We start from the raw sequence: 70611 nt of genomic DNA on the forward strand, positions 1-70611 counted from the left end.
ATTATATTTTCAGCCAAACTTTATTTTAGTCTTTGTAAATTTAAATTGATTAATTTGATTTCTATACTTAAAAAAAAAACAGATAGATTTAATCATTCCCCTCTTGATTATCAAATAGGTAGAAACTAAATACACCTATTTTTAAAGTATAGATGCTCAAATTGATCAATTTAAAACTACATAAACTAAAATTAAGTTTGACGAAAAACACAAGGATCAAAAACATATTTTACCCATTGGAAAAACTATTATTCCGTATTATCCATTAAGGAAACTATAAGTCATTATATTTTCGATCAAACTAAATTGATCATTTTGGTATCCATACTTTAAAAAATAGGTAGATTTAGTCCCTCATTTGTTGGTCGTCAATATGCAAAAACTAAATACATCCATTTTTTAAAGTATAGATATCAAAATTGACCAATTGAAAACTACAAAGACTAAAATCAAGTTTGACTAAAAATATATGGTGTTCCAACCATGTCAAAGAACTCCATTGTATATTGAAGGGGATTCGTCAAGTACATTCTATTGCATCCAATTTTTATATAGATTGGTGGAAAAAAATGGAACCTAAAAATTACTATTTTACACATGTCTTGAAAGATTATACTTTCCTTTATTGTTTCTTTATTCTTGTCGGACCACCATCCTTGGTGATTTATTCTTTGTTATTTTTTAATTGTTGTGATGCGATCACCACCACTCTTAACAAATAGACTCCTTAAGAAAAAATGGATTTGGGCTTGATGAAAGAAGAAGAAAAAAAAGCAAGGATGGTAATAACAATCCCATTAAAGGCTATACTGTAGGTTTCATGATAAAAAATAGTCATAAAACAAAATTAATAGGTACTTCACACCTATAACATGTTAATCCTTCCTAGTTAAGGAAGACCACTAAGGATAATAAAATTGTTTCTCTTTATTTAACTTAGTTGTATATCCAAACTTCAAACTTAACCCTCTAATTAAGATAAAATAATCTTTGCTAATTAATTGATGTGTTGAATGATCTTATGTGTTTTTTCCTAACACATTATGAGGGTTATTGGATAATTGGTAAAAGTAAAACAATTTAATTTGATATATTGTTAGTGTAAAAATCTTAAACCATCAACCAAATAGAAATTACTTTAGACATATAACTTTTAAAATAGAGACTACTTTTCATGCACGGTAAAAATTCGTATATTGTCAATCTCAACCAAATAATTTTGTAAGTATAAATTTTTAAGTAATTATTATAAAAATTAATAACTTCATCATTGAATAATAATAAACTTTTCACTACATTATTTGTTCATTTAAATTAAGTAAATCTTTTAATTGAATTTATTGTTATAAAATTTTAGAAATCTTAACAGACATTTTTTGATGCCAACTACATGTATTTCACAAGACAATAATAGTATTAGAATTGAGTAGGACTTCAATGACTAACAAAATTATTCTTTAAATATTTAAAATATGATAAATTATAATTAGATAAAAATATATAAAAACTTTTATACCATAGTGTATTTTATTTCTAAATAAGTTTAAAAAGATTTAGAAATGATTTTAGTCTGTTAAATTTAGGTCACTTTTATTTTTAATTTTAAAAATTTAACTTTTATTTTTTTAATCCTTCAATTTCAAAAAATATTATTTTTAGTCTTTCTGTATAAAAAAATCTCAAATTGATTTTGGGTAGTGATATATTTTATTTTTTTAAAATACTATAAAAATTAATTTATAAAATTTAAGGAATAAAAAAATCAAATTTAAATTTGAAAAAAAAAACAAAAGTGGAGGGACGAAAATATATATTTAAAGTTTAACCCCCCAAAAAGCCATCAGTTCACTAAAAAAAACTCACGGGAGACGCACGTGTCGTCAAAGTGCATTGCTGAACGGGGTGTTGCCCTGCTGGCTGCTGGTGTGCCAAATACGCTGACTCCGTCACGCTCCAACATTTTCTTATTTTCTTGCGCTTCTTCTTCTCTTCACCGTCGGCGACGTTTGTTTGCTCGGTCCTCCTCCTCCTCCCAGCCACTGATCTGCGGCGGAGCCTCCGTATCTGGTTGTCCTTCTTCTTCTGGAAGCCTCTTCGTCGGAGAATTTGGAAGTCGATACACTGGATCGGAGATGCCGGTGGCTGCTTCAGCTATATACTTCTTGAACCTCCGCGGAGACGTTCTCATCAATCGCCTCTACCGGGACGATGTCGGGTAACATCTTTTCCTTTTCACTCTCTTTCTCCTACTAATCTCTACGTTGCCACTTATTGAAGACCTTCAGCGACGAAAATGAAATGAAAACGAACCGTTTCTGTTGTTTGCACTTTGCACTCTCAAAACGTTCTATGACCTACTTTTTCATCATTTTTATTTTTGTGTTTAGCGAACTCGTACCTGGAAAGTAAGCTCTGTACTTGTTCGTGTTTTACGTGCTAGGCTCGTCCTGATTGCTTGTAGGGAAACAATAGCATGTTTGAATCGAAGCCTATGTGTAGTAAGATAGCTTTCAATTTCATACATTTTTTTTCGCTATGCGCCGAACATTTCCTTGTAACGCAGCTAGGACTAGTGAATAGTGATAAGGATCAAGGAGCCTTTGCTTTTGGAATGCCCTTCTTGAGGCCCTGGAAGTTGTTGATTGAGCTTGTATGAAGTTTATTTATGATATCATGGGGAGCAATATTGTAGTATCTTAATTCGTAGCTTTACAGGGGAAATATGGTCGATGCTTTTCGGACACATATAATGCAAACAAAAGAACTTGGTACTTGTCCTGTGAGGCAGATTGGTGGCTGCTCTTTCTTTTACATGAGGATCAGCAATGTTTATATTGTGATTGTTGTCAGTAGCAATGCTAATGTTGCTTGTGCTTTCAAGTTTGTTGTTGAGGTATTCAACCTCTTGCTGTCACTGCCACTTATCTGATGATGTCTAGCTTGGTCGGTTAAATTATGTTTCATCATGCAGGCTTTAGTTTTAGTTTTATTTTATTCTATTCCATCCTTGCTCAACTCTGACATGAAGGCTTTTTCGTCTTTGTTGCTTGTGCACTGCTTTCTGGCTTCCAATTCTTGATACTTGATTATAGTTAACATTTAAATTTGGTTATATAAATGACCATGATTGATAACATGTCCTCTTTTTCAGGCTGTTGCTCTATTCAAATCATATTTTGGTGGTGCCTTTGACGAGGATGCAATTCGCAATAATTTTGTACTCATTTATGAACTCCTAGATGGTATGTAATTGTGTCTGTCTGTGATGCATGCTAATGCTGAAAGTCAGTGCAAGGGTTTTGGTTTCCTATAATTTTAAAAACTTTCATTAGTTAGAAGAACATTTTCTGGATAAGTTCATGCTTCTGTCCAAAGTTTAAGTGAGGAGTTACCTGTGAAAGTGGGTACGTAAACTGAAGAGGAAGATGCAAGAGCATTACTATGTAATATATTTTTATGGTGAAAAAACCTTCACGCTAGCCAGGGGAAGGATACGGTTTCTTTGTTGCAATTTTTGTCCGTTGCAAACTCTATATTATATGGGTAAAAGTAGCTCGCCAAATAGTTAATTCCATTTGCCCTTCAGAATTTAAGGAACTACCGTAGTTATAATAGGAAGTAAACTAGGGGTTTGCTAGTCAAATGTAACAGAAGTGGCTGGTTTTTTATGCATTCACATGTGAAACTGCAATAGTGCATTTGCTTCATAACTGTTGTGCATCTATCTATTTTGCCAACAGGCTGAAACAAATATGTTTTGCCTATTCAAACTTTGCATAATAATAAAAGACCCAATAGTGTTCTCATGATAGAAAAATATTTATCATTTGAATTTGAATGTGTTTATGATAAATATATTTACAGAAATCATGGACTTTGGTTATCCTCAAAATCTTTCACCGGAAATCTTAAAGCTTTATATCACTCAGGAAGGAGTGCGTTCCCCATTTTCATCCAAGGTTAGTTTGCCTATGCTATTGTAAATACATTGAAGTACATGGGTGCGGACTTGATAGAACTCAAACATGGATCACATTCACAAGAAAAAAATTAGAAAAATGAATCTTGGAGAATATAATATATAATTCCATATATGAAAATATCAAATAACATTTTTTGGGTGGGAGTAGAGGGTAAACAGCTCATCACAGATTGAGCTGTTCAAAATGTGACTTCACAAGTTTGTGGCTGTGTGTGCATGTGTTATCTGTCTGTCCATTTGTTTCTTGTTTTAAGTTTACATTTTTTAATATGTTGTGTGTGTTTTTTTTTTAAATATTTCACCAATCCTTCTTTATTCATCTTGTTTTGTGTGCAATGCTTGGGGGGAACAGCCCTCAGATAGACCTGTTCCAAATGCGACTTTACAAGTTACCGGTGCTGTTGGTTGGCGGAGAGAAGGCCTTGTATACAAAAAGAATGAAGTGAGTTGTGTACTATCTTGCTTCCATTATTTATCATTATTTCCTTACTATTGAGGGTTTACAACATTGATCCATTGCAGGTCTTCTTGGATATTGTGGAGAGTGTGAATCTTCTTATGTCTTCAAAAGGTAGGTCATGATTTTTCATTGTCTCCACATTGATGTTTGCTTGATTGCCTGCTAATTGTTATGATTTTAGGTGTTGTTCTACGCAGTGATGTTACGGGGAAGATTCTTATGAAGTGCTTTCTTTCTGGAATGCCGGATTTGAAGTTGGGTTTGAATGACAAGATTGGCCTTGAGAAAGAGTCACAACTTAAATCACGTCCTACAAAAAGGTAGTTTTCATTTGGACATGCCTCCTCACATTTTCCTTCAAATGCCTTTGATATTATTCATTGTCATTTGAAACTTGTGTTTGTCCTGTTACATTATCATAGAGAATTATGTGTTTACTTTATTTTTCTTCTACAATTTACTCTGTTTGCTTTGTTGTACGAGGATAGTTCATCCTTATGTTTTATTTGCTCTGCTATAATAGTAACATTGTTTTCTATTGTCTACAAAATCTATTTTGCAGTGGTAAAACTATTGAGCTTGATGATGTCACTTTCCATCAATGTGTAAATTTGACAAGGTTTAACTCAGAGAAAACAGTTAGTTTTGTGCCACCTGATGGAGAATTTGAACTGATGAAGTAAGCTCTTGCCTTGTCATTGTATCTCTTGCTATAAAAGTTTGTGAACCTACAATCAACGTATTACATTCATGCTTTGGTGGGAAAAAGGGGCAGATGGGTAGATGGGTTTGCAATTCCTTCCCTGTGCCCTTATTGTTCATGATTAACTATTTCAAAACCACTCTTTGTTGGTTTTTCTACCAGGCGTTTGATAATCTATTTCTTGGTATATCTTCATCATCAATCTTTGATTGGTACAATGGATTATTGGCATCTCTATGTTATGATTTAAGTTTTATTTCTTCTTTGACACCCCATATAGGCCACCAAAATCTTAGGTTCATATTGCTTACAACTTCCCAATTTTCATAAATCCAGTTCTGTTTATTATCATTTTGCATCACTTGGTATTATAAAATGACTAGTGATATAGGATCAGGTGAATTCTTGATGGTGCAAGAAAGGCCATTGGTGTTGTCTAATATCTGCTAACATTATTTTATATTGGTAGATATCGTATCACTGAGGGTGTTAATCTTCCCTTCAAAGTATTGCCAACCATCAAGGAACTTGGTCGAACACGGATGGAAGTAAATGTTAAGGTTTGAACACTTTCATGTTAAAGGTTAAATCTATTGAAGGTTATCCCCCATTCATTTTGTTTATTTATTTATTAACATGTTTTTCAGGTAAAGAGTGTCTTTGGTGCAAAGATGTTTGCACTAGGGGTTGTTGTTAAAATTCCTGTGCCAAAACACACTGCAAAAACGAGTTTCACAGTTACATCTGGCCGAGCAAAATATAATGCATCTATTGATTGTTTGGTTTGGAAGTAAGAGTCTCACTTGATCATAATGACTATGTGAAATAAAGCTTATTGAAAGTGGTTTTTTCAGACCGTAAGTCAGCATCTTGAGTTACATATAAAGTGTCCCAAGTGAAAACATAAATCTGCATGTTCTGTTTACTTTGTACTTTTATATTTTAATAAGGCTTAAATATCTTTTTAGTTCTCAAAATTTAGTGTATTTTTGTTTTTAGTTCTTGTAAAATTATTTTTTGGTTTTTAGTTCTTACAAATTATGTTTGTTTTGTTTTTCATCTTTTTGACGCTTTAGATAACACTTTTTTCACTGTTCAAAGCATTATCTAAAGTACTTTAAGGACTAAAAACAAAACAAACATAATTTGCAAGGACTAAAAGCAAAAACATGCTAAATTGTAAGGACCAAAAATGTATTAAACCTTTTAATAATCATGTGTGAAATATGTTGTTTTATGTTGTTATTGCACGATGATACTCATGAAAGGATTCCCAGTTGTTTTTTTTAATTAAATTTAGGGTACCATTTAATGTGGTTTTCAGTACTAACATGCAACTCTGGTCTTAATTTGCAGAATAAGAAAATTTCCTGGGCAAACTGAGCCAACCTTGAGTGCAGAAGTTGAACTTATTTCCACGATGACAGAAAAGAAATCTTGGACTAGACCACCAATTCAGATGGAGTTTCAGGTTTGTTATCAGTTGCTTTATAACAAATTCCATGAAAATGGCTGGAACATTCTGATTGCCTTAAAAGTATAAGTGAAAGCTTATTCATGGGCATATAATTATGAGTAAATTACATTGATATTCTTGAAGTTATGTAAGATTGCACAAAATCCGCACAGAACCCTCCTATTATTTCTACTCCTATACTAACTCTCTTAATTGCTTAAAAAATATTACTTTGACATCCCCTTATACTTTACACTAACCTCTCCTCTGATGATGTGAATCAAGGAAATTAGGATTTAGGACCTGTATTTTCATTATTATATTAAATATATTAATATGTAATTCAGTTCAGTTGTGGGTCTAGGGCAATGACATGGCCTTTTCTTTTTTGTCTCTCTTTATAAAATGTTTTTTTTTTTTAACTTCCCTTTTTTCTTTTTGGGTAAGTTTTGTGGATATTGGCCCTCTGCTGCGAGCAAAACTTCTAATGTAATCACATTCTCCTGTCGAGATTCTCTCTCCAAACTGTGGCTTCCTATGTAGTATGTAGTAGCTTGATGTACTAGGTATGGTTTGGTTGAGTGGAGTGAAATGAAATGGAATGGAATAGAGAATTTTTTTCTTTTTAATTAAAGTAGTGAAAAAGGTGTTGGACCCAGACCCACACTAAGTAGTGGATTTTTCTCTTCAATTTCTCTCCCCTTCTTAGCAACCAAACTCACCCCCAGTCTTATATTTCTTAACGCAGGTTCCCATGTTTACGGCATCTGGTTTACGTGTCCGTTTTCTAAAGGTATCCATCCTGACTTACTGGGCTTTTGTTTTGTTTGTTTTAAACATTGATACGTGGATACCTTAACGTTGCTTAGAACTCAGTAAATTTATCTAATTTACTCTCTGAAGGTGTGGGAAAAGAGTGGATACAACACTGTTGAGTGGGTTCGTTATATTACAAAAGCGGGATCATGCGAGATAAGGTGCTAGGCAACACATGTGGAAACGTCAGGATTAACTGGTGGAGATTGAAACAGTCCCAAATAATTAAAGGCGCTGTTCCATGTAGTTGTCCAGTTATAGCTGAGTTTCTTGCCAAGGTTGAGGCGTCCATCTTCATATAGTGTGCTGTCAAAATGATTGTGGACGTGAAAAATCAGATGAGTATTTCTTTTTTATTTTCTTTCAAGGCCAGCTTGTTAATGGAAACTTTTAATTGATTTCTATCTCCCTTGTACACATTGTATTTTACTTTAATGATATTTTTTTTTTATTGAGTAGTGCATTCTGTAATTTTTTTTTTCATTTCATGTTGGCGTTGATCTATACTGAAGCTCCTCCCTGAAAAGATAAATATGGGAGACTACTGTTTATATAATTATATATGGTTACTCATTAAACCCTAGTCTTCGCTGATGGATTCGTTGCATAAGAAGTCCTCTTTATTTAAGATTAAAACAAAGCCATGATATATATAGATTTTTTCTTACGGAATATTGGTCCTGAATTCTGATAGTTAGGCTAGAGCTTTTTTGCTCCTTAAAATAACCTTGCGTAACATATTAACAATATTAAAAATCTTTCGCCTTCAATATTAATGTAACAAGACGTATGGAAGTTTGAAATATTGTCGTCACACATTTTCCTATGATACTAATGCAACTATACAAGGACGTGAATTGTCACACTAATATTTTCATTTATATCAGGATTAGATTTTTAAAATATTCCCACGTTATCAACCATATTTCTTTGAAATGTTTTCTCCTAAATCCGAAAGTTCCATTCCATTAATCAATAAAAAATCCCCCGTTATATTATTATTATTAGATTTAAGGAATAAGATCATATATTTACTCAAATAATATTCCAATATAATAAATAGTCAAATAATATTATTACAAATAAAATTAAATATTATATTATTTATATTAATATAAGAATAAAAATAAAAACAAACTATAAAACATCAGTGTAAGAATAACATAATATTTTTTTGTTATAACAACAACATAATGTTTAAACACTAAAATTCTTTTAAGAGGCAGAAATTACCGAAGTAAGTTTATAATAATAATAATTATAATTATAAATAAGTCTTATAAATAGAGAATAAAACTAAAAGGGGAGTATTAGAAACACGTTATTTTGAATGTAACTTTTTTATTGAATAGACTTTATTAAAAATTATAAAACTAAAAACGTTAAATAAGCGAGACTTACAAAATTTAACAGAAAATATATACTAGTACTACACTATAAAAGACTGTTAGAAAAAGTGTTATTCTAATAAAAATAAAAATAGAAAATGGAGGGATGCAGCGGAAGTGGAACGTGGAATGGAGTATGATGTATGAGAGTGGATTAGTTGATTATAGTGTTATATATAGCGTCCCTCCTTTGCTTTCCGAGTTTCCGTGCAGAGGGATCCTTCTCAGTGCTGCGACGAACACGACGTCGTGATGGGATTTTTCAAAAGGATAGCCGGATATCTAGGGTTTGGAAACCACGAACACGATTCCAAGGATGAGGCCCGCGATGGTCAACCTCGTACCACACAACCTCGTAAAGGCTTCAGTGTCCCTGCCCAGGTCGTCGTCGATCGCCCCCACCTCGCTCCCGTTCTCACTCCTTCTACTTCCGGCGACGGTGGAATTCAGGTCCTTCCTTTCTCGTTATTTGCAATTCCCCACATTCACTTTCTAAACTTTTTAATCTAATTTTGGAAACCTAACTATTCACTACCCTAATTGCTTTGATGTTTTCTGGTCCAATCCTTCGAAATATTCTCTTTCCTTTGCCATATGACATTGACACTCTTTTTTTAATATATCCGTAGTTTAACTTTACAGAAAATGGACTGAATCTAGCATGAATGCACGGATATGATAAAAGAAGGAAAAGGAAAACATATGTCCTTACTTTTGGGACATCAAGGCCCTTTCTAGTTTCTAATTCTATTATTAGGATTGTAATCGTATATAACATGACTCTATAGTTCCTGTCTTAAGATATTTTCTATGCTCGTACACTACACAGTTGTAAACATCTTGGAACTCCAAACATCCTTACAAAAAAGTACTACATCTTATAATGTTAGTGTTTGTGAATATCATGCAGCTCTTCCATTGTTTTCTCTTGCAGTTCCTACCTCTAGAGCTGAAAACATGCTCTTGAATTCTATGCGTTTATCATATATTTTTCAGTTATCTTTCATCAGAAAAATAGTAGATAGGTATGACATCTAATGTTGCAATGCCATTGTTTATAACATTTAGTCTTTATTTTCCTCATTTTACACAAGTAATTGAACTGGTAAGTCTTTTGTTTCTAGCTTTCTGGGGGTGCTTTGGTGAAATTTTTTGTAAGCACATGAATGAAATATGAAACATTTGGCTTTATTTGTACTGACTTTAACATTGCAAAATCAGGTTGGAGGTCTCATAGCATTGGGGAGGAGGGTGTTCATGCATGTTTATCGTATTCTATTGGAATTAGTTCATCTAGTATAGTGTTAAAATTTAATCTGCTGTCTATTTCCCTCCCTTAGAGTACATGAATGGGTGAACAGAACATTCCTCAACCCAAAATGCAATGAGGAGTATGTTAAGTGGATTATGTAAAACTTGAATTGGCAATGGCAAACTTTTAGATGGCTTGCTCTAAATCTCTAAATCATTTATTGTTTCAAAAATAGTTTTCAAGTCTGCTCTGCTCTTAATCAGTGTCCTTGTTTCATGATCAAGAATTCTCCTTATAGCTTTTTTGGTGCCTAACTCTTTGGTGGATAGCTTTTGTTTGTACATTCTTGACCTTTGGTATTATGTATGTATTGAGTTAGGAAAATTAAACATTTTCAAGTTAAGGCAACAAGGCTCCATGGCTTTTACATTAATCAATGATAGATGAAAGAGGAGAGGGTAGACATTGTTGCTAACTAGGGTATGGGGCATTCATGACCTTACAGTTATGCCTTTTACATTTTTTTTGTCTCAATGGCTAACTTTTTTGTATTGCAGCGGATGACAATAACCCTTTCTTGTTCATACAATTTGCAATAATATTTTTGCACACTGTTACCTCTGAATCTGATGTATACTGTATACATTTATTTAGTTATATTAAGTTTGGGAGTTGCATGGTCAGATAAATTTTCCTTTTTTAAAGTTATTTACTGCCAGCAGGGGTTTCATATTTCTGGGTTTTTATGTTTCTCTTCATCAGGGTCTGGATTGGTATGTAAAGCGTCTTAAGATGGATGAAGATGGTGATTTAGCAGATGAATTCCTTGATGAGGTTTCATCAGAGAAGCCAGAAGGACATGCAGTAGATCATCATAAAACACAGGCAAGGTTTAAACCAAACAATGCGACCAAGTCAGTCAGAGTGAAGAAACAGATCCTATTAGATGGGAAAATTATTCCACAGATTGTGGAATCCCACCAGGGCAGATTGTAGAAAAATTTGATTTGGCTATTGATTCGTTGGGCTTTATCTGTTTAGTTGTGCATACAGTGGAACCTGCAGTTATATTTTAACTGAGCTTTACTTGACGGTTCCTTTTTGCTCTTTGGCTTTGTCTTTCCTTGGCTATGAATATGTTTGGGAATTGCTACATTTGATGAAAGTGTGTGGGAGTTAAACTACCCAACAAGTTAAGCTATATTAGAGGCTGTCAGGTTTTTAGGTCTAGCTGTTGAAGTTTTTTGCTACAGGCGTTGAATAATGTAGATGGGTATCTGGGTAAGAGGCCTACATGTGAGATCTACAAAGAAGCTCTGAACTTTAACAAGTAGACGCATTTGAAGTGTATCCTTGTGAATTATGGTAGTCTCCTATAAGTATTGAAATGTTGGGCGTATGATTCTGCTAATTAATTGTGACTGTTTGTACTTGCTTCTCCTTTCTTGATAGCTAATGCTTAAACTGTTTGCTATGCTTATTAAATTAATAAAGTAAATTTTGGATTTTAAAAAAATGGGTAATCAATAATGATGGCGCGTTGTAGCATCTGAACCATTCGAGATTACTGAATTATCAGTTCCTCAGCTTAAGGCGAGAATCTTATTAAAAGGCAAGGTTCTCGAAGCAGCTTCAATGGGAAGCTAGCTAGATAAATTTCAACATGTACTAACCTTCTAGATTTGTGTATATGCTACGGTGGCTGGCCTAGTTAGAACTTAGAACGATTGACTTGGTTAGTTGAACTTGAACTTGAACATCCTAGATGCGCCAAAAAAAGTATAGGAAATGTTGATTTTTTTGTGTGTGTGGATTTTTTTTTTGGATTGTTGAATACTAGAATATATCAATTATTGGCCAAAAAGAACGATAAATTTTATTTTTGTTTATCATAAGGGAGATATCTGAAAACATAGTAAAGGAATGGGAAATGATATGAATGATGTGAACTTAGCCTAATGGGGAAGAAGGAGATATCAATGTTACTTATACGCTACACGAATATAATCTACTTGGTGGAGAATAAGAAAAGGCCGTTTAAGGAGTTATTTCATATGGAGTTGAATTGCAATAAATAGTATAAAATAGGAGATTATACAGAAATTACGTGAAAATGAATTGTGCTTGCTACCAAGAACCAAGGTGAAGTTTTGAATAATAACCTTCAATTCTTGGGAGGTCATACTCTTTAATAGCCATCTCTCAGTTCTCTATTGACATGAAGGCTGAAGCCGGTGAGATAATTAGCATATCCATATTGTAGTGGTATTAACACGGGCTGGACCGATTAGTCTAATATTAATTTTTGGTAAAACCGATGATGAGTCTAATATAAAATATGGGTTTCAGAATTATTCAAAAAACCACGGGCTTATCAATTTCATGTACCCTTTAATCTAGACATTGCTGCCATTTTATTTTAATAATTTTTGGACAAAAAAGACCCTTCATGAAAATTAGTTTATGTAACATAAAACATTAAAACTATACAAACATTAGTATTTTGGCAAACATTAGTTTTTTTTTTATTTATATATATAACTTGGACGAAGATTGAAGTATATATGAAAACTAATTTTTGTAATATAATTGTGACGAAATACGTTACAGAAACAACATAAATTTATTTATTATGTGTTTAACTCTTATCCTAATATTTCATTTCTTAGTGCGACTAAAGGATACCTTTTAATAGATGGTAAAAAGATTAATTTCTTCTGAGATATAAATTTAGGTGAATTTTGTCCTCTCCAAGTGTTTGGGTGAAGCAATGATATGTAGGAGCTGATATTAAACAGATTAATGGAGTGGAATTTTTACCGCTGAGTTTGAAAAAAGCTGAGCAAACTCTGAAATGAAATCTTATCTAATTCAGAAGATACTGGTTTGCAGCCACTTGTTATATGGCTTGCTTTTCCCTGCAATATTAGTTTGTACTTTGTATGTAGCAAGACACGAATGGGGAATAGTCAAGAGAAAACGACTGCCAAGTATCTTAAGTCTTAACCTAAAATGATGCACGCCTTATACTAACGAAAGAGTGATTTTCAATAGAACGTGACATTTTAAAATGAGTGGAACACAAATGTTCGGCGGAGTGCTCATAACCATATGTGAGCTGTTGGAGAACACGGGGCAATATCAAAGAAACGATTAACGTAAGAAGAGATGTCCAGATCAGTATTCACATTGATGGGTTTTTGCTACCTCATCATGCTTATGTTGTGCTTACGTTGAGCACCCAAAAGGACGTTTGTTACCAAAAGGGTGCTTATGTTGTGATTCAGAGAAGAAAAAAAAATATATATATTGGCCCAACAAACCTGTCTGCAACATGTTACATGTTGATGTTGCTGGCAGATTTAAGTCCACAGCACATACCAAAATTTTACCATTCTTTTCTTTTCTTTTAAACATTCTCTTTATGTAGAAATTTATAGACATCTTGCTATTCTTTCAACCCAATCTTTTTTTTTTTTGCCATGCTGATAAAGGATAATTTTCATCAGAGAAAAAAAAGTTACATAAAAATGTTAATAATTTATTTTTTTTATATTGGCTAAAATTTGTTAGAAATAAAAAATTGTACAAGTCCTACTTCTCAAATGTGTTGAAAGAAGTGTGATAAAAATTAGAAAATGTGTTACTAACACTCCTCAAAGCTATAACACATTTGTTTTAAGGTTTGCGCCAAGGTAGTGTGAAGTCAGATTTTTGTAATAGCCACAATTTCTAATTGTTGATTAACAACGGGCAAGTTATGTCTACCCCAGGGGAGCTAGTCTTGCAAGTCAGAATCAGGAATTAGTTACCACAGAATAATGGACAACCTCTTCAGAACCATCCTATCTTGCATCAATTTCATTTCTAAAATATCTATCGGGACTTCATATTCGGATGTTATCTTGTTGAATTTATCAACCCATTTAATGTTCAATTTGAAATCCTAGACTCGGTAGCCGTACTTGGACCTTTGGTTGATTGAACAGGCAGAAACTTATCTGAAAGAAATGAATGTTGTGTTTGGTTCTGATTCAAGCTTCACAAACAAAATTATCTAAAGATGCCAATTTTCAAAAGCACTCAGAATCAATAATCTTATCATATATAGTTATTCCAAATAGCTTTTTGGCACACTGCAATTGAAATTGGAGAACTATAAACTCCACTACTCATTCCTTTAGAGGCTTACACTGCTTACAAATAAAGCATTACATGGTACACCAATAATACAAAATTTATTTAATTATTTCACTCAAGGGAAAAATAGCTCTATACATGTTAAGAAAATTTCCTCAGCTATCTCATATGCACTCGTTATTCCTCAAGGGCGATATTTGATTAAAACCAAGGTCGTGGTGTCTGTCACCAATTTTACAGTAAGATTTAGGTGCTGAATTTCTGCTCAGTGGTGCTTGTCGAGGCCTGCATCATTCAGTTGCACCAGTGTAAATAATGTGCATCTAAGAATACAGTTCAAAACTTCAAATTATTCTAACCCCCATGTAAGGACCTTTTCCCATTCAGGTATGAGATTTATTTAGTACAAGAAAACTTCGTCCTAAGTTAGTTAAGAAAAGGAAGAATGTATAACAATACATAGTTGCTCCAATAAAAATTACTTTTGAAAGTATCACACAACTACTCAATCAATCATACTAGTTTGCACAACTTAAGAATAATGTTTATATTCTTCTACTCTTACTAATCCTCCCAATACTTTATAAAATATTAACTAAAAAATATTTTAATAATATAAAAACATTTAGTACTTTTTCATACTCTCGTTTCATTCCTTCTATTTAGTATCACTAGAAAATATCATATTTGCCAAGGATTAAAAGTTAATTTCTCTTTCACCAAATATATCCTTATCCTTCCAAACGTACGGAAAGAGGAAAAATTATGTGTTCCTTCTGAAATAAACATTTATAAGGATTCTTTCACTATCAAGTTGGGACTCATGTTAACAGAAATCTTCATAGTACGTGAACAAGAGATTGTACTGACCCCAACTGACGTTACAAAACTGCAAACGGCACATTTCACGGATCTTGCTCCATATTGGTACCTGAGTAGCATCTTACAGTTCCCACAGTTGACATGCGCCACCAGATTTGCTGTTACAATGTTCATACATACAAAGTAGTGACTCAAATAATAACGATTTAGCTAACTAAAGAAACTCTGTCCTTATCTCCACGAATATGTATACACAACACACACAACTTCCATAGTGGTTCGATACCTTCCAAAGCTAGATTGACCGTGTGACAGCAAGAGCATTGCACACTTGTGGCTCCACGGATGTACATGAGGAAAGTGTGACAGCCTCCACAAACTAACTGGGCCATTTCTGTGCCTATGCACACAAAATTTTACGATTTCATTTTCCTTATATTTGGTTGATTGAAAAACAATGGGAAAGGTAACAAGTTGAACTTCCTAAATAACAAGAATTAGAGACAGAAATTGCACCGTACCAGGAGGTGGCACTGTTGTGACTGCATTGCAAACAGCACAGCACACAGAGGTGGCTCCAACTGGATAGAGCAGAAGGTTTCTACACCCAGAACAGACTAGTTGACTCTGTGCACCTGGTTACCAAGGAAGGTTTTGACATAAGTTATTTGCAAGTATTAAAAAAATGACCATTTTTGTGTCCCTTTTCTCTTTGATAATATAGCAATTAAGGTTCTAGCATTCATCCTATCATCAATACAGGTCCAATTTTCAAATGGCAAGCCTGGCCAGAAGAGAAATTGGACTAGAATAGAAAACTGTACTAGAAAAAGATATCTAAATTCTAATCTCCAAATCCGCACATTCTAAACAAATCAAGAGTCTTTCAGAAGAATTTTCCTGAACACATCTTCACATTCAATCCACCATTTGGGAAACGAAAATTTTCCATTCTCCACCCCTTTAAATGAATTGGACATTTCCATTTTATATCCGTGATTCATTCTAAGGACTTGGTCTTCAAAACAATAAACTTGTTTCCTCCATTAACTATCAGAAGTGAAAATTGGACATTAAAATTTCCAATCTATGGAATAGAAATAACAATTCAAGTGTGCTATCATTCCATGACCAACATGAATGAGTAAAGAATGAAAGAGTAAGATACCATTTGGTGGAGGCGTATATGGAGCTGGTGGAGGGGGTGGAGGGTACGGGGCAAGTGGAACTAGCATTATCTCAAAATATTATCTTTGTCTACCAAACTCTACGTAGAGAATAAAACTCTTTCTCCCATTTGAACAACTCCTGGAAAAAATTGAAAAGGAAAAAGTGCTGCCCATGAGACATCACGATGGCATAAAAAAGCATGGAAATTGAACTAAAATTTGGCATTAATACCAGCAGAAACAGAGAGAGAAACCTGTGAAGCAGATTGTAGAGCAAATAAATTTGCAAACAGGATAACGTAATAAGAGTCAAATGACAAGCTTTCTTCCCTTAGGGAGCCATGCATGAAGCAACAGGAAATTGGAGCACAGAAGTAGAGAAGAGTTGAGGCCCTCTCACCAGAAGTGAAATTAAATTAAATAGAATAGTGTCCCAACTCCCAAGTGGGGCAAAAACACACGCCCTTGACAACTTGTTACAGATGAAAGTGGGGAGAGAGAGAGAGAAAAGAAGAGAGAGAGACTAAATAGCATAATATGTACGAATACATTTGAAGAAAAATAATGGACTAAGAAAAGATGTTATGAACGAACTTATGGTAAGAAAAACAAAATAAATAAAAAACTGTTGTTTTCACCTTCATCTGGCTTATCTTTTTCACATGCTAGATAAACTTTCGTGGTTTCATTTTCTACTTTCCCTATATACGTGGGTGATTCTGTTGGCCGCTTATATAAAAGAAAACGAGTAAGATTTGGACAGAAAATTTATTTCAAGAGTATTAAGTAGTTCTTGCTCTTGGTCCTATTGTCAGTTCCACCTAGCTTAACCCTGACAAAGGAACCTAGCTAAGGTTCTACCCCTCTCTAGATTCTTCTTTGAACCTTTCACCATTGTTGGAAACGGCAATTATGGTTTTTTCATTCTTTTATTCTTTATATGTAAGAGACAAATTTTCAACATTGTTCAAAAAAGCATTTTTCATTTTGCTATACCGGATATGATTTTTTTTAAGTGAAGGGGGCTAGAAATCAGAAAAGCTGGTGATTCCAACTAGGTTGCTACTTCCAGCAAAACTGATGAACGAAGCCTATCAGAAAGATTTTTTATTCTGATATGCCCGATTTGATTACAGACACTGTATACAACAAATCGTCAATTATCGATACTGTTGATTGGTGGTGCAGGGTGATTAATCTATATTTTGTAGTACTACCCATATATCAAATTTTAATTGATTAGTAAGTTAGGATTTTATAATTTATGTAAAATTTTAAAAAGTCTACATTATGTCCGAGGACTATCAATACTCAGCCAGCATTGGACCACCTTAAACATTTCCTTTGTGTAAATTAAGTACAGTGCAAACACAAGAGGGATGCAAATGCGTGAAACCCATCATCCACTCTCCTTCAGAGTTACTAATTTCATGGTACCATATGAGAAATAAAGACCATGATGGGTTAATCTAAAATTGTTGTCCTGTACGTCAGTCATTTGCGTTAGAGTAAATATCAATCTCTTTCTTTTTTTCCAAAAATATTTAAATCACATTGTCTTTATTTAAAATAAATAAAAAATCATTTTTCTTCGATATTCAAAATAAAAAAAATAATGTTTTAATTTATTTTGATGTAAATGATTTTATGAGGATAAATTTCTTTTATGTGTAAGTCTTAACATTATTAGTTATCACTACTACAAAAAGAAACGTCAGCAATGTTTGTTCAACAATGGTTCTACTAAAACTATTGTCATAAAAAATATGATGGCTATATTGTAAATATTTGTAATCTTTTAAAGACGACTTTCTCCAAATTGTCTTTGAAATTATATTAGGACGTCAGTTCTTGAAGAAACCAATGTTGAAAGAAGGAGTTCAACATCGGTTTTCAGAAACTGACTTTGAAAGCAACAAGTTTTCCTTTTCATTCTCTTTCGATGGTACCCTATCTCTAAATCTCCCTCCCAACAGCTTCTCCTTCAAATCTTTGTTCTTCTCTCGCCTCCCAACATCACGAATCTCACTTCCATTCTCGCCTACCAACTTCCGTCAAAGCTCTCTGTCAAGGTAAGAACCCCTCTCTCGCGCCCATTTCTCTTTCTTCTGCTTTTGTGCGATATGGGGTTTTCTAGGGTTCTCTCGTGCCCTTTCTCATTCTTTTTCTTCTGATGGGCTAATGTTTTTTGTTTTATTTGTACATTGAAGGTGTGAAATAGGCATTTGAAGCAAGTCAGGAACATTAAAGGTGCGAAACAACCAATTGAAGTTGGTGTTCGTGACATTGGTCAGATGTGCATGTTTCTCATAACATCAACGTGCTTTTGGACCGAGATTTAGGCAATGAGTTGGACATGATGGATTCAATTGTTGGAGTGTAGTATCAGGAACCTCGACTTCACTCTTGGCGGCATTAACACCATTTTCCTAGTCCTGCCAAATGGGAGCTTTGCCTTGCCACTAAACAAGCTCTGCAATTGCTTTAGGACAACTAACTCAAGTTTCTTGCCAAACATGTTTCTTTCTTTTTTTTTTTGTTATCTCTTCACTTGTTAAAGGGGAATAGGAAATTAATTAATGTGATTGAATCCTTATCCTGTAGGTTTTTATCAATGTCCCGTGGTGTTGAATTTGAAGAATGAAGAATTTGATGCTAAAAAGAAAACACTCAAAACAAAATAATGATTGTGGGCAGGAATAGAATCCCTCAAAGGATCATATTTATGCCTTTTTTTAACAATGTAGACTATCTTGGTCACTTTATTTTTTCAAAGGTTAAGTATAAAGTTGATGCATGTGTGTGTGTGTGTGGCAGATAATGACATATAGTAAGAAGGATAATTTTATGGAAGTTAAGAAATTCAACCTGATATATTTATATCACAAGATAATTCTATTTCAATACTTCTCCTATCGAATGGTTAAAAGATTTGTTGGTTCATGCAATTTTGGTTTCCACGGGATCTAATGTAGAATTGTGCATTAACTCTTTTTTGTTTGTTTCTTTGTTTCTCGCTTGCTTTTGCAGCCTCTCAAAGTCGAAATCAAGGTACTCTTCTTTTGGTATTTGATTTGAGGTTTAGTTTGGTTTGGTTGCTGAGAATTGTTTGATTAGCTTGTCAACAAGATTTTTATGTGATTTAGATTTCTTTGCCACCAAGCATGGCAGAGTTTTATAACTTTCTGGCTTCTCAAACTGATTTGTTTTTGTAATATTTGAATGGTGAAAGCTTGCGCAAAGATTAGAAAGAGTAAAGTCTATGGATCTACATCCAAAAAAACCATGGTAATGCCTTATCCTTGGTTGTGTTTTGTGATTTTATCACTAGAATTATTTTAAGATATAAAGCTAAATTTATAACCAGCTTTATAATTTATTGCTCATTATAATTTGGTATCTCTTAGTATGGCATCTATAAGGATAGTTTGTGAACATTTGTCACAAATGGTAGTCTATTACATGAGAATACTTCTTACATTATTCTTTTACTGTGGAGTTTAGAAAGATAATTAAATAATAGATACTTGAACTTTTCGCTAAATTGTGTGATGTTACCATCGTTAATGTAAGATTCTAGCAAGTTTGTTCTCTGAAACTGTCTGTATCTGCAACTACCAATCTCAGGTATGTTGATTTTTATGAGTTGTATATTTTAATAAATATATGCCACCAGATTGAGAAATGTAATGTTGAATTCATACATGTGTTGGCACTTGAGTCAGACACAGGTGTTTGTTGAAAAATATGTCTCTATATTACTTGAAAGCAATGTTAAAAAATATTGGTGTTCTACTAAAATATTAGGACTATATATCTTAAGCTACTATAGATATATTAAACTTTAGTAGTTTAGCATTAAAATTTCAACCAGGTTTATTTGCTTCCTCTCCAGCCTATCATTTTTCTCTCTGCACTAGGTCATAAACTATTTTAGATTAAATTCCACCCTTTATGAATATCCTTGATGTCCTTATAGTTTTGTTACTTGTTAGTTGAGATGTCTCTTATCAAGTGAGTGCTTTTGTAGATTTATTATTAGCCTTGCCCTTCTTGTGTACCAAAAAAAAATGATAATCAAATAACTTTGTAGAATTATTTTTTCTTTTGGTGAAATAAAGGGGAAAACCCATAGAAGAAGAATTATACTCTTGTACTTGGTTTTGTACATTTTGTATGTCATATTTTGTTAGTTTTGATAATATTAATTAGTAACTTCCTCCTAGGGGTGGGAATAGGCCAGACCAGCCTACAGGGGCCTACGACCTGACCTGAACTGATCTATTTAATTAAAAGGTTAGGCTCAGACTTTTTTAAAAGCCTATTAAATTAAATAGACCAGACTTAGGCTTATTAAAAAGCCTTTATAAGTCTGATAGACCGACATATATATATATATATATATTATTTTGTGGGTACCAATATATACTTATATTATTTTTTGGGTACAATTAATTTTATTTTTGAAACTAGCAAACTTTGATTACACATTACTGCTCCATAACTTTTATTCTTATAATCAAGTAATAATTTGATTACAATTTAGGTGTGAGTCATGTGTCCCTTTATATTTCTCATTATTTTTATTGGTTTTCCTATTCTTGTTAATGTTTCCTTTTACTTTTCTTTAACATTCATATTATGTTCCTCCTACTCCAGAATATTAAAGATTTAATGCAAAGAAGACTTTTAAAAAGACTATCAGGCTTTTAAAAAGGCTATCAGGCCAGACTAAGCTTTTAAAAAGGTCAGGCCGAGCCAAAATAAAAGCCTTTGATAGACTATAGGTCAGGCTTAGGCCTCAAAAATTCATCGTAGGCTAGACTCAGACCTTTCAAAGCCTGACCTGACCTGACCTATTCTCACCCCTACTCCTCCCCAATCTTTTTATTTACCTTAATACTAATGTCTCCAAATACATGTTTGCAGTTCCTATATTGTCAATCAAGTTTGTTTGATGTGTTTATTGATGCCAAACATTATAGTGCTAGTGTTTTGATTGCCTTTACATTTAGAGTCTTCATTATTGAAATGTTTGTATTTTTTATTCATATTCTTCTTGCAAAATCTTGTCTTAATTATAGACTCATAACTGGGAACGTGAGATCCAACAACAAAGAAAGCAAATGGCACTTTCTAAGACAGTTTTTTTCAAAAAACCGACTTAGAAACGACAATTTTTTTAACATTTTCAAAAGAAAAAAAACACATTCTAAAATAGTTTTGAAAAAAATAGATGTAGAAATCGAGATTCTAAAATGGTTTAAAAATCATCGCGAAAATTGTTGACTTTCCACGACAACAAATTTCAAGACGATTGAAAAACGTCATGAAAAACCACAAACAACCATCTTTGAAAGCCATTTTTGTAGTAGTATATTGTTAACTTATTGGCAAGTGTATCAATTTGTTTAAGTAGTAAAAGACTCGAAAGTTTGAGTGTCGAATTCACAAGGACTTTTGTTGTACTTAAAGTGATGCAAACCCAATTATTAAGAAATTAGAAGAAGTAGAAGAAATATGGTATTGTAAGTGTGAAAATTGGAGTAAGAGGGAAAAAAAGAAATAAGAAGAAAAATAAACAATAATTTGAATGTAGAAAGATAAATTCAGAATGTGATAATGTTGGAGCCTAGCATACCAAAACTACTTGTAATGCAATATTAATAATTTTTCTCTATCTAATGAAATTCTTGTTTCCACTCACATCTACTAAGGCACTCTATCTTTGTTTTTCTGCCTGAAGAGCCTAATTTATTTATTTTTTTCTCCTAAATTTCTTTACAAAGATAAAAATAATAAATCGCATTAAGATTAGAGATGTATGAATGGGGCAAAACAAATATCAATATATTTTTAGCAATGATTTTATTTAGATATTTTCCCCCAGTTCTTTAGAAAATAATCATTTTTCAATGCATTATCCCCTAAAACACTATATGGATAATCAACCCATAATAATCAGAGAAGCACAGAGGAGAGTAATAAAAACAAAATTGCATTAAATAGATAATAGACAAAGTTACATTACAAGAGTTGGTCTACTAGGCGCCCAACAATGGAGGTTTAGCCTCTTAATGACATGAGAAACTTTACACTTTAGGGGCTGATGTGGATAGAAGAAGAGAATGGTTGGATAAGGGATGGACAAAGGAAGAGAATGAGATAATAGACATAGAAAGAGGGTGTTCCCTATCTGAGATACGATGTATTTGTATTCATTAGAGAGCTCTAAGTTTGGGTGTCTCGGTGTGTCTTTCTTCTTTGTTTCCCACTCCTTTTATAGGTAACTTAATTTTCACGCGACCTCACCTTTAGCGTCGACTTTCGCACTAAGCGTGAGCTGACTGCTAAGCGAGGAGACGCGATGTGCCTGTGTTGTACACTAAGTGAGGTGTCCTAATTTTCAACTTTTCTTCAAGATTTTTTCTTTCAGTTTATATATTAATTTTCCTTTAAAACACTTAAAATCTTCTTCATTAAAAACAACAATAAAGTGAATAAATTATAATCATTCTTAGTCAAAATTGAATATCACATTAACTCAAATTTCACAGTTATCATATATTATCCTAAAAAAAACATTATTAGTAATTAATTTTGAACGTACACTATCGACTTTGGAGTTACATAAAATAAGATAAAAAAATCCAAATAAGGTTTTGAACTCGATAATACAAGAATTCATAGCATTCTTCTATCTTTTAAAAAATAATGATCTTAAAATTAGAAACTAAAAATATTTTTAATAAGGTTGTTTATAATTATTAACCATGACTAAGAGAAGGAAATAAAAAAAAAGTACAGTATAATTTAAGTATTTCTTAAAAGAGAAGAATATAATTTACTTTTTTTAACAAGGATTTTTTTTGGCGCAATTTTTTTACATGGATTGCCAGGTTCAAGAGTCATTTTTCCCTTTCAAAATATTTTATTAAAAAATTTACTTAAACTAAAACACTATTAATGTCTATAATGTAAACAAATATAAATTTATTTAATTTTATTATGTTTATTTTACTAATGCTCTCTCATTTTATTTAATAAATTTTAAATTTACCAAAAATAAATTTTAAAAACAGTGACGCATTCTTAAATTTTTAAGAAATAAACTATTATTAACCCATGTTTAGTAATTTATGTTGTAAAAAAATATTTTTATTGACTGAAATATTAAAAAAATGATCAGTGGGAAATAATGAAATATTAAGTTTTAAGTCTTATGATTAAAAAATATAAATAATATTTAAAGGGTCTACTCAAGCTAATCCAAATCAATCAGACTCAAAATAATTTTTTAAATATTAAGTGACTGAGATGAAACGAATCATTAATATATACTCCTCTAATTAATATTTTTTGTTTCCTAAATATTGTTGTTGGGCTAAATTTGATGAGAGATATGGTGGGTAGGTCAAATCCATTTTATCAGAATGGGCATATTTGATTCTGCGTAGTGCTTATCCTATCTTTCTACCCATCATCAGGGTATTTCTATGGACACCCGAATAGCATCCAAGGCTTTTTTACTATGCACACAAATTAAATGGGTGTATAGGATAGCATTAGCAAACTTAAAATAGTTAGGAGCAGTGCTTGATTACTTTGATTCATTTGTCATAATACGGTTCAATCTTTCAAATTAAACGAATTGCACTGGCATTGCGAAGAAATGAAACTCAATAAAGAGAGTCCTATAACTCCTAAGAGCAATGTTGTTCGTGTGTGTTCTTGTTAATCGTTATTCAAAAAAGTATTTGTGGGTTAAAGTGTGAAGAACCTATGTTACTAGATGAAAGATATCCAAGAATATATAATTGATAGAAAGAAAAGGAAATTTATGAGGTTGAGAAAATCGAAGAATAAAATAAAGTATAAATGCATATATACCGAAGGCGGGGAAAAGTATACTATTGGCCTTAAATTGACAAGAAAGTGGAGAAAGCGAGAGAACGAAAAGCTGAGAAGCATCGATAAGGGCTTACCACTGCGTGTTCATGTCTGGTCTGGCTCCAAAGGCCAGCATGCAAGACAGGACCACAAACTATACTTCTTGGTTTTTGCTGAGTTTTCTCTCAAAAATATGTTCAGAATGAATTTTATGGGATACTTTTCCAAAAAAAAAAGTTATCCATTAACAATATAAAAAATTTTATACAATCATCTTATCATAACTCATAATATATAATAAATTTGGTAACTTTTAAAATAAAAATTTAATAATCATTTGATGATATAAATCACTTCTATATTATCATTCAATCATAATTCATCATTAGTATAATTTTTAAAATAATTATCATAAAAATTAATAAATTTATTATATATGATAAGTTGTAATTAAATGACAACATAAAATTTTTTATAATGTCACTGTATAATTTTTTTCTTCTTACGGTAATTTTTAATTGGATGATATTATTGGTGTATAGATATTAAACTTTAACTTTTATGATTTCCTTTTATTTATTTATTTCACTCTACAATATCTTTCTTTTTTTGGGATTTTTTTAGAAAAATATATTTTTCAAACTAAGAGGAGATATATTATGTATGGAGGGGCTTATAAAGTTTACAAGACCGGTCGATTTTTTAAAAACTAAAAATGGAATTCATAAAAAGTTCCAAATATATATTTAATTTTCTTAAATTTCATTTTTTACAGCCAAATGATTAAATATAAATAATTAATATACTAAAGTTAAAATTAAAGAATAATACCCAAATGGGAGGATTAAGACCATAAATTTCATTTTTGGCAAAAAGACATGCTACTAAATTAATGAATGAAATCATGAAAGACATAGACAGTGTACGTATGCTCTTTATCTTTCTTTTTTTTTTTCAAAAAAAAGAAGAAGAAGAAAACAGTGTAATATATGCAGCAGGATCATTGGACAGACTTATTAAGTATAACTTGACATCCCAGCTTCCAATTATTTGGCGAACTTCATGAAGACAAGCTCTTTGAGATGATTTTTTTTTATTGGCTAATTAATGTTAATGTGTTAATGGGGGATTTGAATCACGACCTTTCCCTCCTCATTTCTCCCTTTACTCTCTCCCTTCACCACCAACCTAATAAGTCCGAGATGTTTTTTTTTTACTCTCTCCCTTGCTAAGCTTCTGCTAGAGTTAGATAATGTGAAGGATTTTTCTGGAAAAGAAGTCAACGGTGATAGAGAATGCATTATATGTGGAAAGGATGAAGTTTCAGTCATGTTCTTGCCATGCGCACACCAAGTTATGTGTGCTGGTTGCGGTAACGAGTATGGGAAAAAAGGTAAAGCTGTTTCTCCATGCTGCCGGTTTCCAATTGAAGAGAGAAATCCTATATTTGGGGCAAGTTCGTAGTCTTGCATCGGTAAGCTATGAATATTTTGCAAAATAACAATGCTCTGCCGTAGATTTTCTTTTTTATTACCTTGAAAATAAGATAGGTAAATTCTAACATGTGCTTTGAAGGCACTAGTCAAAGAATTAAAAAATATAAATAATTGAAGGATGAGTAAACTGTAAAGACTTTTGAGTTGTTAATGCAACAAAAAACTTAGAGTGTATTTGGTTTACATTTTCATTCTTTGTTTTTATTTTTTGAAAACTTTTTTCATTTTTAAAATATTAAAATTCTAAAAGATTTTTTGTTTTTGCTTTCAAGAAATAAAAATACTGAAAATACGTTTTCAAAAGGAAATGTATTTTTAGATTTACTTAAAATTACATTTTTTGTCACCACGTTTTCATTTTACCTAAAATGAGATTTCTAGTTTCAATTGAAAACGAGATTTTATTATTTTCAATTTTTGGTTCGTTTGAGAAAATATTTTCACTGAAAATGTTTTTAAAAATCCAATTAAATGTATTTTTATTATCATTTTTTATTTCCAGTAAAAATGAAAACAGACCAAACGTCCTCTTATATTTTCATTCTTGTATAGTGGTTTCTGGGCACGAGTCTAAAGCAGCTGCATTATTTGCTTTGGTAGCTTACGATTCATTTGGGACCAAATGGGCCGATCTGTTTATAGGTTGATTTATTAGTTGAATTTCTACTCTTGAAGGAAAAATTCTATTTATACCCTCTTTATGTTTTTCTTCATGTCTTTATTTCGAAAATTAATTTATGGAATGAAAAGATACACTAGGAAATTAAATTTTGGAATATTAAAAAATGAGGGGGAAGAAAGAGGGTTGTGGAGTTAAAAGAGGAGTTGAAATAGAATTCCCCTCTTGACACAGCGAGTGAAGGACATATTTTTGTGTGTCTAAGTCTCTAAGATGAGAGAACCCATTGAAGCTGGGAAATGGTTTGAGCATTGGACTTAATTATAGTTTGTGTTTCGACTAGGGGTTTTAGCGATCATGAGTAGTTATTGAAGATACAGCCTCTTCTAACGCCATACCAAGAAGGAGTGAATAAAAAAAAGATTTTATTCTTACGTGATGGAAATAATAAACCGTTTTTTACTTTTGATCTCTTTATTATTAATTATGTAAACTTTGGTTCTTTATTTTTTTAGTAAATGAAATTTCTTATTTTTTGAAAATTATGCAAATTCGATGACTTTTGACGTGAATGTCACTTTAGGTCTGACAATATATATTAGGTTGGGTTAAATTAGGCTTAAAGCATTAATGCGCAAGGCTGATCTCATGTTGATAATTTTTTCCATACGGAAGTCAGAATCCGATCATAACCCTTTCGACCGATTCCATCGTTGAGTTTGATGCATGACCTGTTTGTAGGGGCACAAATTATCTCAGTTTAATTGAAAATTTGTTTCTAACACGATACAGATGGCAATTGGTTTATGGAGCCACATGTTGAAATCTCAGCTTCAGAGATCGAGTCATGGAGAAGTTGGAAATGCACGAGAGAACCGCTTAGTATTATAACAAAACAAAAAGAAAAAGAAAGAAATCAACCCCAGCTAGCTGTTTAAGGACAACAGCGTACACATTTAGATTCAAAAAAGCTACGTTAATATCAAATAGAACAGTTCACACGGTTCTTCCCCTTTTTTTGATACCATATTATATATGGCCATTATTGGTGGTATTGCCGTTTTCCCGTGAAGCACAATAGGAGTCAACACCACCTTTGGACTATGCTATACAATTATAGTATCATTAGCACATTGCCATATTGCAGCTGGCAGCAGCACTCTTTAATGCCAATGAAACTCTTAACCAAGGCCAATGAGTTTTTTTTTTTTTAACAGGCAGCTGTTAGTATGCTAAAATATTAATTTTGGTAGCAGATGAAATTAAATTTATAATTATTTTTTTCTTTTTTTCTTAATTATCTAATTCACCTTATATCTCTGACAATAATGTGTCATAAAGTGATTTGGTGGTTGGGAGAGAAGCAAAAGGAATGGAGTGATAAGGAGATGATAGATTCAAATTTCTCAAGTGACATAAGAGACCAATTGTTAACATTTGACTACAATAATAAAAAAAGTCCAATGAAAAATTACTTGCTAGAGTTAAACAGTTGCAAACTGGAATTTGCAAACAAATATTATTTTGATGTACAATAAAGACAATAAGATTTGAACCTACAATAGTTTTCTATATACTATCAGCAATTAAATAATTTTCTATGTACTATCCAAAACCTTCGTTACCAGACTGATCCTAGTTGATTTGGAAACAAATATTGTACCAACGCTTAAGCAGTAATTGAGCATTTAGGCTAATAGATTAATAGGTATTCAATGAATGCGCTTCGCCTTTGTTGAACCTATATATGTTCTGCATTGTACTTTTATGTACGTAAATTGGTCGGTGCAACTAGTGATCACCTACTCAGCTTCACGATATTCAACAAATAAATTAAGTTAGATATAATTTTAACTGTTGTGGTGAGGAAAAATCGAAGCATTCTTTACTGATTTTTACATGTTTCCTTATAATATTGACCCCGATAATAAAAACAGTATAATCACCAAGGTGACATGGAAGCAATCACCACAAAAAATAGTACTAGTATAATTTTCTTTGTTCAACGTTTTAGGACTTGAGAGAGATACTCAGTTTAAAAGCATTGTCACTTTAATGGAATGCACGTGAACGTAGAAATTAATGACCTCGATCGCCAGCTTCTACCTTTCACCCGCGTTATAAAGTTCACACTTTGCTTCATGGACAAAATTGGGGTTCTCTTTTCATGCATCTAGACTCCCCATTAACCCACAAAATGACAAAAATATCCGTTTTAAAACTATCTCTTGTACTAAAATATGAAACACCACCTGAGAAATAAAGCCTAACATTAACTTGTTTCATTGGTCTTTACTTCCTGCTCCACTATACTCACGTCTAAGTTAGCTGCTATAACTTGCAGCTTGATTAACTAAGAAATATGGTTCCCAAAGTTTATGCTGGTCAAGAAATGGCAATGGTTGAGAATGAGAATTGCATAATGAATGGGAAGTGGAAGAAACGTGTGCATGTTTTTGGTGAGAGGGTGATGAGATTTCCTAACAAGGCTTGGCAGACAACGTGGAAGGTGGGACGTGAAGACCCAAGAAGGTTGATCCATGCATTTAAAGTGGGTTTGTCTCTAACTCTTGCTTCTTTGTTGTATTTGTTGGAGCCACTTTTCAAGGGGATTGGACAGAGTGCTATTTGGGCTGTCATGACCGTGGTTGTTGTGTTGGAATTCACTGCAGGCAAGTTATTGTTATCCTCTTAAATACCAAATACTATAATCAAACTCAATTACTCTTCCACCTGATATTTCTATATTCCTATGTTAAATAATGTGTTTCTGCTGCATGTTATTTGTGCATGATCTTAATATTTTTTAATTTCTTTTTGTTCCAGGGGCAACTTTATGCAAAGGGCTCAACAGAGGATTGGGGACACTGTTAGCAGGATTATTGGCATTTCTTGTTGGGTATATTGCAAATGCATCTGACCGAGTCTCTCAAGCTATTATCATCGGAGCTGCAGTTTTTTTTATAGGTGTATAGATTTGCTTTACTAGTTTATAAGATATCAGACAATAATAATAAAAGAAATATGACTTGAAATTGAGGTTTCCTGATAAAAGGACTGTCTTTTAATGATTCTACCAATGCTAACTCTGATTAATTCACTTCTTTTTTAGTTTTGAAATTTACATGACAAAAATTAATCCATTCAATAAAGAGAACAAATTAAATGATTATTAGCATAGAGGGATGTATTGACAAATGACAAGCTTTGTGATTGTGATGACGACTAAATATAACTCATGAACTAAATTTGCTATTGCAGGAGCTCTAGCTACTTATATGAGGTTTATTCCCTATATAAAGAAGAATTATGACTATGGTCTAGTTATATTTCTCTTGACTTTCAACCTGATTACTGTGTCGAGCTACCGGCTTGAAAATGTCTTAAAAATTGCACATGATCGCGTATACACCATTGCCATAGGCTGTGCTGTTTGCCTTCTGATGAGTCTACTGGTATTTCCAAACTGGTCAGGAGAAGATCTGCATAATTCCACGGTTTACAAGCTCGAAGGCCTTGCCAAATCTATAGAAGGTATATATACAAACTCATAATATTAATCAAGGAAGCACAAACTTTATAAAATAGTCGCATACCATGTTATATCTGTTGGACACATGTCCATACTTGCGTTTGATGATTTTTACAGTTATATATACATACGTGTGTGTTAGTGTGCATGCAACGAAAATTATTATATCATTTGGGATCGTGTGGTTCTAGCTAAACTCCACGTCACATAGTCACTTTTCGTTTACTAAAATGAGTTAAGAATTAATAGCGTGTCATGTGGAGATTGGTGAAAATCACACAATCCAAAATCCTGTCGTGCGTGGATATATATATATATATATATATATATGCATGCATATGTGCTTTTTTGCCATAAATATTAATTGCATTTGCCTTCATCACAAAAGTCTCAATAGTTCATAATACTTATTTTCCTTATCATTTCTAGTGAAATTTACTGTATAAGTTTAAGTTAATACAGTGAAGGTAATTAAAATGTTGCAGCTTGTGTGAATGAGTACTTTTACGGAGAAATTGAAGGCTCTGGATATATGAAATTATCAGAGGATCCAATATACAAAGGTTATAAGGCTGTTTTGGATTCAAAATCCATTGATGAAACACTGGTAAGGCAGTGAGTGAATCATATATTATTTAGTTCATTTTAATAAATTCATTCTCTTGGAATTGAATGAAACAATCGGTGGGATCTTCTATTTTAAATTGGGCAGGCATTGCATGCAAGTTGGGAGCCAAGGCATTCGAGGTACTGTCATAGGTTTCCATGGCAGCAGTATGTAAAAGTCGGAGCTGTTCTTCGTCAATTTGGTTATACTGTGGTAGCTTTACATGGCTGTTTGAGAACAGAAATTCAGGTAATGCTTAATAAAATTTATCATTATTTGAACATTCAGTAATTCTTCAAGGTTGCAACAGTTAATAAAATATAATAAAAAATTAAAATTAATTAAAATATTTTATCAATAATAAAAATATAGACAAGTTGCTAGTCATTTAAACTCGTTTATTTATTTCTTTTTGCTAAAAAGGAGGGCCAAGCCAAAACTACACTCGTTTAATTTTTTATTATTGATTTATGACTTGTTATTTTATTATAAAACTAATAACTCACTTCACAAAAAAAAATATAAATAGAATAATGAAAAATATATTTAGACACTTTAAATGTTATTCAACACGTTGTTAGAGAGAAATAAAAAAAAACTAAATATGATAAAAAAAGAAAAATAAAGAAAAAAATAAAAAGTGTTGATGAGGTATTTAAAATAATGAAGTGTCTAAATATTAATATTGTTCTATTTTAATATATATACAATGATATTATCCGTTAGAGAATATAAATATGTTCATAAACCATGCATCAGTTACCTTTATACTAAATTACTAACGGATGCTTATAGGTTATACAAGGAATTTGGAAATCTTTTTATTATGAAAGATGTTTATGTGTGTGCAAACTGCATACTAAATGTTGTGGATCATCTATCATGTTAAGTAGTTAGTGCAATTGGATAGTTTTTTAATCCCACTATTATGATTTGTATACACTTTCATTTGAAAATCTTTTAGACACCTAGATCAGTTAGAGCCATGTTCAAGGACCCCTGCATTCGGCTGGCAGCAGAGGTATCCAAAGTACTGATAGAACTTTCGAACAGCATAAGGAATCGCCGTCATTGCTCTCCAGAAATACTCTCTGATCATCTGCACGAAGCCTTACAGGACCTCAACACTGCCATAAAATCTCAACCTCGCCTCTTCTTAGGCCCCAAGCACAGGCACAACCAAGCCACCAACATGCTCAAAATAGCTGCTGCACAAGTTGGACAAGAAAGACATGGAAAGACCTCCCTATCAAGTGTTAAAACTGATTCTTCAGCATTGCTGGAATGGAAGACCAAAAGGGTTTCTGCCGAACAGACAAAGGAATCAGAACGCAAGTCTTTAAGGCCACAACTGAGTAAAATTGCAATCACTAGCCTTGAGTTCTCTGAAGCTCTTCCTTTCGCCGCCTTTGCGTCTTTGCTCGTGGAAACAGTGGCTAAACTGGACCTTGTCATAGAGGAAGTTGAGGAACTGGGGAGACTAGCATGCTTTAAAGAGTTCATACCCGGGGATGAGTTTGTTGTCACTTGTCAGGAGCCTCGAGTCGACGTGTCACAGAACCATTTACCTTCTCATGGAGTGGACTAATTAAGAGAAAGAAGCCTTAGCCATTAGATGGTGCATTATTTTCATGGATATGGATAATCTGTTATTTGATGAATGGTGCTGATGGATATTATATATAATTACTATATTTGAGTATGTTTAATTTAGACTTTTGATATGCTATTAGTAGGAATATTTCTCAGGATGACAATCTTTCAGGTTATAAGATGGATGGATGCATTCAGTGTTAAGACTGTTGATGGTATGACTCTCAATTGTGGGAACAAATATATAGATCGAAAACCTTTCTCTTTGAGGATTGTTCTCTAATATATGATGCTAGGGGCTCACAATATTCTTCTACTGTTAACATTCTGATTAATTCACTTCAAATTTAGTTTTTAAATTTATATCACAATAGTTAATCATTCAATAAAGAGAACAAATGATTAGCATTCAAGGACCTAGTGACAGCTGAAACTTGTTACTGCAGGAGCTCTAGCTTCTTATATGAGGTTTATTCCTTATATAAAGAAGAATTGTGACTATGGTGTTGATAGGCCCCTAGCGCAAGATGCGGCCCAAGTAAATAATCTCAAAGTGTGGAGAGTGTATGTGAGGAAGAATAGGAGAATAGAGGGACAATGATGATGTGGCAGTGAGAGAAAGAGAGTGAGGATGGATGGTGAGGTATTCTGTTATAGAGGGACGTGGGGGTGAGTGAGGGGGGATTATGATTGTGCGTATCATTCTGTTAGGCAGAGAATACCATCATTCTCTGAGAGGAGCTAGGCTCTGTGGGTAGTAGGTTTTCCCCTACTGCTATTTCTCTTATTTCTCTATTTATTCCTATTTTTGTTCATCTATAAATCTGGTCTGCATCAGGTGTAGTTATATTTCTCAACTTTTAACCCGACTACTATGTCGAACTACTGGGTCGTCGATAATGTCTTGAGATTGTACATGACTGCTTATACACGTACCATTGTCATAGGATGTGCTACGTTGTTTGCCTTCAGACGAGTCTAATGGTAATTTTTAAATTAGTCAGTAGAAGACCTCTATAATTCCATGGTTTACAAGCTATTTAATGTAAAAAAAAAAAAAAAAAAACATTCTAATTAGTGTGATTCTTTGATTTAAGAACTCATCAATAAAAAATAGTAAGGAGCTTGACATAAGCTTTGTTGGGTGATTCTCAAAGCTGCATGTTGGAATGTCTTATCAACTCTAAAATGTAATTCACCCTTGGCTTTATCTTAAAGAAGAAAAACACTAATGATAAAGGTAAATGGCGGCTCTTGTAACTAAAAGTATAAACAAGACTTTGTTGACATACATAATTTATTTCTTGTTAGTTTTATCTTTAACCTGCAGCTTTTGAAAAATAACCATATTCTTTTCTTTTCTTTTTTCTTGGGGGGCGAGAATAAACTAGCTTACTGACACTGCAATGAGAAATTGGCATAAAGCAACATGACCAATAGATAGGCGTGGTTTGTTGTGCTCATATATATGATATGCAAGGTAATATGCCAAAGGAAAGTACTTGTGAAAATAACTTCAAAAGCATTGGAAAGGAAACATGGATATGGAGTGTGAGATGGTACAACATACATAACAAGTCCTCCATTATGTAAAGCCAAACATGCAATGACTGAATCTGAATGTAAACCAACTTGGGGTGACATTGATAAAAGTGATGTCACCGGGGCATCCAGCATTAACCAGCATAAATGATAAAAATACTGAATGAAGCACTTCAAGTAGAGAAAAATTTCTGCTTAGTGTTCAAGAAGTGGATTGTACTCATTATTTATCACAACAAGGACGTACATTAAAAGGCCTTGTCTTGCAGCAGCAGCAGCCAGCAGGCATATACTCTTCTAATCTGCCATCGCCATTTCTTTGCTGGCAAATTGAATTAATTTGGTGACAACATTCGTAAGAAACATGCTCATTCCCATAAAAGTCCAGTAAGTTTCCTTGTCTTACGTCGGCTCCTTCTCCTCTGCACTTTCCCCAACGGCGACCTCTTCTGGTCCATCAACGGAATCGCCGCTCCCGATTTGACCCTCGTCTATATCCCCGAGGGCTGCCACGTCGACATCCCCATCCACTTGGACTACATGCACCCTCCCAACACCACCACCGACGCCATGCAACTCTCCAATCCTAGGTTTCTCGTCGTCGTCGAGAAAGGCGCACAGGCGAATATCATCGAGGAGTTTTCCGCTCTCAAGATAATGAAAATGACTCTTATTGGAGTAATGCCCGCATTTGAGGCAGTCATCGGAGAAGGTGCAAAGCTTACGCATTCTTATATTCAAACTCAGTCTTTCCGTTCCGCTCACATCAAATGGACCTCCTTTCTCCAGTTTCAACCTTCTTCTATTCATTAAATTCCCTTTGTATCTATCAAGTTCAGCTTGTGAGATTCTGTGTTAATTGTTTGCATGCAGGAAGATTCTATCACATATGAGCTTACAGAGGTAAGCACTGGAGGAAAACTGGGGAGGTGCAATCTTCATATTCAGCAATTGGGCCCAGACACTGTCACAGAGTTATCAACCTTGCACTTGTCTGTTGGTGATCAAACGCAGGATCTCCACAGTACTCTTGTTTTGGACCATCCACGCGGCTATTCACGACAACTCCACAAATGCATTGTCACACATTCACAGGGACAAGCAGTTTTTGATGGAAACATTAAGGTTAACAGGTAGGTAATTCTGTTTTTCAGCTTTATGTGAATGACCTATTATGTTTCATATGTACATTGTGGACTGAAATGGCCACAATGTAGTGAGCTAAAACAGGTGCATTTGTTTTCAAATATCTTTATCTTTGTTTTTTTGTTAGATACAAGTCACTCTATATCAGTAATGTACTATTCTTGTGTAGGTATGCTCAGCAGACAGATGCAGGACAGTTAACAAGAAGCCTTCTGCTTGAACCTTGTGCGACTGTAAATGTTAAACTGAATCTTCAAATCGTGGCTGATGATGTTTAGTGCTCCCATGGAGCTTCTATAAGTGACCTAGAAGAAATTTAACTCCTGTATTTCCAAGCACGTGGCATTGACAGAGACTGCTAGAAGAGTTCTGGTTTTTGCTTTTGGCAGGGAGGTGATAGATAAGTTTCCATATTCTTCCATTAGAGACAGAGTTGGAAGTCAGATTAAGAATTTGTTGGATCCATCTTCGAATTGATCATCATTATAGGTGTGTGCTGAATGTAACCATTTTAAGTTGCCTGATACAATGATGAATTGAAAATCACACGATGAAAATCATTTCACCAAAAATCATTGCCTTCTGCTTGGTGTATTTCTTTCAATGTGGAAAATGCATTTGTTAATATGGGAGAGACATACATGCAGGAATAAGAATCCTTATATGTTATTTACTAGAAGGAGTACTAGTAATACAATTTTTATAATCAGCTGAAGTTTATTGAGAATCATGAAAATTATTAGTGAGAATTCTTAAATAAGAAATAAGACTTGTATAATTTCAACCTATGTTAGGGAGTATGATACGGATGACACAAGGGGTACGAATGACACAGGGGGTCTATAGGAAGTAAGCACCACAAGGTCCAAGAGGAAGGATGCACCTCTAGCTTGCTTAAGGAAGTACGTACAACATGGTTGTCTTGGAATTCCAGGACCAAGGCAAGCCTCCTAAGAGAGAAGAAGACAGAGAACTTTTCTGTATTTTTCTTCTATCCCCGAAGAGAAGCACCTTATACATATATATAGCTAGCTGCTAGGGAACAAACTCCTGATAGCAATAACAGAAAGATAAGCACAATCAGGGAATATCCTAACAGAATGATATCCATAATATTCTACACTATCTAAATGGCGCGATTTGGTGGTTTCCTGCATGATGCCTACTTTGTACCCATGCATGATGCATGATGCCAACCATGATGTACGTACTTCCTTAAGCAAGCTGGAGGTGCATCCTTCCTCTTGGACCTTGTGGTGCTTACTTCCTGGAGACCCCTGTGTCATTCGTACCCCTGTGTCATCCTTATCAGAGTATGTTATTAATATTAGAATCCTTATATATTATTGTTTTCCCAAAGTTGAGGAAGCCTCAGCCTGTCAGTGGTTATCAGATTCTAATCAACCAGCATGCTCAGAATTTGGATGTTGAATCTGATTCATCCAATGCTGTTAGTTCTTTCAACAGCAAAGATGGTGTTGCTGCCTGCTACCACGTTAACATGAAGAGAGAAATATTTAATGATGGAATGTTAGTAATAGACTCTCTTGACACTTTTTTTTCCCCACACATTATCCTCTATTGGTTAAAATTCATGCGAATCTCATTAACTTGAAAGTGAGACCAAATGCATGGAACTCAAATATTTAATAGGATTTCACATCAATTTCACTCAGTAGGAGTGTCAAAAGAAGAGTGCTAAGAGTATCTTGTTAACATTTCTCCTTACCTCACATCCTTAGGTGCAAATAGACTCACATCCATTGCTAAGTCTTGTTTTGATGGCCTCTGGTTTGGCAAGCCACCATCATTGGCAATGCCAATTTGGTTTTAACAAAAAAAAATCAGATTGGCAATGCCAATTTGGTTTCAACAATTCGTATCCAAACAACATTACATGGAGTTCAAAGAATTAACGAAATCTAATAGTTTATTAGCACATCCATGAGGAAATGAGGATATAATTGGCTTAGAATTTTTCTGTTCAAAATTAACAGTTGCAAATATATATGCGATGCCCATAAATGAAGCCATATTCATTGTCGCAGCATAGGAATTACATCAGTCCTCACTTTGGAACTGTGCATTTTGTAGAGTTTATTTGTTGAAAGCTCGCAGTATCCTCAATGTAAGTTGTCCTCCCTCTCATTGTTACTCTGGTATTGGTGCAAGAGTTTGCTGGAGACTAATTTTGTGGCAGATTACCCGCTAAACATGGCTTGGATTTAAAGGGTCCTAGAATCTTGTTTCCAAGAGGCTTGGTGTCTTGGGTGTACCAAAAGTATTTTTAAATGGTTAACTAAGCATGCCCTTAGCCACCTGTATGCGGTGGATTATTTCTGCTAATTTGGTCAATTGATATTATTATAAAAACTTTATTATATACCTTCATACGTTTTCTTTTTACTGAGGGCATCCTCTCCATACCTTCATACGTTTGTAGAAAATTCAAATTCTTCAACCAAAGCAGAATGTTAAGACTTAAGATTTGAACAGAACTGCCGTGTAACTAATTGGAAGACAATTACTAAATCACACAGGAAAATGAGTAGTAATCATATCTTTCGTTCTATCTATTGTGCTTATTTTTTAGCTTTCGCTCAGGAATATTTCATTCTATAACACTTTTAAATGCAATGATCACATTGAGATCTCTAATTCAGAATCATGTTCATCCGCAATGGTAGAAATCCACCTTCAATTACATATTTTTATCTGACTAGTGACTGCTCTAAGTTCAGTCAGTACATTTGTATCCCCACCAATATACACCCAAATTCTCTTGGCCTTAGCAAGAGAAAGAAAAAGAGCAAAAAGAAAAAGAAAAGAAAAGAGCCTCAGCTACTCAAAATTTCTCATTTTTCATCTCTATAAACCTGGACAATAGTTGGGGAAAGAGATAGACTACGACTGGAACAAAAAAAGAACAGTTTAAAAAGGCTTTACATTGTTCTTTCTCCTAAAGAGACTTCCCAAGACCTGTCCGCAACGCCCATTCCCAAGCTCGTTTAAATTCTGGATAGAGCTCTGCCGGTGGCCTCTTGCCATTTAATATTGAGATTCTTCTATTCACAACTTATTTTGTTAGACAAGAATGAACATCTAAAAAGACCCATGAAAAATGGGTCAAGTTGGAAAGTTTGGCACTGGCTTCAAGGCACCTCAAATATGTATACAGACAACAGGGAGTTGAATAAGATCTCACGGATACTTCCCTGATGATTTCCAGATTCTTCCTTCGAGTGATACCACCATAACGGTAACATCATCATGGTACTTCCTCCGATCTCCTTGAGGGATATCCAGCAACTCATGGAAATCCATTCCTGCAACAATTAAATCTGGTCATACACTAATTATTGCAATGATTTGAGCGCAACAAGTTAATTCAAATATTGCATTGATTATTTTCTTGAGTTACTTTAACACCCATCCCAGGCTGGGGTTGCAAAGTGCAAACAGCCCACCAACATCAAACTGTCATTTCAAAAACAAGTTTTCGTTATGAGAACCAACCAATCCTATCCAAATTGACATGACAACCCTCCAGGATAGTCCATAAGAGGGATAATATAGGTATCAAAAAAATGTGAATATGTAAAGTCAGTTAATTTCTAAAGAATAGAAAATTATAAAGTAGCTGCTCACAAACTATCAAAGCAGTGGCCCAGAAAGTCAAGAAGATGAAAGCATAGAATTATACCATCACCCAATAAAGAAAGAATGACACAATACTTCCGGGGCATCACATTATTGAAACAATTTTATTTTTATTAAAAAAAATAGGACAAGATGTGGAACAGTTGAAGACGGAAAAAAAATCATACATTTTAAACTATTCTTTCAACTTTCCAAAATTCCTCTGCAAGTTTGTTTAACAACTTATAATACCCATCACTTGGTTCTTCAAGCAAAATCCCATTAAAATATATCCTCAAAGTCAACAGGAAGAGGCACAAATGTAACGACTGAGTTTGGCCATAAAATATAGTTTTATGTCACCAAATCAACCAATCAAAAAAGTTTGAATGTTATACAAATATTGACTTTGTATAAACAAACATTCAGAGAAGACAGATGGTTTTAGTAACACAAATAAAGTATCAAATCCAAAATAAATAAATTTCCATTGTGGAGTTAAGGTCATAAAACAAACAGAAGATGTTCAACATGACTGTATGCAAAGCTATAAGAAAGATTCATGTGATAAAACTTGTTTACCAGCTTTTTTAGCTGCACGAAGGAGCAGCTCCTCTATTAAATGCTGGGCAGGATCTCCATCCGGAAACTTTTCCACGAAACTCTCAACTTCAGAAACCACTTCCTGATTGCTAAGATATTGATACAACCCATCAGATGAGAGGATCAAGAACTGATCTCTTGGGCATAATCTATGGTGACGTAATGAAGGGCAGCAGGATATATATGGAGCAGTGCCAATATATTCATTTCGAAACATTTCTAGTACCACATCATTCCACTTCGGCTGCAGAAAGATGCAAATCATACCATCAAGTCAACATACATTTGCATACAATATTTAAGAAGTCTATGCATTGCGGCCTTGAACAAGAGGCATGATAAACAAGCAGGATTCCATTTTCTGAGTGGATGATAATGGAAATGTGCAGCAGTGCCATAGACACTAAAAAAAGTGAGGTTGCATGAAACATCTCTTCCATAGCCAGAGTAGGAAGTTTGGTATACTTTAAAACCAAGGACAACAATAGACATAACAGCTATGCACTAATTCTCAAAATCCAAATATAAAATTAAAAAAAAAATTGCAGCAGGTTATCAAAATAATTTAAACCTGAAGTAAGCTTTTCTGGTTTACTTCAAGTCCTAACCTGTTCTCTGCAAAGTAACTTTTTATAGAAAACCAATATTTCATAAATAGATTGTGCTATTCCTAAAAAATGACAACCAGTGCTTCTAACAATAATAGTGGATATCTCACTCATCTTCACATGTACAACAAAGAGAAGTGAACAGTAATAGTGAAGTATTATTAAGATAGATTATTTTAAAAGGCACCTGTTTCAAAAATCCAGCTCCAAAAGCTCTAGTGACCTTAAGACGGCCTTTTACTCTATCATTTACAATACATCGGTTATCATCAGGATGTTCATTCTTAATCCTAACAACTTCCTGCAAAACAATAAACTTCAATTTCAGACAGGTGATATGAATTGATCTGTACATGAATTAGTAGCAGCAGAACTTATAAAATTAATAATTAAAAAGGAAACAATAAATAAGCATGAAGCCAAAGATATAATTCTTGAATATAACACTCACATGACTCATCAATGCAAGTTCCGAAGTCAAAAACTACACATCTCTGATATAAAAGCAGAATGCTGAATTTAGTGAAAGTCTAAAAGAGACAGTGCTAGTTTGGACACACACCCAACACTTATAATGCAAAAAATCACATCACTTCAGATTAAATATATTAGCAGAATATAGAAAAAAAATTGATACCTAACACGCTGATAATCTCATTCCTGAATTGAGGATACACAAAGACAAGCAAACACAAATGTGTACACATCACACATGAGGAGAGGAGTAGTAAAACTTAATGGGAAAATGCAGTATCACTAACAGTAGATGAATGCCAGTATGAAATTCCAGAAAGCTACCAAAGGAATTACAGAACAATTGAAGGGCACTGAAGCCTTACACTTAATCATGAAATCTAGCACCCATGTGTAAGAATGTAGAAAATATATTAGCAGAAGAAGGATGAATAAACAAAGACAATAACAAGACAAGTAATGCAATGCGTGAATAAACATAGAAGCCTTACAATTAATCACAAAATTTCGCACCCATGTGTAAGAATGTAAAAAATATATTAGCAGAAGAAGGATGAACATAGACAAAAACAAGGCAAGCAATGCAATGTGTCTGTATGATAAGTATCTGAAAGGCCAAATTATAAACTTGCCTCTTCAATGCTGGTGCTGTGGTCAGTGGAGAGCTGCAATGCAACCAACCTCCTTTCTTGAGCAGGACCCTCATTCCCCAACACAACAGCACCTTCATCCGGAGCTAAGTTCTCCTCCACTATGCACTCCCCACTTGACTCAACGTCTGCACCGCCTCCAGATTCCTTACTAGCATGAACCTCTTCACACTCATAATGTGCCACAATGGCCCGGCTATCCCCGACATTCATCACATAAACATCCTCATCCCTCATCAACACAACCAACAGACACGAACCCATCAAAGCAAGCTCCGGATTGGTATCAATAAGCTTATCCGTCATATCCAAATATGCAAGCTCGGTCATCTCAAGCGCCCGAGACAACGCCCTCAAAACCAACTCATGATCCACAGGCCCCACCTTCCTCTTCCTCCCACCACGACCCTTTTTCTCCTCCTCCTTCCCCGCCACCGGATTTTCCTCCTCAACCTTCTTCTCCTCCGCCCCCACGCCCAAGCTCCACGGGAACAACCTCCTCCCATGACCCTCCCTGTGCCTCGACAACCCATGCTTCAACTTAGACAAAATCAACCACCGCCTACTACCCCCCGAACCCTCCTTGCTAACACTGAGAGCATCATCCACCGTAAACCCAAACCTATCAGACCCTGAAAGATCAAGCCCGTCCTCAGCATCATCATCATCCTCAGCCAAAAACTCCCACAACCTCCTCCTCCTACTCTCAGTTCCCTCCGCTTGAAACGTCACTCTCTTAACCGATCCTTGGAGAGAATTAGAATTAGACTCTTTTTCAACCTCCCCGTCATTGTGGGATTCAGCCTCATTATCCTCAACCGCAGGTGCAGGATTAGTTCCCTGCACCTGCGGCTCTGACTCCTCAAGCTCCCAAAACAAACCCTGGAGCTCTTTGTGAAGTGCACGGTAGAGATTACCCATGAGAAACTCGGGCGCGTCAGGACCATTGAAACCGTCGTAAATCCCCACGAACAACCAACCCTGTTCTTCCGATACAACCACATGCACACGATCCTCCCCTGCTTTTCCCAGCGCCCACTGCACATTGCTCTCGGTTTCGCTCTCGTCTTTTGCCTCCGTCTTCCCCTTCCTTTCCATCGGAACCACCCAGGGGCGCTTCTTCTCAGAGAGACTCCTCTGGAAGGCTTTTCTCAACCCCGCAATGCTCTTCTTCCGCTTCTTCTTCACATAGACTGAACCACCTAGCGGAGCAGAGAAAGGCACTCCCTCGGAGCTCGAAACGGCGTCGTCGAGGGGTCCGGAGAGCGCGCCGCTCTCAATTGGCCCCGAGAGGAAGAACGCCCGCCTCTCTCTATCTTCAGCTCCTCCACCTCTTGGAACAGGCTGGAGCGGGAGGGCGCTAAACGAAGACGTTCCTTTGAAGCCATTGACGGCGGTGTCATCGCCATCGTCATCGTCGGTCTGGAGGACGGTTTTGGGGACGGAGCTGTTGGCGCTGACGGAGGCGCCGGAAATGGCCTTGAATGCGGTTTCGGGTAAATCGGGGGGGTGAGAAGGGGAGAAGCGGAGGGAGTTGGAGGGAGAGAGGATGCGATCGGAATGGGAGGGAGAGAGAAAGCGAGCGGAAGATCTAACGTAGCAGAAAGAGTGGCCTAGGGTTTCGTCCAATGGCTCCGTCTCCGCAAACACCAGCTGGTTTTGGTTATGGTTGTGGTTAGGAGTGTGGTTGGAGGAGGCTTTGAAGCAAGAAAAAAGGTTGCAGAATCCATTGCTTCCCATCACATTTGAGTTGCGCCGAACGACTCAACCCAACCCAACTCAGAAACTCACCCCCTCTCTCTCTCTCTCTCTCGAAATTGAAAAGGAAGAAAGAAAGAACGAGAGAGAGAGACAAGGTAAGAAAGGTCAGAAGGGTGAGCGAAGCAAAAATAAAACAAAACAAAACAAAGAGAAAAGAAAAAGAAACGACTGAGAGAAACTGAATAGTGAGTAAGTGAAGAGAGAGAGAGAGAGTGAGTAGTGAGTAAGTGAAGAGAGAGAAAATAATGTACCCGACAATTATTATATATTTTTGCCGGGTTTTTTTTTTTTTTCAAATCAAAATATTTGTTGTGTTGTGTGCACTTTGTTGGCACTGTCCGAGTTTGACGGTTACGTGAGCTGGCGTCTCCGCAATTACCCTGTCTCCATTTTTTCTTATTTTTCAAACACTTCTCTTCTCACTTATCATTAATCACTTTTAATCAACTCTTTTCTTAGGTATTTATTGTCATTTCTAATATTTTAATATAAAAATAAAGTCATTTAAGAAACGTATTGTATTTTTAAGTTAAAGTAATCCTCCCCTAAAAAAATGTTAAAGTCATCCAATACTTTATACTTATATAAAATCCTATAATAACTTCCTATTTATACCGTCAAACTAAAAACCAATATAATTCAAGAAGAAAACATGGTGGAAAGAAAAGCCTCCACATAAATCAAATTTTCAAATATTAATAATCAGTAAAACCACTAAATATTTCGTTTCAATATCATATTAACAAAAAAAATAGAATTTAATTCTTGATAAAAATAATTCTTAATCAAATTTTATTTATTATTCAATTGAATTTTAAATTAATCAGATTCTTTTTTCTTGATTAATCAAATCGTTGAGATAAAAAAAATCGAGAAGAAAAAATAAAAGACACAATAAGGCAATATTTTTTAAATTACTTGATTTGTGTTTGTGAAAATACTTTTTACCTTGTATATTTTCTTTTTTCTTTTACTTTTAATTATAAAATCATTAATTGTTGTTTTTAAATATAAAAATAATGAACCTTACTATTTTCATTATTTAATAATAAAAAATAAATAAATTCATCAAATACTTACTTAATTATAAATAATTTAATTTTCTAAAATAAAAAATTTACTATACACAATAAGATAAGGATTTATAAATATCAATTGAATAGTTATTGATGGGAAATATAATTAAATATGTGAATTTTACCTACATATATAAATTAATGGGTGTAATTCTTCAATTTACATATTTTGTAGGAAAAACGTATATTTACTTTGAAAATAATACAATTTAAATCCTGAATTATTATTTCAAAGAATATTTAATATTCAATATCTAAAAAATAATGATCTCAGTACTCTTGGCTGCTTAATAGACGATAACCTTGGGTAATTAGAATGTCAGGTACTAAAAAGACAAACTTGAAATTATGATCTTTGAATACAACAGAGACCTGAAATGGTTTTTTAATCCAAAAAGTTTCTTAAGGAAATACTCTATGTAGCATACTCTCTTACCAGTATAACCATGGCAGAGGTGATAGATATTATCCTATTACAATTACAATTACAAGATGAGTTTAGATACAAAATTTTAATTGAGAAAAGTAATTTATAAGAGAATTTAATTTTTTTTTAAATTAAATTTTATTATTTGGATGTTTTTTAATGAATAATTTAAATTTTTGAAATTTTAAAATATAAATTTAAATAACTAAAAATGTGGAATTTTAATTTCCTTCCAAAAAGTAAGAAATTGAAATTTTTTTATTGATAGAAAAAATTTTCAAAATGTTTACATATTTCCTTTATAACCTTAATCATCTCTTCCACTTGAAAGTTTTCGAAATCATGTTCTTGAACTTGCAACACTTCCGTCGATGATCCTCTTCTTAAAAAAAAAAAAAACACCGTATGAACTTGCGAGTGTCGATCGGGTGTGGACGTAGGGGGACATGTAGAATTACACCCACTAGTCAGGAGAACAGTCGTCGCTACCCACCATGTGGCAGAGGTGCTTGCTAGCGCAAAGGGTCTCAGTCATGCCTTGCATCGTTGACTAAATGATCTGGTCAGGTGCGGTGGTGTGTATGACGTCGTGTCCCGGTTCCCTTACAACTCTCCATGTCGCATGAGTATTCTTCTTTTTGAAAGGACACCAACCATATCTTTTATTTTCTTTGCATTCATTTTCTTTTACTCTAATAATTTTAATTCTTTTATCTAAACACAAAATTTTAAAAATAAAATAATTTCAATTAAAATATTTAAAATTCTTAAAATTTTAAATTTTCTCATCTAAACACAGTCTAAAGGAATTTTTGTAAATTCATAGAGGACCATTGTCCTTGTTAGGTCATATATGACCTAGTTCCATCCTTAAACATGACGTAATAAAATTATTTTATATTATTAATATATAACTTTTTTTAAAATAAGATCGTGGACTTTTTTCTATACCAATTCATATCTCTATCACGTTTTATCAATAAAAAAATTTTATTGATTTTTTAATCAGCATTCTAAAGCAAAAACTCGTATAAGGTATCATTATGGCTCCTTTTGGTTGTGAGGAAAAAATAAAGTAAACAGAAATAAAAGAAAAATATTTTTTTTAAAAAAAAGGATTAAAGTAAAACATTGTGTAGTTTGGTTAAAGATAAATAGGTGAAAAATATAATGAAAATAAGATATTAAATTTGTTTGATTTGAATAAAATGGAAAGAAATTTTTCTTAAAAACTTATAAAAGTACAATTGTACCCTTATTATACCTGTGTCATCAACCAATAACCTTGATGAATGAATAAAGATAGGGTTAAAGGGGACTTTTAACACTTGATACATCGCCCCTATTTACTCCCGTCAATTCATTGAAAAGAGAGAGAATTTGGATGAACTTGACTGAACTTAAACTTAACTGTCATACTGAACAACTAGACATTTCTATAACTCTTAAAAAATATATTTTATTTCATACGAATCATAAACAAATATTAGATATTTATAATAATTTAATACCATGCTGAACTAAACGAATTAAACTCTCTTGATAAATGACTTTGTCTTTAAAACCAACCACTCAACGAGGGAGTCTAGAAATTATAAAATATCAAGGTAATTGATAACCAATTTGAAAATGTGTTATGGAACTCGAAACATTATTTCAGAAGTTTAACGTCTTGTTTGAGATAGTTTTGAGGTTTTGAAAATTAACAACCAGGTATTAGTTTTAGTTTTAAAAAAAAATTGAAACCAGTTTTTAAAATATGAATGGTTTTAAAATAAATTAATTTGAAAGTTTCATATCATATTAAAATTAATTTAAGAATGTTATCATATAATGGTGACAACAATAGTTATGGTAATAATGTTAACCGTAACAATGATAATAAACATACAGATATTATGATAATGACGTAAAAGTGATAATTAGTGATAATAACAATAATATTATTAATAATAATGATAATGACATAAAAATAGTGACAATGTTAATAATAATGGTGGTGATAATGATAATAATGAGGATGATCATAATAATGTTAGTGATAACAATAATGCAGATGATGGTAATGAAGACAATGATGATAGTAATAGTCGTGCTAATAATAAAATATGAAATGGTGAAATATATTTTTTTTTAATCAAAAATTAAATTCATAAAATCTTTTTTATTGATTTTGAGAATAAATATAAAAATGTTTCAAGAATAATTTAAAAATCATTTCAACTTCATTTTTTTTCTCAAAAACATCTTATTTTAAAATTTAAATTTGAAAAAAAAAACAAAAAAAAAAAACTCATAATCATCCCCGAACGGGCCCTAAATTAAATAAGGGTTTAAAACTATGGATTATCTCTTTTACAATTTTCTTCTTAAATCAGGCTTCCAGTAGAAGTAAGAATCTAATTTTTTATGGTTATCTCTTTTACTTATTAATAATTAAAATTTCGCATATTAACAAGTTTCTTATATAATAATATTAAATTTACACTGTAACCGAAAAAATATAAAATTTACGCCCTTTTAAATAATTAGTCATTTAAAAGTGTTTTTTTTACAAGGGATTTAAAAGTGTTTTTAAAGCCCTGATGCTGAACTTTAAGGGAAAAAAAAAGCCTTGACCCTCTGTTAATGTTTTTTATAAGCTTTTGATTCAAAGATCATTAATTAGGCAAAACCCTTTCACAGTTTCACTTCAAATTTATTTTTCAAACATCATTAATAAGTTGAAAATCTTAATAATAAGCTAAAATAAATTCGCAAAGTCAAAACTACTACTCCATATGTTTCTTTCAATAAAATCTAAATTAAAAGTGATGTTTATTTTTTTTAGAAGATTTAATCTATAATGTCTTTTGTATTATTAATTTTAAATTAAAATACTCCTAATTAAATTAAAGAGAAATTGTATTAATAAACATTGAGAAGCGAGAGATACATTAATGATGATATTTTAAAAAATATATAAATTTAAGATAAATTTATTATTATTAATTAAATTAATTATTTTTCTTAATTATGATGAATGAAGTATTTGAGTCATATAAATAGAACAAATGTATCTTTTGAATCAACATTTTAAGAATAAACTGACTGACTCAAATTCACTTTTAACTAAAATTCATTACTCCCTTTGTTTTAAACGTCGTTCTAGCCAAAGAAAAATTGTTTCAGAAAATTGTTGTTTTACAAAACTAACGAGGTATTAATTATTTAAATATTCCAATTAGTTATTGTTTCACAAAACTAATGAAGTATTAATTATTTTTTTATGGAATAGTTTTTGGGGATAATTAATTAGAGAAATAAAATATATTAAAAAGTTACATAGGATTACTTCCGTTTTAAAATAAGTTCTGCGCTTAAAAAAATTATCTTGATATAAGTGTTGCATTTTTATCATTAATTAATTATTCTTTTTTTTTATAAAATATCGCCAATAAATGTTATTTTAATTTTTGAATCTAATATTAATATGAGAAAAAAATTATATACTAATAACTGATAGATCATTATCTAATCATAATTTATTATTTACCGTGAGTTTGTTCATTTTATGATAATGATCTTAAAAATTAAATTAATGGTGAATTGTGACCATTAAATTCTGTTAACATTATTTATTTAATAAGATTAATTTTTGAATCTAATATTAAGAGTAATATTTTGACAAGTGACAAGCAGGGTCCTAAAGGTTCTACTTAAGAAACTAATAGAATTTTTTTTTTTTATTGAAATACATAAATTTATACTGTTTATTATTTTCATTCTTCCATGATTTTGATAATGAAAACTTTTTTTAACTCCTTAACCAGTATTTTTATAATACTAATTAACAAAACTAATATTTTTTATGAAATTTAAGTTATTAATTATATTTTTTAATACATATATCAAAACCTTAAATCTCATATAAAAACAATTATAGTAATTATTTTTCAAGTTCGTGAAGTCTAATCAAATCACACCCATATCCATTTCAAGCAAAAGCTGACTTTCATGAGACAAGAACAATGTTTTTGTTGAACATTTAATATACGCTATATGAGCAGCAATTAGTAGTAATTATGCATGATAGAATCGGTACTTTGGAGTTTGAATGGGAGAATCCAATTCAATTGGTCTCCTCAAATTTTGAAGTATAATCAAATTCTTAGCCGTCTTATTTTTGTTGTTGATGTTACTATTTTTCTACTTTAGCTCGTGCTTTTATATAGAAGATTCAGTAAGAGGAAAAAATGTGAATATTAAAGACCAATATATAGTGAATAAAAATCACTTATCGCAGTATAACTCTACTAGGTAACCTCTTCCTATTATAAAGACATATTCCAATTATATATTAACTGAGATTATTCACTTATTGACTTAAGCATTTTTTTCTTAATGTATCCCACCATCATATCATATGGAGAAACTCTACATATCAAATAAGAGAGGTAGACATCGGTCTAAAAAATACTTCAAAATTTGATAAAAACAACTCATAAATAATAATAATCAAGTAACATCTCATTTACTATGTCACAAGACCATTAGGATTACTGGATTAGGAAGATAGTTTACATAATTAATTATTTTATTTACGATATTTCACTTAGTTAAACTATATGCGGATATGCGAATCATTTTCTTAATTATTTTTCTGTTTAATATTACATTTTATATTGTATAATTTATTAAATTTATAATTTATAGAATATAAAGTATAAAAAATATATTCTTAAATAAGTAGAGATCTTCTCATATAATATAAATAATTTTGTTATTCGGTTAAAAAATAATAATGGGAAATGCTAGACTCTGAAATCTCCAATAATATGAAGTAAAATTCAAAACCGTGTCTGCAAGTCAAAGAGTTTGTTGGTTGGACAGACGCATGGAGCCAAACGACGACGAGCTTGAAAGTCACGCGACTGTAGTGAACTTTACCTTCTTTTCCTATTCTACCATAAACAAATGCATATATACAGAGTTAATTTGTTTAAAAAAGTATTTTTTTTAAGAAATAGATATGATTTACTTTAAAAAAACTGCTTATTTTAAATAATAACAATTTACACAAACACATCAAAAAATTTATCTTAAAAAAATTCACCCATTGGATAATACAAAAAATAATCATTGGTTCATATCATCTCCCTCCATCTAAGATTGTTGTTTTCATGAGCAATATTTGAAACTGTTTGATAGAGAGGTTAAAACATAGGGACAAATTTAAAACAATTTTGTTGAGCGGCGGAGGCCAAAATTCTAACTCCGAGTTTAGTGGGAAAGTAGAAAGACACCATATGTCAACGTGATACCAGATATGAATATATGATATGCCATGTTCCGTTGAAAAATCGTGTTGCTTCCCACCTACAGTATATAGTTTTATTATTTAGTCATAATTAGTCGTATTCTATTATTTGTTTATTTATATTTTAATAATGTTATCACTTTTATCATACGCGTGTGGTTTCTAATCGAGCAGCTTCCTTTTCCACTTGGGTCTTCACAATGGACACGTTAGAAAAATTCTTATCATTTTTCATCGTTTCCTTTCTTATTCGAGCCTTTTTTTTAAAAAAAAAAAAACTTCAATGGATTTATGAACTCGTGGACAATGATTGCAAGTGGCAACGCAAGTTTAGATAAGTTGCTATAACAACATTAAATTAGGATAAACACATAAGAAATCATTTTTAATAAATTATTAATGAAGTATTTTATATTTTCAATTAATTAAAAATTATACATAATTTTTAAAGTAATATTTGACAAAATAATAAAATTCAATTATATAAAAATAATTTTATCTATAAAAATTAAAAACAAATAACAAAAAATTTATAACAACTCACTTTCCTTTACTCAAACAAGTAATTAAACAAGATTCTGTTTGTCAATCAAAATCTTTACCTTAACAATATATTTTAATTAAATTTAATATAAAATAATTTTGTAACATCAGTCTTTCAAATTCATTTAATAGATTTTTCTTAAATATAATATTTTTCGGCTGACTTTTTCAAGAATTTAAAATTAGATTTTTTTACAGAAAAATTAGACTTAAAATGAGGAAATAAAAATTATGAACAGTGAATTTTATTTGGCGGGCATGTGGTCCACGACATGTATGAGTTGGTCAACGACCTTTGACAGAGTTGCTGAAACTTAGGTCCACCATTTCCGACTTCGACGTCATCCTTGTCGGGGCCTTTTGTCATTTGAGTAATTTTTTATTTTACTCTTTGAGAAATTTAAACGCCATTTTGTAATTTTTTTCACATTTATCAATTATAAAAAATCATATTTAATATAATTTTCAAGTTATTGTTATAAAAAGCAAATTTATTATATATAAAAATTTGTAGGATTTAAAATAAAATTTAAGGACAGATTCAAAACTTTATAAGATTATTTTGTGATAAAATTTACAACAAAAGTCTCGATAAATAACATTGAAAACTAATTTACTGGCCAAACATTTATAAATACCAATACATAACAAGTGTAATTTTAAAAGAATGAATCAAGGATTTATGAAATCTTAAATTTTGATTTTTTTTAACTTTTAAATATTATTTTATAATATTTTTAAAATTTTAATTTTAGAGAATAAAAGTATTAGAAAATGTTCAGTCAATACAAGAAAAAACATAGTAATAAAAAAATTTAAAATAAATTAGAAGTGCTATTCATTATTTTAAAAAAATGATACAAAAATATATCATTTAAAAATATTTTTCAAAACTACTCTTATTATTTTATTTTATTTTTAACAAAAATTTATTCAGATCTCCCTTATTTTCATTTTGATTTTATATTAAAAGTCAGATCTACATTTTTATTTAATTATCCTCTCAAAATTTGATTAATTATATTCTTAATTTTTTATTTTTTATTTATTATCATACCTTTAAATTTAAAATACTTATGTTTTATTAATTATGATTTTTTATTTTATATTTTTACTTTAAAATTATATTGAAATCAAAGATGCTTATACGATAAACTTATAATAAAGTCATTTCAAATATTATTTTTGCTCTCTTTTAATAAATAAATAAAAAATTTAATATTTAATCACCAATTATTATGTAAAATTCTAGTCCCGACTATTCATTATAAAACCTTTATTAAAAAAATAAAAGCTATAGAATTAATAAATATTTAATGTGGCTTAATAATTTCGAGTAATTTTTAACTAACACGTATAATATATCACGTTATCTATTGTCAATACGCTCCTTTTTGTCTTCTATAGGCGAAAAAGAAATATCATTTCCATGCCTGGAAAATCTGAAAGATATAGTGGAGAACTGGATGTTACATAAGACAACTAGGAACTTTCGCAGATGAAAGAACAAAATCAAAACAAAGAGCATATAAATTAAATTGAGGATTTAAATTCCGGTATGCTATATAGCCTGACTTGGAATTGGAAAGTTTTTTTTAGTAAATTATTACTCCTGCTTCACATTTTTTTTTATTTGTTATTTTGATTCCTTTTGAGGATAAAGATTAAAGAGAGCCATTAAAAAAAGACACCTGTCTATTAGTTTAGTAAAGAAAGACATATAAAGACAATGTTGGTTAGTCATAAAAACCCTCCAAATCACAATTTAAAGAAGAGTAATAATAAGAGATAGGATAAATAATCATATTTCTGTTATTGAAATATGAAAATATAAAATTTAATCATCAAAAATATAAAAAGTGTGATAAATATATTTAATCGTTAACTTCCGTCTATTACCATTAATAAAATAGTCTACATGACACATAGGGATGAATTTGTCACTGAAATGATTGTCAATATGACCCTATCTAATTGCAAATTATAGGAGCGTATTTGTCATATAATATTTTCTTGACTTTTCCTCTTCCTGTTTTGCTGACAAATGCGTACCTGGAAGATGAAAAATATAAAATTTAGTTCTCAAAAGTGTAAAAAGTGCGACAAATATATCTAAACGTTAACTTTCGTCCGTCACCGTTCATAAAATAGTAAAGATTCAAAGAAGGAAAATATGAGATATATTTATCTTTTATTTATAGTAGATTGTGACTAATTATTATAATTTAAATTTTTTTGTAATAATTGGTACAGTGTAACAATGTTTGTTTTGGTAGACTGATACAATGTTTATTTTAGATCATTTTTATTGTGATAGACAAATTATGATTGATAATTAATATTATCATTATTATCATGTTTGTTTTAAATTATATTTGTCAGTATATTTTTTAAAGTGATTATTGTATTGTTATGCTTATAACAATAACAAATGAAAAAAAAATTATCCAAAAATTATATTTTACCCTTAAATGAAACGAAATTCATTTTGTAATAAGAGTAATAATAAGAGATAGGATAAATAATCACTTTTATCTTTAAATATATAATTTCCTGTTAAATGTGTTATGTTCTTGAAATATGAAAATATAAAATTTAGTCATTAAAAGTATAAAAAGTGCGATAAATATATCTGACCATTAACTTCCGTCTATCACCATTAATAAAATAGTTTACATGACATATAGAGATGAATTTGTCACTGAAATGATTATCAACGTGACCCTATCTAATTGCAACCATAGAAGCGTATTTGTCATATAATATTTTCTTGACTTTTTCTCTTTCTGCTCTGTTGACAAATGCAAAATTTAGTTTCCAAAAGTGTAAAAAGTACGATAAATATATGGGAACGTTAACTTTCGTTCGTCACCGTTCATAAAATAGTAAAGATTCAAAGAAGGAAAATATGAGATATATTTATCTTTTATTTATAGTAGATTGTGACTAATTATTATAATTTGAAGAAATTCATAATAATTGGTACACTGTTACAATGTTTGTTTTGGTAGACTGATACACTGATTATTTTAAATAATTTCTATTGTGATAGACAAATTATGATTGATAATTAATATTATCATTATTATCATGTTTGCTTTAAATTATATTTGCCAGTATATTTTTTTTAAGTGATTATTGTATTGTTATGTTTATAACAATAACAAATGAAAAAAATTTATCATAAAATTATATTTTATCCTTAAATGAAACGAAATCCCAGGTTTAACAAATTAGTGCAATAGAAACATACTTGTATTTAGGTACAATAAAAAATTACTAACATTTTCATCTAATAATGATAATTTATTTACTTTTTTGTCTATTGAAATATAGTGACATTTATGTCCAAAACAAATTATTGATATTTTTTTCCAATAAAAAAATTATTGACATTTACGTCTAAAAATAGTATCTTACTGACATGTTTATCCAATCTAGTTAACATGACTATGTTGACAATCATTTCAGTGACAAATTTGTTCTTCTATACCACATAAACTATTTTATTAATTGTGACAGACAGAAGTTAACGACTATATATATTTGTCTTACTTTTTTACCCATTTAGGAAATAAATTTTGTATTTTTTATTTTATAGGGATACATTTATCAGCGAATTAGTCATTTAAGAACAAAAATAACTATTTAACTTTTATGTTATTCAAACTAAATGGAACACAAAGACATACATAGTATGCAACAATCAATGTTGGCTTTTTTTTTTTAAAGACTAGTGTACCTTACACTTTGACTTAGTACTTCTTTGGTTAGACCAGAAACAGGTCATTCACATTAGTTAGCCTTTTTAGGATTCAAACCGTATTCACATATCTATTTTACGCTTATTTATTTCTAAATTAATTCCTAAGCTGGGACTAAAGTTGGTTAATACTTGATCAACAAAAGTCCGTTGCAACTTGCTAGTATGAAGTATCTACATAAATAGAGGTGACAAATAATAGTCACAAAGGAAATTTTATGTTCGTTTGGGTACACGATCAATTGGGCGGGCCCGAGATTCAGTTGAATACTACTTGTTTTGGTTTTTGAACAGTGAAACACTATTCAAAGCGGTATAAAAAAGCCCAAAAACGTATCAGCCCTACTTCAATTTTTATTTCGTCTTCAATATTTTGGTTTTATCTAGTTCTATATTTATTTTTAATGGTTGAAACATACATGAATTTAGATATAATTTTTAATCCAATAATGTCATATATGCTTCAACGTATTAAAATAAATATGTTTTTTGTTTTAAACATTATGATTTTGGTATGTTTGTAAAATTTTCCTTTATAGCTCACATTCTTGCACTAGTTTTGTTGACTCATCAATTTAAGTGCACGCACTTCATTTGTTCCTTAAGGAAACCCCCATTAAAATTGGAACATCGAATTCCATTTAGTCTCATGTGTTACAAAGTAAGTATAATTAACCCATGTTAATCTACATATCAAGTCAACGACAAACATTAAAAATATTTGTGCGGCAGTGTGAGAATCAGGAAAGGAGATGACACGAAAGAAGAATTAATTATATGTTATTTAATTAGCTTTTACAAAAGAAAGAAAGAAAACAAAGGGAGTGGTGATTTTGATTCATTAGCGGTTTGTTTAATTGTAATAGCAACATGTTTAGCCTTGATTTTTTATTTTTTTTTGTAAGGTTAGGCGAAGGGCAGTGGTTAAAGGACAATAAAAGACATAAGGCAGAACATAAAGAGTAAAGAGGATGAGGCATTCGCTGCCCACCATTCATCGAAGATAAACTTTGAAATTAAAAAAAACATATATGAAGAGCTCATCATATTGTTTCAGTGATATATTATCCCTACAACGTAATAATAACCAAAACAGCAGAGAGAAGAGAAGGTGTAGACAAACACAATCTCTAATGGCACTCAGGATGTGGGCTTCTTCCACTGCCAATGCACTCAAAGTCTCTTCTACCTCCAGACCTCATCTCTTGCATCCTTTTTCTTTCTCCAGATGCTTGTCTTCCGGTATTTACTCACACACACACACACACACGCTATCTATTTTACAAACATACCAAAATCATAATATATGAGTATGAATATCATCTTCACATTTCACTTTATTTTTCTTATCTATTTGCATGTGGAAGCAGAGGCCTAATTTACTTGTTTTGCTCACATCTTTTTGCTTGCTTCGCAGTCTTGGATGGACTTAAGTATGCAGATTCACACGAATGGGTCAAGCACGAAGGCTCAGTCGCCACCATTGGTATCACTGACCATGCCCAGGTTGGTTGCTTGCACCTCTTCTTAAGTGAAAATTTGTTCCTTTACGAGTTTATCGTTTATCGGCATCGTGTGATTCATGTAATTGATCTCACCTTGGTGAGACAAGACTGTATATTGTTTTTGTTCAGCTTGCTAACCCAATAAAGCGATACTTTTGTTTTTGGGTTGCTTGAACTTATGATGTGTGTTAGTGTCAAATTATAGTGTGTATTGTAACATCTTTTTTCACTAACACCAAGGTTAGTAGGAAAGGTTGAATTAAAATTTAACCATGTTAATGGTTAGAACTTTATTCTTACGATTTAATGGAAATTGTGCAAGGGTCTATGTATAGTATTAGTATACATGTATATGTTGAATTAAAATTGAACTAGAACTTAAATAATGTTAGCACACAAGTGAAGGCTGAAGGTGTCCAATTGCAGGACCATCTTGGAGAGGTTGTGTATGTGGAGCTGCCAGAATCAGGTGGCACAGTTACCCAGAAGTCTGGCTTCGGAGCCGTTGAAAGTGTTAAAGCAACAAGTGACATAAACTCTCCAATCTCGGGGGAGATTGTTGAGGTTAACAAAAAGCTCACAGAGACACCTGGCCTGGTGATCAATTCTAACTTTTAACCCAATATCTCTGTACTATGTATTTGGTCTAAGGAGAACTTTTGTTGCAAAAACTAAAAAAATTGAAAACTTGCGTGAGGTTACTTATTACAATGCACTGTTAGGGTAACAATTTTTAGATTATCAACTTATAAGAAATTATGTTAGGTATAACATTTAAAGTCAACAAAATTATTGTACATATAATTTCTTGATCGACTTGACAGTGTAAAAGTGTTACACTATCGGCCTATATACTATTTACTCTTATACATGCATGGCTGTTTATTTTGATATTGATGATTTGAATTACACTGTTGAATTGCATTGTCTTCTAATCAGCAGCTTATATACATGCTCATAATTATTTTATTTTTCTACTTTTCCCACTTTAAGGTCAACTCAAGCCCATACGAAGATGGATGGATGATCAAAGTAAAGCCAAGTGATCCATCTGAATTAGATTCCTTGATGGGTCCAAAAGAGTACACAAAATTTTGTGAAGAAGAAGATGCTAGTCATTAAAGTTTGAATTGAATTGGTTCCTGCAGTTATATGTGGGACTGACTGTTCTTTACATGTTTATGATTTTATTATCTTCTGAACAGTTTTTTAATATGCAATATAACTGGTTCTTTCCGTTTTCTCTTCCCCTTCTATTGTCTTTTGTCACCGACACTTCAGTGTGTCTACATTCTAATTTCTTAAAAGAACAGAGCTCATTAATATTATGTTTGAAGCAAGCTTTAGAAGTTTGAACCTTGTTGAAGTTCAAACAAGCGGTAGCCGCATGCTTATGTTTTCTCATAGACGAAATTTTTAAAGTGCTTTGAGAGTATTCCACTAAAAAGGAAATATGCGATATGCATAACAATTTAGGCTGTTGAATTAAATTTAAAATATTGTATAATAAATTAGTCAAATTTTAGAGCAGTACTCTAGAGAGTACTTCATGATTGGCTCATTAATTGACACAGTGAGGAGTACATATACGACGTTGTAGTTTTGGGTTTTAATGGATACACAGATTGTAGCAATCCTTGAGAACCAATAAATTGTGATTTTTTTGGACCTTTAACAAGATTTACACCCTGAGAACAATACCAAACTAAAATAAGAAACAAGCTCCTTTATCAAATAAAAGAGATTAAGGTCTACTTTATTAAATTAAATTTAACTTGTACATCTAAACTTTTAGAAAAAAAATTTAAAAAATTATATGAGAAATTAAAAAAAAAATTGAACTATATAAGTTGATTTTAACTTATAAAAAATCATTTATTTTAGGGCTTCATTGTCTTTTACTATAAGTAATTACTACTATTAAAAAATAATTATCAACAATTAAGGTACCACTTGTTAGGTTGACTTTTTTTATTTTATATTTTGTTTAAAAGTCAGGTGACTTTAAGCCTGGTATAAAACAATTATAGAGAAAAGTAGATTGATAGTTGAACTTAAGAGAAATAGGCGCGTGATTTGATGTTGATAGGAATTTACAATATAGATTGGACAAGAGGCGAAGTTTCATATTTAGATATCTTGATAAGAATTTTTTCAAATCATAAATCAAAAGTGAACAAACTCTAAACTAATCAAAATTCAATAATAATAAAAAATTACAGTGCCATGCTAATGCAAAATTTCTTCGTCCCCCAACCCCAATGACTTTAAATTTATTCAAATACTATCATAGTATACTGGGTTGCCGCCCTAGCTTGATTAATTATGTGGCTTTTATAATTCTTGCAGAGCAATTGTCTGAAGGCCTTGGCACCGGTAGGTAAGTGGCTGGACAATCTGGATTAATTCTCTCCATCCTGCACCGTTTAATTGTTTAAGACCCATCAGATATCACACACCTTGTTTCCTTTTTCGTCATTTGGTTTCTTCACACGTAAAACAAAGGTTCTTTGATGAACAAACAATTTCAAAAATACAAAAAAAGAAATTTATTTTTTACGGATTCTATGAAAAATAAAAGTTATGTTTATTTGATATAATTATAAAATCTTTTTTTTTTTATTTTAAAAACTAGTTATAATCATAATTAAGTTTCTAAAAATTACATAATTCTCAGAACACTATTCTTGAGTTTTATATCTTTTCAAAAACTTAAATAAACATTGAAATTTTCTTTTCAAAATAAAAGTATTATTATTGGTTAAAACTCAAGTATAACTTATTAAATTAATAAGGTGAGTCTCATTCTGTATTTAGTAGGTCCTATTCTCAATTTATTAGAATTTATGAAAATTTTATAATAATAAAAGAATATGACGAAAAAATAGTATCTTACTAATATTCTTATTTATTTTTCAGCAAATGGGTCTAGAGCTTGACGTGGCAAATTGAAACAGCATTCTACTCCTTCAGTTTAATAAGTCAATGGTTGCAATGTGAAAGCAAATTTATTAACCTGTAGTTAAGAAGAAAATGATGGAGGAAAATGGTGATCTCAAGTTTGGCCAGGTCGCTCCCAGGACAAAACCTGCTTCCCAATCCAAACGGAAGGAAAGAATGAGTGACAAAACAAAATTTCACAATTAGAAAAATATGATACACATACAACAATAATTTATATATCATTATCATATTTACGTTGTTAAAGAATGAGTGACAAAACAAAATTTCACAATTAGAAAAATATGATACACATACAACAATAATTTATATATCATTATCATATTTTATGGGTATCTCTCTTTTTAATTCTATCATTTATTATAGTTTAATTTCAATTTTTTTTTCTTTTATCTCTTCCTCTCTTAATTGTATATTTTATTGGACAAATTGTTGTACAAGTATCATTTTTCTGTTAGACTATACATACTTCCCATCTTGAAGGATCGTATTCTTTTGGATTGCGATAAGTTTCAGGATCCATGTGAACCCCTCGGTTCCAAACTAGAACTTTCCATCCTTTTGGTATAGTATAACCTGCAATTTTTCATTTTCATTTGTTTTAAATGTTAAGGTGATGTAATGATCGTACAAAAAAAATATCAAGCGTAATTAAGGAAGCATTGAAAATATATATATAGGATTGAATAACTAACCATTGATGTTGAGATCAACCTTTGCCTGTCTAAAGTTCGCAAAAGAGATACTTGTTCTGCGCAGCATCTCGTCGATAACCTAACGTAGAATATATTTAATTATGTCAAAGCATTATTATTAATAATGATTCAGACTCATAAATATAGATTACATATGCCATCAAAAACTTATTATCAGAATATCAGTATTCAGTCATATAATTAGACATTTAGACCTTCCAACCATAACATTAATTGAAAGTAGAAACTGCATATACCTTTGAAAGATATTCCATTTGCTTAATTTCCTTAAGGTTGAGCCCTTTCTGTGATAAAGGTCTTGTTTCCATGATCTCTTCTTGTTCTTTCTGAAAGGTTGCATATAGGTTTTGTTTTTTTTAAAAAATAGGAATATTAATTATATATCATAAATTCAAACAATATATATAAACCTTTTACCAATGAATACATAGATTGATGAAAAAATAAACCTTAGCCCTTTGGAAGACAAGTGGGTGTTCCGTGAGGTAGATGATGGTCCACAATATTCCATGAGCAGAGCTTTCGTAACCAGCTAACAAGAAAACCAGAAGTAAGTCTATAATGTCTTCATCTTCCAGCTGCCTACCGTCTTCATCTTTGACTTCCATCAATAAATCCATCATATCTAATTTCCTCCTCTTTGTTTTTGTAATTGTATTATTGGTCCTTCTCTTTTGGTCCACCAAGCCTTGCAGCAACTTCATCAACTTCTTTCGTGCCTGAATATACTTACATTAAATATTATAATCCACACCATCAATAACATAAATTAAAGAATTGTTTTTTCTTATGTTAATTATCTGGTAACTTCAACATCATAGAATTACAACTTGTTTAAGTTGAATTAATTAACCTTGAGTGCTTTGTAGAATGGAAAGCCTGGGAGATTGATAGCCAGTGACTTCATTCCCCGATTCAAATCTTTGTACAAGTTTTCGAACAAGGCCAGGTCTACATGATCAACATCAGAGCCCATGAAGATGGTGGTGAAGACCTTAAAAGCGAACTTCCTTAACTCTGTGAGGAACTCACAAGGCGTGTTCATGCTAGACAACTCTTCCAACCGTTTCACAGAAGCATGTTCTATGAGACCTATGTACGTGGACAATGCCTCGTGGCCGGTTATGGGAGAGGTGATTAGGCGGCGAAGGCGCTTGTGTTCAGCATTTGAGATGCCATGGAGTGATCTCTTTCCGGTGAGGGCCGTGGTGGAAGGAGGGTATCCAAGCTTGAGATTTTCATCATCTGTGAGAACCTTACGGCACGTCTCTGGGGTGCAAACTATGATGCTGGGGCTCCCAAACAAGTACGTTCTGTACATACCCGTCCTGCCATATCTACATACATACATATTGTTATGTAAATTATCGACCGTCAAATCCACGGTAATTTGTCTGTATTACAGACAAACTCGTGCTCCACGACAAATTTACTCGAATAACAAACATTCTTGTAGTAAAACGAAAGTATAATAAACAGAAGGTGATCTTGAAATATACAATAATAATAATAATAATTTCTAGCAACTTGTAAATGCATGTGTGTAGAAGAGAAAAGTGACCTGGAAACAAGGTCATAGATGAAGGAATCAGGGTTAGACTTAAAAGCTCTGAGGAAGGTGGGCATGTTCCCCAATAAAGGCCAACCCAGATGACCTGGTGGGAGAGGGTGTTGCAACTTTCCCTGAAGCCTAGAAACATAGTACCATTCATTCACTCTCCTAAGAAGCCCTAATAGAAATGCATAACCCAACAAGGCTGCAACTAGGATGAGCCACAAAGAACCTAGTAACGTCATTTTTAATTTGAATATATATGCTGTTTATTTACAATCTCTCTCTTTAATTAGGAATCCCACCACTACGTTTCTCTTGCCGCCCAAGATTATTCACGGTATTTATAGTGTGGCATTCCCCCCCCCCCCCCCCCCCCAAAAGTATATACCAAACTTACGAAAATAGTGTAAGTCCATGAAAAAGTCAAATTAAGAGAAAATTAACTCTCTTACATATTGTCAACTTTTCCATAATTACTTTTCAAGCTACGTCAATTAGGTAAATTTGTAAAAAAAAAAAAAAAACAATTTTTTGGTTTGAATGGTCACCATTCCGTACTCCCTCTTGCTTGCATGTTGAAAAACTAATAATACGCTGTTGATGATATAGTCTGATCATGTTGTGAATTTTGATCTGTGATTAATATTTGATTATTCACGGCTAGTTATTGTCATGGTGGTTTGTCAAGTGGACTTAATTAGTTTTAAACAATGGATGCATTGAGTGAAAATTTAAGCAAAGATCTTGGGGACCAACTCTAAAATTAATTGTGTTATATAACGAAATCACACTTTAAATTCCTGCTTTATGCATCAGGGGAAATCTTAAACAAAGTAACAGTTAAACGATATATAGTTTTGACTTCAAACGTACGAACATATCAAAAGCAGCCTATAAATTGAACTACTGTAATTTATAATTGACGGCCTTTAATTTGACGAATTCTTATTCTACCTTGATGATGATCCTCATACTTTTCATCTATTTCTTTTTTTATGTTTCACTGAGTAACGCACTGCTAAAATGTGTCTGCAAGGTGGCAACAGGTTGGATGATATGACGTTGTAAATTCACCAACCTCGTCGATATGCTCATGGCCGGTAACCAATTCGAAGTGCACAACAAGTTTTGTTTACTTAAATAGATAGATAAAATCTCGACTTTGAGTTCAGATTTTAGGTGACAATTAAATTATTAATTTCTAAATTATTATGCTCGCTTGAAAGTTCCTTATATTTAAAATGGGAACAAAATTATCACATTTTGTAATAATGAGAGTAAGAATGTAAAAAATATATTGGTGAAGTTGACCCTACCTATAATTATTAATAGAATTATATATTTAACACTTATTTATAGTTTGGGGTTTCTTCTTTAGATAATTTTAGAATTTATCCTTTTTTATATGAATGTATTTTTTCTAATACATCTCCTCACATCATACCATCTTAAATTCTTAAAATGTTTTAGATCTAATTCAACCCCAAAAGCTAATTCAAGGGGTGAGAGTTACCCCTCACTTATATATTCTAACCCAAGTCTCACACCAACTAAAAATAAAATCAAGTTAGAATATATAAGTGAGGGACAACCCTCACCTCTTAAATTAGATTTTGGGATTGAGTTAGGTCTAAAACATTTTAGGAATTCAAGATTTGTTAAAAAAAAAACATTTTATTTCTTCATTAAAAAAATTGTTTATACAGGAGGCTACATTTTAAGAATCTAAGATTTGTTAAAAAAAAACATTTTATTTCTTCATTAAAAAAATTGTTTATACATTCGTATACGTATCCGTGGTTCCTTAAGATAGTAACACTTAGTGTTGAAAATAAAATTCAAATAAGAAAACGAGAACGTGCAGGAGGCGTGTTCTGAACTTAATTCGTTAATTTAATATGCATGATTCTGAAGTACCTGTTTCAAATAGTCAATACTCAATAGTATTACAGATTTGAATATTGTTCGAAATCAAATGTGCTGTATAACTTGTATAACTCTTCCAGGAAGTCCGATGTTGTAAGTTCAATGTTCCTCCTTACACCTTAATTGGTTGATTAATTCTTACAAGAAACCGAGTTAGACTACTAGTTCAGAATAATAATAGTATATAATTGAAAAGAATAAAAAGTTCAATATATAACTGTTTTTGTAATAACAAATGATAAGGAATAATACTTAAGAGTAAGAGTTAAGAGCCAGACGTTTAGCATATTATAATTTTGGCAATATTTTGTTTGTTATCCACGGTGCCGTATCGAAAAGCTAGCAGTACAACAAATAATATATCAGTTTTTCTAACGTGTGCAATATTACACACAATATTTTTAGTAAATTCACTTTGCATACCTTAGAAAAAAACGCATATAAATTACATAGACACACACGAAAAATCATAATAAGTTCATTTTATTTAAACGAATTTTGTTTTCAAATTTATAGTGTTTTAAAATCACGTCAAAAATCAATTTAACCTCATTTTATTTGAACAAATTTTGTTTTCAAATTTGTATTTTAAATTTGCAGTAGAGATGCCTCCCAATTTTACCACATTTTTTCGGAAAAAAAACTTTAGTTTCTTGAAATACCACATTTTTAAGAACATTTGTTTTAAAAATAAATTAGGTATCCTAATATGTGTCTGTATGCTCGCATGCTTCAGAATCTCATTGCCTCGTTCCCGACTGAATACATGCCACCAGTCTTCAATATATCTAGAGATCGTTCCAGGAAAACATGAACCCAAAGCCTTTTTACTGAATCTGTTACATCCTTCTGGTTAAGCCAATCCTCATTAGCACTTGAAACCTCTCAACCGTACAATGAACCCAAGATTTTAGTGTTACTTTAACACATACGAGTAAGATTCTCCAGATTGAATTTTCTATGAACAAAAATATAACAGAGTACTAATTAAGTATTTATCAGTCATTTTTAGAATACAAAACCAAGCATGTGACTGGTGAGAGTATCTACATGTGGGTTGCAAGATAGCCCACATAGTATAATCAATTCACAACAATTGGCACAGCGGAAATTCATCCACATAACAAACCAGAAGGGTAGCATAAGTTACTAACAGTCTAGACTCGTAATATATCAGATTTTGACATCGGGAGATTCAACATAGGAGATTGAAATCAATTCAGACCTAAACTTGTCATCCCAATCACCGTTTGGTCTTGCAAAGCTGTCTGCGTCCTTGCTTTCGGGCACAAAATCGGAATCCAGAGTTTTATCTGGTAAAGAATCAGAGATAGCAATAAGCAACTCACGTGCCAGCTCCTCAGATGCCTTATTGCTCGGTGATTTGTTATCCATATAACTTTCTGCTATTTCCTACAAGTCAAAATTTGTTTTCAGAGATCATCCACAGAATCAGATGTTTCCAACATAATTGTGTGTTTCATTTCTTCCCACTCAATTACTATCACTATCATCATTCATCACTATTCCTTTTTTTGGTGTCACTGATAAGGGGATTGAAATTATTGTGTGCATTTCATGTCTGTGTGCATTGCTGCAGCACGCCAGTTTTGGATATCTCTCAATCTCACTCTCTCACACACCAATCATATTGTAAATAACTACTAAAATGCATTCATATAGTAAAGGAAAATCATTAAAATTAGCAAACTTTCAATCAGCATTTAACTGAAACATGATGTAGAATGAAATTAAGGCAACACTAAAAAAAAGGACTGGCAATATTGAATGGCATATGGTCACTTTCATATCACCCCTTTTTAAAAAATATTTCAAGAGCCACTGAAAAATTATTACAGTGGCAGCAGCATATTGTAAATCCAGTGTTCAGAAAATAGTTTCAGGGCCATTCCATTAGTACGATCAACCCCAACACATTGAACAGTCAAGTAACAAATATATGCAGCAAAAATAAAACTACAAATAAGGGGAATTGAGTCAGTAACAGTAACACTAATAACGAAGCAAATAATGGTGAGAAAGTATAAAGGAAACAAGAAATGAGAGTTGGCTATAGCTAAGAAGAATTGAATAGTTTAGACATTCATAAAACTGGTGACATTATTAAGGTGGTGAAGACGGGTTCCACATTCCATCGTGTATTTTGAGTGGTTTTACATGACTGATGAACAGAGAGTACGATTTGCACGAATGAAACCTAGGATTAGTTGAAGTTTGGTAGACAGGTGTTGAAGATATACAATAGAGACCCAAAGAGAGAATCATTGCATAAAGCAAGGATAGACTTTTCGAGCAAGCATTCCAAGTGGTCCTTGACTTGGAGGGGAGTACTTGGAATATCCAATAACTGAGAAACTCTGGTGGTCAAAAGTAGGGAAGACAGCATCTAGGAGGCTGAATGAGATTACCCGCAACAATAAGCCTCATTCCTTTCAACGCTTTCAGGCAGCATTCAAAGTCCTCTTCTTCCATTGAGGCTAATTATAAAGGCAAAGGAGCTGTAATTGCTAATTCAATCAGAAGGAGTAGCAAAGAATTTGCGTAACATAATCAAGCCTTGGGTGGGTGCTTACAGAACCCTAGGTGTGCAGTCTAACTTCATTTTCTTCTTCCCAGTTTTATGTCTGTCTTTTGGAAGGCATCACTAAATACCCACTCAATCAAAATAACAAACCCCATTCTGATTCTTCCTATTAACTATCGTAGAATTCATAAACCCGAAACACCAATCCAGTATATACTGTTCCCAGCACCCAAGCAGTCATTCACCGATCTCACCATAAAACCATCCCAGTTACCTCCTTTCAACAACCCACCCGCTTTCTACACAAGTTTCATTGACCCTAGAAAATCCTAATTCTTCTGCCATTCTACAATTAAATCTCTATCATTCCAACAAAATCACATTTGTCTAAGTTGACAGCTAAATATATAAAAAGCAAAAGAACATGAATAATAGATTAATAGTGTCTTCTTGAACTTCATACACATGTTAATCCAGTAGCAAGCACCCACTTCTTTTTCTTTTGCAAAAGTAGCAACAATTTTGAAGACCATGGCTCCATTCTTTTAGATCAAAATATTAATGTTATTACTCCATCAACTATTTTGAATCTTTACAAAATAATTTTCAGTACTAAATTAAATTAAAAGTGATTCGGCTTATTTCATCAGGACTATTCACTCATAATCATAACCGTGAAATTATTATCATTATTATTGTTGTTGTTGTTTCTCTCCGAACCAAAGTGTACGGAACTGGTTTGATTCCAAGGGATCAAGATCAATAAAGGACAAGTCCATTATCATCAATTAATTTAATTATCATGCAATTGATTCGTGGCAGTCGGTGATCAACATCTCCAAAAGATGGTTGAAGGAACTCTAATATTCGGTTATAATGAAAAGAGAAAAATTCAGACCAGAAAATCCGAAATTGTTCGAGCAAAGAAAAACGAAGAAGAGAGTTCCGAATAATATTCACGATGCGAAACAAAAGATCGGTACAGAACATGCGCGAAAATAACGAAAACGCACAACAAAATTTACGGATCGAGAAATGGACAATGGTACCTTTTTTTCAGCACTTGAGAGAAGAACGTGTCTTCGCCCTTCACCTTTTTCCTAAACCCCAAATACACTCTTTCCTAATTTTCGTGAATAGTAATACTATTTATTTCCTTTTTTATTTTTTCTTTTTCAATACAATGGTCAATGGTCAATGGTCAATATAATTGTGCGGCTTACCTTCCTACAATTACGTATATTTGGACACAGCTTGTTTATCTTATTTCGAAATTTATTTAAGAGGAAGCCTTCTTTGGAGTGGACCCAATGATGTAACCAAAAAGGATTGGAATTGGATCCAATAAACTACCTAATAAAATCAATTAAATTACTTCATTTTTTATATAAATAAACTGAAAATTCTATTTTCATTGATTCGATTTTTTTTGTCAACAATTTTTGTTTGAAATTATATATATATATATATATATATATATATAATTTTTAAAAAAATTCAAAAACTTTTAATAAAAATATTCTAATTGATATATTAAATTCAAGAGCTGTTATTAAAATTTGGAACAAAGTATGAATTCGTATAACACGAATTTTTTTTAAGTACCCACCTTTGTATTTCGTCAAATATTCTGTTTTTTTTTTAAAAAAAAATTAATATTCATTCAATCATATTAAAAACGTAGTTTTTGTATGATTTTGTATAGAGTTGGTCCATTTCATATAGCATTGCTATTAAAATTTTGTGATAACTTTATGATTTTTTTTCTTCATATTTTTACAATTGAGATTTTAAAAATATATAAAAGATGCCATTTGTCAACCTGATTACCTAAATTGAACTAAATCATTCTGTACCAAAATTATTTGATTTGAATTTATCATTATTATTAAATTAAATTAATTAAAATTGATTAATTTTTAGCTTGAACTATTATTGAATAAGATCAATATTTATTTTATATAATCAAAATTATAATAAATAAATATTTTTTAATACATTCATTACATTATAATCATCAAAACTTATAATAAATAATAAATTAATATTTTAAATATATAAATTATATTTTTAATTTATAATAAATAATTTAAATTGTGATAGAAATTTATTTTAATTATTGATATTTTTTATAAAAAAATTTATTGACATTTAATTTAGTAATAAATATAAAAAAGATAATGATAAAATAAGAGTAGTTTGAGATATTTGATTATAAAGTTTTTGGCAAGTTGAGAAATAGACTTGTATATGAAATATATTTTCAAAAGAAAGAATATTGGATTGTCTAATTGAGAGAGTAACTCTCCAAATTGTGTCATTCTTTAGCATATCCAAGTTATGATATATATATATATATATATATATATATATATATATATATATATATATATATATATATATATATATATATATATATATATATGTAAAACTTAAGATAATAACAACTATATCAGCGTACGTATTTGCTATCATATCCTGAATATGCCCCAAATATTTATTTTCCATCTTCAGAGATCAAATAATCTTATCTTTCTCTAAATAAAGAGATTATCACCAACCAGGTATATATATATAAAGGGGTTTCCACGTTGAGGTTAGACACACTATTCCTATTCTAATTACTCTTTCAAACTCTCACTCCAAGGAAACCATCACATTGGAGTGTCAAGGAGGCTTGCACAAAGGAAAAAAGATCGAGGTGGCATGGAGACGCCCCAACAATAGGAGGAAGAAAGTATCCAGGCCTTGTCGCAGGTACACATGTGATAATAAACTTTTTACACAACAAGCATATGTTTACTTTAATGGCTGTTTGTCACCTAGGACATAGAATCACAAAGTCACTAATAAGTAACAAACACTGAATTGTAAATATAATTCATATAAATTATTCCAACTAATGATCCCATCAACAAGTAAAGGAAATGAAGTCGATTCCTTATTTCTCATCTGCATGCTCTTTCTTTTTGTTTAATTTTCCTCTCCTCTTTACCATCAACGACGTTTTGATTAGAACAAGCTAAGAGGAAAAAGCTTAAAAACTAGTATAAGAGATCACACATTATTCTCTGTAGGACACCAGTAATTTTACTCACCTTATCGCTAATTTTCACTCAGCCATTTGTATTTAGACTCACGCGCCTTGTGGTACATACTATTTGGAATATTTGGTGAATGTTCAATGCTGGGATGATTTTTCTACAGAGTTTGAAACATTTTTTCTTATGTTTTGGATTATCATTCATTATCTCGTGTTTCATGGGCTTATTGGGCTAAACGTTTGGATGAATGAAAACTGAGCAGTAAAACTCAAGAAATGGGATATTACTTCTTGCACTTCCATGTTGCTTCCTGCACTCTTTCCAAAATGTTTTTTGACCTTCTAAAAATGGTTATTCGGGAAGCCAAAAAGGGATACATTTCAGAATATAACTGAAGTACATCCGATAATTTAATTTTACATTTTAAAATGTTCATTCTGAAAGAAAAAATAAAGTGCAAGAAATAATAGCCCAACAAATGTTAAATTATTAAAAGAAGAGACTCAAAAAACGTTAAATTTTTGTTGGTCTTAATCCCAATTAGCCTGGACCAGTCCTCTCTTTGTCCCTCTGATTTAGCTTCACTCTATGCAGTTACTGGTTAGCATCGACCACTACTTTATCTGTACTTTTTATATACATTTTATTTGTAATTCGCCTAGTTTTATTGTTAAGCAGTATGTTTAGATACGATCATACGAAGAATAACTTTTATTTCAAATGGTGTGTATATATTGATCAGTAACTTTTATTTGATAAACATATATTCTAGTTTACCATTTTTGTTATATATCACATTTTTTTTATGTCATGTCCTAGTGGGTATTACGGAAGAACATGAGAGAATCAATTAAAAGATTTATGTTGCTTCCTGCACCCTTACATTCCAGATTAACCATTTCAGAACGTAAAAATTTATATTTTGAATTCTGGAAAGAGTAATCTATAGTGAAAAATTACATTCTGGATTAGGTTTTCTGAAAGAATAAAAAGGTGCAAGAAGTAATTGCCTCAGCCCGTCACCTAACCTGATTACAAATCAAATGGGCCAGACTACTTTGACCTAAGGGCTCGGATCAATAAGGCTGATCTCAAGTTGATCAGAGTGTCAAAGATGGAGAAGGATAGATACAATAAAATGATGGTGCGGTTACACCAACATATATTGGTTACTCTATCTGTGGGAACCAATAGATATGCACTATTTAAAAATGACCTGTAATTTCTTTTGTAGCAGTTTAATATTTTTTGTTTACATTTTTATGATTTTTTTTCTCAATTTATCCTCTAAATGCTGTATATATTGCAGTTACAAATGAATTAAGAGTTGGAAATTGAAATATAATTCAAGAAAAAAAAACATCAAATAAATGAGGACACCAAAAGGATATCCCCTTTATATAATTTAATTTATTAAAAAAAAAATTCTCTAATCCTATCCGTATATGAAGATCCAAGGGTCCAAAATAAACTGGTTGGAGAGGGCTGGAGACGCGGCTGCAGGAGAGGATCCGCGTCCAGTATTTGGTGGTTGTGATGTGAATTTGAGAAGCCTGGTGTTTGCAGAGTCTGAAGAGCTGAGATTGGATCACATATACTATCTGATTCTAGGGTTAAATTTTAATTCACTCTACTCTCTTACTCTCTCGCTCACGCCTCACACGTTTTCTGTCTCTTGCTCACTCTACTCAGTTCCCTTCCCAATCGCCGCTCAGCCATCACCGTCGCCACTCACGGGGAGACTCGCCCTCCTCGACCGACGTTCCCTCCACATCCTTCAACAAAGTTTCCGGCGTCTGTTCGAGGTGCGTTTCTGTTTATGCGTTCAGACTTCATAGCTTCCTTTCTGCTTTCATGGTTTTTTTTTTTTTTCACGAAAGAACATAGCAGATTTATTTTTGCTTTTATTTCATGCTCTGTTGTTACTTCTCTTATAAATTATTTATTGTTTATTTTATGATTTACTGATTCCTTTTAATTGTTGCTCGTGGCTTACTCTGAAGAATATGAATAAGATAACGCGTTAGAGATGTTAATGTTAGATCTGAAGTACCTAATCTTCTCAAAGGCATTATTTTCCTTACCACATCGCTCACCCAATTTTTTTGCAATAAATTTTAAGTTATTTCAGATTTGAAAATTCCAGGGGATGTGGTCTTTTGAAAATTCCTCCTCTCTTTCATTTCCTTGCAAAAACAAAGAGACAACCTTCGAATTCGCATGCTCTCTTTTATTTATTTATTAATTAATTCAATTGGGTGCACGTAAATTTCATTTTCATTCTTCGCCGCTTACATTTCAATATATTACCATATTCTTTTTGCTCCGCTTCGCGTGTGTACGTGTCTAGGGTTCTTAACAATTAACAGTTTCAATTCCGTAATGTATCGTTGCGAGTATGCAGCATGTGAATCATAGGAAGAGGAGGCGAATTTGGTAATTTGTTGTGTGTTCGAAATGGGTGAAATTTGGTGGTCCCTTTTGGGGGCGGCGATCCCCGTGGTGGTGGCGGGGCAAGCGTTTCGCGTGAAGAAACGGCGTGCAGAGGAGCAGAGGCTGCAGAGTGCTCGTGGGAGGGAAAGGAGTTCCGATGAAATCTTCGTTTGTGAGAGGGTCTGCACTTCAAAGAGGATGCTCAAGAAGGTTGGTTCCTTCTCCAAGGACCCCATTCCTGATACCTGCGTCACCGTTTGCGGCGTTTCCGATTTAGATGCCTGTGCTGATGCCTGTGCCCGCACTGTGTGTATCAACCAACATCAAGTCCCTAATTGGAACGACATTTGCCTCAGGAGGTGCCAGAGTGAATGCCTCAAACTCTCTTCTCAGAGTCAGTCCTCGTAGCAGTTGAGTTTTATTTAGTGGAATGTGCTTTGTCTATTCCATGATTTTTACTCCAGAATTCA

General features: G+C 32.3%; 8 protein-coding genes, 2 long non-coding RNA genes and 1 pseudogene across 12 annotated transcripts in view; 7 read left to right on the forward strand and 4 right to left on the reverse strand.

Moving 5' to 3' along the window:
* Positions 1-1871: 1871 nt before the first annotated feature.
* On the forward strand, positions 1872-7867 carry LOC100819211 (AP-2 complex subunit mu). Its single transcript, XM_006573625.4, has 13 exons — positions 1872-2215; positions 2716-2893; positions 3152-3242; positions 3865-3959; positions 4335-4424; positions 4505-4553; positions 4624-4762; positions 5005-5121; positions 5615-5705; positions 5793-5935; positions 6502-6616; positions 7350-7394; positions 7505-7867. The coding sequence occupies exons 1-13, from the start codon at positions 2133-2135 to the stop codon at positions 7583-7585; spliced, it is 1317 nt and encodes a 438-aa protein (XP_006573688.1). The 5' UTR covers positions 1872-2132; the 3' UTR covers positions 7586-7867.
* A 1034-nt stretch (positions 7868-8901) lies between these two features.
* On the forward strand, positions 8902-11464 carry LOC100306105 (uncharacterized). The gene is made up of 2 exons (NM_001250682.2): positions 8902-9255; positions 10820-11464. Exons 1-2 carry the CDS (start codon positions 9058-9060, stop codon positions 11051-11053), a joined length of 432 nt encoding a protein of 143 aa, NP_001237611.1. The 5' UTR covers positions 8902-9057; the 3' UTR covers positions 11054-11464.
* A 2663-nt stretch (positions 11465-14127) lies between these two features.
* LOC100788563 (protein LOL1) lies at positions 14128-16884 on the reverse strand. Of its 2 annotated transcripts, none has more exons than XM_003517325.5 (6): positions 16443-16884; positions 16188-16327; positions 15541-15654; positions 15306-15419; positions 15068-15177; positions 14128-14482 (listed from the first exon to the last, which is right to left on the reverse strand). In XM_003517325.5, the coding sequence occupies exons 2-6, from the start codon at positions 16252-16254 to the stop codon at positions 14444-14446; spliced, it is 444 nt and encodes a 147-aa protein (XP_003517373.1). In that variant the 5' UTR covers positions 16255-16327; positions 16443-16884; the 3' UTR covers positions 14128-14443. The 2 variants fall into 2 exon arrangements, with proteins under 2 accessions (XP_003517373.1, XP_006573689.1); XM_006573626.4 differs by having other exon boundaries at positions 16421-16884.
* A 1052-nt stretch (positions 16885-17936) lies between these two features.
* LOC100789095 (uncharacterized) lies at positions 17937-20334 on the forward strand. Its single transcript, XR_136254.5, has 2 exons — positions 17937-18260; positions 18399-20334. It is a non-coding gene; the product is annotated as an uncharacterized lncRNA (long non-coding RNA).
* Positions 20335-28310: 7976 nt separating this feature from the next.
* Positions 28311-32045, forward strand: ALMT2 (aluminum-activated malate transporter family protein). Its single transcript, XM_003516587.4, has 6 exons — positions 28311-28865; positions 29020-29160; positions 29455-29727; positions 30211-30332; positions 30438-30581; positions 31297-32045. Exons 1-6 carry the CDS (start codon positions 28556-28558, stop codon positions 31918-31920), a joined length of 1614 nt encoding a protein of 537 aa, XP_003516635.1. The 5' UTR covers positions 28311-28555; the 3' UTR covers positions 31921-32045.
* Positions 32046-33806: 1761 nt separating this feature from the next.
* On the forward strand, positions 33807-35309 carry LOC100820281 (protein ABCI7, chloroplastic-like; annotated as a pseudogene).
* Positions 35310-37258: 1949 nt separating this feature from the next.
* Positions 37259-42575, reverse strand: LOC100775371 (protein phosphatase 2C 29). The gene is made up of 4 exons (XM_006573627.4): positions 40570-42575; positions 39651-39764; positions 38835-39099; positions 37259-37939 (listed from the first exon to the last, which is right to left on the reverse strand). The coding sequence occupies exons 1-4, from the start codon at positions 42325-42327 to the stop codon at positions 37815-37817; spliced, it is 2262 nt and encodes a 753-aa protein (XP_006573690.1). The 5' UTR covers positions 42328-42575; the 3' UTR covers positions 37259-37814.
* An 11868-nt stretch (positions 42576-54443) lies between these two features.
* LOC100306654 (uncharacterized) lies at positions 54444-56215 on the forward strand. The gene is made up of 4 exons (NM_001251302.2): positions 54444-54698; positions 54874-54962; positions 55388-55558; positions 55955-56215. Exons 1-4 carry the CDS (start codon positions 54488-54490, stop codon positions 56081-56083), a joined length of 600 nt encoding a protein of 199 aa, NP_001238231.1. The 5' UTR covers positions 54444-54487; the 3' UTR covers positions 56084-56215.
* A 126-nt stretch (positions 56216-56341) lies between these two features.
* On the reverse strand, positions 56342-60500 carry LOC100775911 (beta-amyrin 11-oxidase). Of its 2 annotated transcripts, XM_041016822.1 has the most exons (8): positions 60200-60500; positions 59492-59975; positions 59088-59357; positions 58875-58964; positions 58618-58696; positions 58393-58498; positions 57978-58100; positions 56342-57378 (listed from the first exon to the last, which is right to left on the reverse strand). In XM_041016822.1, exons 1-8 carry the CDS (start codon positions 60433-60435, stop codon positions 57285-57287), a joined length of 1482 nt encoding a protein of 493 aa, XP_040872756.1. In that variant the 5' UTR covers positions 60436-60500; the 3' UTR covers positions 56342-57284. The 2 variants fall into 2 exon arrangements, with proteins under 2 accessions (XP_040872756.1, XP_040872753.1); XM_041016819.1 differs by lacking the exon at positions 57978-58100 and having other exon boundaries at positions 58392-58498.
* A 2592-nt stretch (positions 60501-63092) lies between these two features.
* LOC100789970 (uncharacterized) lies at positions 63093-65879 on the reverse strand. Its single transcript, XR_412950.4, has 2 exons — positions 65714-65879; positions 63093-63532 (listed from the first exon to the last, which is right to left on the reverse strand). It is a non-coding gene; the product is annotated as an uncharacterized lncRNA (long non-coding RNA).
* A 2944-nt stretch (positions 65880-68823) lies between these two features.
* The window catches only part of LOC100790496 (uncharacterized protein At5g64816), a 1982-nt gene continuing 194 nt past the window's right edge, over positions 68824-70611 (forward strand). The window contains exons 1-2 of the mRNA XM_003517328.5: positions 68824-69513; positions 70113-70611. The exon at positions 70113-70611 is cut by the window's right edge and continues 194 nt beyond it. Of these exons, the coding sequence (XP_003517376.3) occupies positions 70166-70549 (384 nt within the window). The 5' untranslated portion in view covers positions 68824-69513; positions 70113-70165 and the 3' untranslated portion in view covers positions 70550-70611. The remainder of the gene's footprint in view (positions 69514-70112) is intronic.

The sequence above is a fragment of the Glycine max genome, chromosome 1 (genome assembly GCF_000004515.6).
Source record: "Glycine max cultivar Williams 82 chromosome 1, Glycine_max_v4.0, whole genome shotgun sequence".
NCBI classification, from domain to species: Eukaryota; Viridiplantae; Streptophyta; class Magnoliopsida; order Fabales; family Fabaceae; genus Glycine; species Glycine max.

Coding starts and splice junctions, on each gene's coding strand:
- LOC100819211 (XM_006573625.4), top strand. CDS start 2,133: ATGCCGGTGGCTGCTTCAGCTATATACTTCTTGAACCTCCGCGGAGAC. Junction 3,960..4,334: donor GTTCCCCATTTTCATCCAAG/GTTAGTTTGCCT, acceptor TGGGGGGAACAG/CCCTCAGATAGACCTGTTCC. Junction 5,122..5,614: donor GGAGAATTTGAACTGATGAA/GTAAGCTCTTGC, acceptor TTATATTGGTAG/ATATCGTATCACTGAGGGTG.
- LOC100306105 (NM_001250682.2), top strand. CDS start 9,058: ATGGGATTTTTCAAAAGGATAGCCGGATATCTAGGGTTTGGAAACCAC. Junction 9,256..10,819: donor CCGGCGACGGTGGAATTCAG/GTCCTTCCTTTC, acceptor TCTCTTCATCAG/GGTCTGGATTGGTATGTAAA.
- LOC100788563 (XM_003517325.5), bottom strand. CDS start 16,254: ATGCTAGTTCCACTTGCCCCGTACCCTCCACCCCCTCCACCAGCTCCA. Junction 15,420..15,540: donor CACAACAGTGCCACCTCCTG/GTACGGTGCAAT, acceptor TTGTGTGCATAG/GCACAGAAATGGCCCAGTTA. Junction 14,483..15,067: donor GTTTTGTAACGTCAGTTGGG/GTCAGTACAATC, acceptor TGAATGATGCAG/GCCTCGACAAGCACCACTGA.
- ALMT2 (XM_003516587.4), top strand. CDS start 28,556: ATGGTTCCCAAAGTTTATGCTGGTCAAGAAATGGCAATGGTTGAGAAT. Junction 30,333..30,437: donor AATCCATTGATGAAACACTG/GTAAGGCAGTGA, acceptor TAAATTGGGCAG/GCATTGCATGCAAGTTGGGA. Junction 30,582..31,296: donor GTTTGAGAACAGAAATTCAG/GTAATGCTTAAT, acceptor AAAATCTTTTAG/ACACCTAGATCAGTTAGAGC.
- LOC100775371 (XM_006573627.4), bottom strand. CDS start 42,327: ATGGGAAGCAATGGATTCTGCAACCTTTTTTCTTGCTTCAAAGCCTCC. Junction 39,765..40,569: donor ACAGCACCAGCATTGAAGAG/GCAAGTTTATAA, acceptor ATTGTTTTGCAG/GAAGTTGTTAGGATTAAGAA. Junction 37,940..38,834: donor TCGTGCAGCTAAAAAAGCTG/GTAAACAAGTTT, acceptor TAATTGTTGCAG/GAATGGATTTCCATGAGTTG.
- LOC100306654 (NM_001251302.2), top strand. CDS start 54,488: ATGAAGAGCTCATCATATTGTTTCAGTGATATATTATCCCTACAACGT. Junction 54,963..55,387: donor GTATCACTGACCATGCCCAG/GTTGGTTGCTTG, acceptor GTCCAATTGCAG/GACCATCTTGGAGAGGTTGT. Junction 55,559..55,954: donor TCACAGAGACACCTGGCCTG/GTGATCAATTCT, acceptor TCCCACTTTAAG/GTCAACTCAAGCCCATACGA.
- LOC100775911 (XM_041016822.1), bottom strand. CDS start 60,435: ATGACGTTACTAGGTTCTTTGTGGCTCATCCTAGTTGCAGCCTTGTTG. Junction 59,976..60,199: donor ATCTATGACCTTGTTTCCAG/GTCACTTTTCTC, acceptor GTATGTATGTAG/ATATGGCAGGACGGGTATGT. Junction 57,379..57,977: donor CATTTTCTTCTTAACTACAG/GTTAATAAATTT, acceptor TAAACGGTGCAG/GATGGAGAGAATTAATCCAG.